This window comes from Mustela nivalis, assembly GCF_964662115.1.
Source record: "Mustela nivalis genome assembly, chromosome: 14".
Lineage (NCBI taxonomy): Eukaryota > Metazoa > Chordata > Mammalia > Carnivora > Mustelidae > Mustela > Mustela nivalis.
This window is the reverse complement of record NC_139033.1, coordinates 21,752,629-21,824,018: the sequence shown is the minus strand read 5'-3', so window position 1 is coordinate 21,824,018 and position 71,390 is coordinate 21,752,629. Positions and strand designations below refer to the sequence as shown.

Sequence of the window (71,390 nt, the reverse complement as noted above, 5' to 3'; positions counted from 1 at the left end):
TCCGACAGGTTTTCTACTGACTGCTCACAGCTGTGACTTCGATGCTGTTCTCACTGCCAGTTTACAGAGGAGGAAACCAAAGCTTGGTGAGGTTCAGCATGTGTTGAAAAAGTACACAGGTAGAGCTGGTTCATCCAATTCCAGAATGCAGACTTTTTATGCTGTTCTCTGACGTCCGGGCGAGTGGCTGTTCCACACTCTGCTGTCCTTCAGGCCCGGGTCCCCACTGCCTGGCCTCGGCCGCTGTTCCATCTCATCCTTTTCTTCCACAACCTTATAACCTTAGGCACTTACCTTCCTTTTTGTGCTTCCTACTGAAGCACAAGTTATGACAGTTTTGCAAGTTAAACTAACATCTCTTGGCAGAGATGTTCAAAATTCAGGTCATCTCAAATGTATTTGCAGGAGAATCTGAGTAAGATTTCTGAGTTCGGTGAAGTGGAGTCGTCGCTTTAGACCGGGGAGGATTAGCTGTGCCCTGGATGCTGTTTTTGTTTTTTGTTCTTCTTCCTTATTGTTTTCCGTTCACTGGCTTGAAGCCTACACTAGCAATTTGCTGTAAGAAAGGGAAAGAAGTAAATTCTAAAAATCTAAGCATTACCTAACTCCCGGTCAAATGTAGTGTTTTTAAAGGGGTTACAGAAGACAAAACAATTTTTTTTTTCTTAGGGATACAAATCATAGGAATTCTTTAGTGATGTTTTCAGAAAGAAATAAAGACATCAAAAGGAACAATAGTGCCCAAACCACTGTGCAGAATAGGACAGTGTGCATATCAGTTAGAATGACTTAAACGTTTAAAAAAACATAAACTGATCATCCTAAGTGCTGGTGAGGACCCAGAGCAGCTTCTGGGGTGCCGAGGGGGACGTCCACCGCCGACTGCACGTGGTGGTTTCTTACAAACACGTGCTTACCACCTAATGGACAACACAACTGCTAGGTACGAAGATAAATGGAAACATGATTGCGCAAAGACTTCTCTATTGTCTGCGGCAGCTTTATTCACGATAGACCCAAACTGGAGTCTCCCGACTGTCCATCAACCTGTGCGTAAAGAGCTGACAGGCCATTTACTCCATGGGATGCTCCTCGGCAGTGAAAACACATGAATGTCCGAACATGCACCAGTACGGTTGGTTCCCAGGACTGTGGTAACAAGTGAAGGAAGCTAGACTCGAGTCTATGTAGTGTAGGTGTCCGTCTATGAGACACTCTGGAAAGACGAGACCCTTCCAGAGGGAGCAGATAGTGCTTGCCAAGTGCTGCGGGTGGTGGGAGTGACGGAGCCTACCGGGATGGAGGGGACGCTTAGGGGTGGTGGAAGTCTTAATGGTGGGGACAGTTTCACAAACACATTTCTTTCTCAAAGCTCATAGACCTGTGCCCTTAACAAGGGTGAATTTTGCTGTATGTAATTATTCCCAACAAACCCAATATTTAAAAAATGGAAACAACTATAAAAAAGGGGATGGGATATATTTCTTGGTTTCTTTTCGTCTATACAAACCCTCTCACTTCTCCAGCCACTGGCTTCGCATCGTAAGTGATGTTGGGAGGGCCCCAGGAAACCTGTTATTTCCTTTCCTCAAGCCACTGGTTATTGACTTGACTCTATTTACACTTGCACAAGTCAGAGGAGCCATTAGCAGAGCTCCTGGAGGAGCACAGCTTTCCAGCCACAGAGCGCGTGCTCTGGGGTGAGGGCAGCCTGGCCCCGGAGGGACTGTCCAGGCCCCCATTCTGCTCCTCTGGGTGAGAGAGTTCAGTCTTGCCTCCTGTGTGTCTTACAAAGATGGTTCGTGTTGGGAGAGCCAGGAGAGGGGAGGTTAGGAAGACTGGTCATGCAACAGAGAAGGGTTTCTAGCTGACTTGCTACAGCTCAGAAGCTGATGGTAACTTCTCCAGGAAAACCAAGTGAGTAGGTATATATACTCAGTTCCTTCTCGTAGGGATTGTCCGACTTTAGAAATTTCAGAAAATGTGCAAAATTCAACTCAAAGCATGAAAGCTTTATCTCCCTCCTTCTCTGGGGTTGAGGAGTTTACTCCAGAAAATAAGACCAGAAAGGGGGAAATTAGGTTTTTCCAAATAAGCAACCAGTTTTTAGAAAGTTATTCATTAGAGTTCCATATGGTTATTCAAAAATGGCCTTTCCCTCGTCACTTATAACAGGCCCAGCAGGGTCTCTGTGGGATATTGTTGGCAGAGAGATTCTCCCTGAGCCTGGATTTCATTCATTCATTCATTCGTTCCAGCACGCACTTCCCAAGTACCATTCTGTTTGCCCTGCAGACACGGTGGTGAATACGTTAGACATGATTCCTTCCAGATACAGAGGTGCATTCCAACACACACACGGGAAATCCTTTGTGACAATTGCTTTGACAGAAGACGTAGAGATGGTCATGGGGTTCAGGACGCACTACCCCAGAAAGGGCTCACTGGTGCATCGAGTATTTCAAGCGGAAGGAGGCTGAGCAGTGGCAGAAAAAGGTCACTCCCCCTTCCCTGAAGCAGCTGGCAGAACCCTCCTGTGTGGGGCAGCCTCCCTAGACACGGAGGGCAGGAGCCTCCTTCCCTCCAGAGCCAGAGGGTCCCGAGACGAGAAGAATCCTGACAGGCAGGTCTTGCTGTTCCCTCGGCCTGCAGCATCCCCCTCCTGCTCTCCACCTGTCTGTTCCCTCACGCCCCCCACTCTTCCGCACACCCAGCCGAGCACCACTCAGGCTCACCATCTCTTCTGGCCCTCACCTCCTTATGAACGTTCCCGGGTCACATTCAACTTATGGTAATGAAGTGTGCCTCCTTCTCTCCCGTTCATCTGTCTTTGTCAGCTGAAAAGGGACCTGCCAGGGACCCCGGGAGACCCAAGGGAAGCTCTTTCCTCCCCTCTAGCAGCCGGGCACAGCTGGGTGCGGGCACTTAGCCTGCAGCAGCCTCAGAGGGCATGGAGAGTCCTGCTCACGGCTCGGCTGCCAACGAGCCCGGCAACAGCCCACACATGTCCTGAGCCTCAGCAAGTAGGTGGTGAGGCAGCGGGAGGGCGCTGTCTGCCTGCTGGGCCGGGGACGCTGGGGACGCGGCCTGATGGTCACCACCAAGATCGTCTCGAGACAGCGGGAGGGCGCTGTCTGCCTGCTGGGCCGGGGACGCTGGGGGCGCGGCCTGATGGTCACCACCCAGATCGTCTCGACTCGTGACCCTCTGAAGGGGCTTTGAACCTCATCCCGAGGGCAAGAGGCTTAAAGGCAAAAGGGAGTGTTATATTTTAATTATATAATTTTACTTTTAGGAAAATTACTCTTACCTCAGGGAAGCAATTACATAGTCAAGGGGATAGGATTGGCAGCGAGAGAAAAGGTTAGAGGCATATTTGGAAGTGAGGAAATGGAACTTCTTTGAAAATGAATTTCACATCATATTTTCCCCCAAGCCAAACCATATGCATCGATTGTGAAAATTCACCATATAACAAAATCTGAGAGGAAATTTCCATCTGTGCACTTGATGCAACCAAATGGGAAGCTCTTACTGGAGCCAGAGGGCAAATGCAGGGTCCTGTCTCCCCGGGATGGCCAGAGGCGGAGAGCTAGTTCTCGCTGGAAATTGCGCATCACCTTGCGAGTAGTAATCAGCCGGGCCAACAGCACAATGTATGAATTTTAGACATTTAGATGAGGGCAGTATGTGAAGAAAGAAAATCTTAATTTGTGAGAGGTGGAACCATTTTCAGGTTATGCTATGCTTGCCTCAAGAGAGAGAAAATCGAATTCTTGTTGAGGGCCAGGTTCTGGAAGCGGCCGTGTTTGCGGACGTTCTGGTTCTCTGATTTGGGGCACGTGGCAGCTCAGTAGAGGGATGGCCATGCCTGGCTCTGCTGGAGAAATGCCAACCTTGGGGGCAAGCGGCACTGTGCTGCCGGAGGAGCTCACGTCGGGGCCCACGTGTTCGGTGTGGGAGATACCGAGCAGCAGGTACCTAAAACTCCACATTAATTATGCCATACGTTTTGACCTATCCCAGCCCAACAATGGGAATTTTGTTCTAAACACACGACACTTGGGGCAAACTTCGAGTTATGGAGTCATTCTTTATATACTTATAACTGAGAATTAATAACTCATAGGTCAGTGCTCCTTTTTAATATTTTATGGTAATTGGATTTAAAAAACAATTATTTATTTATTTGTCAGAGAGAGATGAAGAGTAAACCAAGGGGTGTGTGGGGGGGCAGCAGATAGAGAAACAGACTCCGGCTGAGCACAAAGCCTGATGCGGGACTCGGTCCCAGGACCCTGAGATCATGACCTTGAGCCAAAGGTGAACGATGGAGTGAGCCCCCCGGGTGCCCCACGTGGAAGTTGGGTTTCACAAACCGACTGGATGGTGTAAGCTGTGTCCAGACAGAGTAGAAAGGGGTGACAAGAGAGAGAAGCTCTCCCAGAGAAGAAACGAGGTTAATAGCCCACAGAACAGAGTGGTCCCTGGTCAGCAGTGCCAGTGTGACTGGCCTAGAAGCAGGCCAGAAATGTACATTTCGGGCTCCTCTCCCCACTGCTGAATCAGGACTCCAGGGGGACGGGCTGGCCAGCTGTGTGTCTACAGACCTGCCGGGGGGTTCTCAGGTTTGAGAAGCACTGCCCTGTGTTTTGCAATTTCACATCCTTCGGTAAATTTTACCGTCCACTTGCTGAGGATTATTTTCAGAGGACTTCTCCACCAAAGGTCTGCGATGATTTAATGCAGACTGTGAGCCACTGGACACAGAGATTCTATGTTAGTTAAATTTGATTGACACAGAGTAGAGTCTTAGGTTCTTAATAAGGAGAAGAATTGCAGAAAGGCCATGATTTATTAAAAAGGCATTCAAGGCAGCCCTCCACTTGTGTTCACCTGAGCCCCTGCCTCAGCTTTATCTGACTGGAGAACGATTCCCTGAGAGGACGTGACGAGGTGTTGTCTACACCAGTCCGTCTCTCGTGGGATGGTGTCTACACCAGTCCGTCTCTCGTGGGATGGTGTCTACACCAGTCCATCTCTCGTGCGATGGTGTCTACACCAGTCCTTCTCTCGTGGGATGGTGTCTATACCAGTCCGTCTCTCGTGCGGTGGTGTCTACACCAGTCCGTCTCTCGTGCGATGGTGTCTACTCCAGTCCGTCTCTCGTGGGATGGTGTCTACACCAGTCCGTCTCTCGTGCGATGGTGTCTACACCAGTCCGTCTCTCGTGTGATAGGCCAGAAGAGCTTGTGGAAGCTGAGTTAGAGAAATGAAAACACGACCCCGGAATATTTGGTGTGCTACGAACTTACAGTAGAACGGTCATGTAGAAGACACTTGCAAACATTAAAAAGGACTTGTATTCTGTATTTTATTCCAGACTGAGGTTGGAGTTAACAAAGCATGATTTATGAACTGTAGTCTTAGTAATAGTCCTCTGCAGATAGTCGCTGATCAATTAGATCTTTTTTTAGTGCTTAGAGAGTGAGGTGAGCTGATGTAGCTGTGTCTATGAATAAGTCAGTCTCTTCAAACAATGTGATTCTAAGAGCTGTTGGACCATGACCCACACACAGCAAGGGTTGTGTGTTATATTGCAACACAAGTGCACACGTGCACAGCACCACAACTAGCGAGTGTTTTGTGACATCATAGAGACCCTACAGCTAATTACGACTCCACTGTGCTCCCGTGTGATCAATTCCAGCTGGTCACGTAACAATTATTAATCACAAATGCACTGAATTGATCTCAAACCCTCCCCTGCGCTGTTGGGCTGAAGTTTCCTTCTGCCCTTCCAGGTCCGTCCCCACCCTGCTCCCGGCTGCCCCCTGTCCGCTGTGGCGGGCTCAGCTGCAGGACCCCGGAGCAGGTGCATCTTAGCTTGCTGCTGGGTCTGGCAACAGGACGAAGACGTCCTGGGATGCTCAGTGTGTTGGGTTGCCGACTTCACTGATGCAGTGGGTTCCTGAATATTTTTTTAAATAACAGCATTATTGAGACACATTTCACAAAGCACAGATTTATCAATTTAAAGTATAGTCCCAAGCTGCGTCTTGTATTCAGAGTTGTGTGACCAGGGCCACAATCTAACTTGGTAATATTTTCGTGCTTCTCGGAATAACCTTACACTCATCGACAGTCGGTCCTGCTGCCCCGAGCCCCAGGCAGTCACGAATTCACTTCCTATCTCTATGATTTTAATATTCTAGACATGTCACATAAAATGGAATGATACAATGTGTGGCTTTTGGTGTCTGGCTTCTTTCACTTGGTGTACTGTGTGCAGGAACCATCAACATCACAGCGCATTCGAACCCTTCACTGTTTTGCCGCTGAACTGCATTCTATGGTCAGACCACACTTTGCTTATCCTTTTCTGTTGATGGGCATTTGGCTTTTCTACTTTCTGGCTGTTAGGAACAATACTGTAATAATAAACATTTGTGTACAAGTTTTTGTGTGGATGTAGGTTTCTTATTTTAAATAGGATACACTTTGAAGTGGAATGATTGGGTCAGATGGAAACTATGTTTCACCTTTTGGGAAACTGCTTGAGTGTTTCCCAAAACAGCCTCACCATCTTACGTCCCGCTAGCAACGTGAAGATTCCGATCTTTCCACATCCTCGCCAGCACTCAGTACTGTCCGTCCTTTGATTGTGGTCATCCTCTTGGTGTGACATGTGTCTCACTGAAGTGTGACTTACTGTCTCTGCTGACGAATGGTGTGGAGACTCTGTGTCAGCAGCCACTTGCCTCTCTTCTGTAGAGAAATGTCTATCTGGATCCTTCTCAATATGAAGAAATTTAATTCCTTTTCTTGCCTAATTGCCCTGGCTGGAACCGGGTTGAATAGGAGTGGAGAGTCTATTGGGAAGACCCCTTCCCAATGGCACGAAGCAGCTCCTAAGCAGGGTGACAGGTGCTGCATCACCCCCACAGAGAAAGGGCCACAAGGAAAGGGCAGGATCCAGAGCATTTCGAGGGACGAGCGTCCGTGGTAAAGGCCGGCGATCAGTGGATTTTCAGAGGACAAATACACGGGAAGCTTATCAAGCTGTTACCTGCCTTGTCGAGGCAACAACATACTAGGTCTCTGAGCAGAAGGTTGAGTCCTGCCCGCACAGCAGGATGCTGGTGTGTTGAAGCAAGCATGAGGTTGTCGGGTTGCGAACGGTCCTGTTGGGAACAACCGTGTCAGAGGGTCTGGGCTCAAGTTTAGTAGAGAGCACGCAACTCAGAATCTTCGCAGTGGCTGAGCCGATGGCGTGAATACATCACCCATTGTCAAAGCGCTTGTCATATTCAAAAAGTATTTTCTTAAAATGATCAGTTATTGTTTGGTTTATATTTATTCCGTATTTTTTCAGTTTCAGTTTGTTTCAGTTTTTTTTCCTAAGTCAATTTTTTTAATTCAAATTTTTTCAATTTTTTCCTTACTTTTTCTTCAATTCCCAAGAATAAAATGAGGAATCTTCAAAGTTAAAGACCAAGGAGGGCATGAAGGAGCGAGTAAAATGACTTTGTGGCTGATTCACGAGAGCATTTAGAACTCAGGAGGGGCTCTGGGCTCCGTGGGGCTCGCTCCTTCTATGGCATAAAACAAATCCGTGGGAATGGTCCCTGCGGTCCCGGCAGCACGAGCAGAATGTGAGTTCTTGGCAGGTGGACCGTCGCCTGTGGCCTGATTTCTACCATTAGCAAGTCAAAGAAGGACCGTTTCTTCCACAAAATAAACTTCTCGCTTAGGTAATATTAATATTACTTGAATGACCTTTCCTGATTGTTCATGTAAGTATTTTTGGCAGATCGAGTTCTTTCAGTCCTAACAGGTGGCTTTAGGTTTTTAGGAACATTCTCACCAGCAGCGGAGCGACTTCTTTGCGTCTCCAGAGATTTCTCTAGAAAGAACTCAAGGGGGCGCTCTAAAACCACGCTCTACGGTCCCCCGTGGTCTCCCTGCATGCTTGTGGGTAGATCGGGGGGGTCCCTTGAGATGTCAGCATCACTGCCTGCTGGCTTTCTTGGGAGAGCTACAGACGCGGGGCATCTAATCTGCAAAATTAGAGTTATTTGTCAGAGAGAGAAAATTTACTAGCCACAGACACAGAGAGACAAAAGTTACTATGTCATAAACACTGTCAAGAGGCAAAGGTTACTATGTCACAAACACTGTCAAGAGACAAAAGTTACTATGTCACAAACAAACACTCCAGGGAACAGAAAGTGAATCTATCTATGTATAGGAACATTTTAAAAATCACCAAATACTTGGAAATTCCTCTTTTATCATTAAAAAACTAGAGAACATTCACTCAGCTAATAAAATCAAACAACACAAAATGTGTCGAGCACACAGTGGAAGGTCGCCTTTCTCTTTTCGTTCCTTGGGGATTTGGTGGATTCCTCTACATTTTGCAGTTCACAGACAAACATAATTCTAGACCTAGAGAAATATTTATGCTCACACATAAAATGTTTTCAAGAAATGTGATCAGGCTGTATGTATTGTTTTTTTTTTTGTTGTTGTTGTTTTTTGTTTTTGCCTCTAAGTGTCTCTTGCTGTTCTTCCCTATCAGCGGAGATGTGGGTCTCAGAATTGCTCACGACGCCCCACAGAAGGTATTATTTCAGTGGGTGGACAGAAGACCATAGAACAGATGAATCAGAATTGACTAATCCAGCACAACTTAGATAGGCAGTTAGGTGATCTCTAATTTTCTTATTATCGCCAAATACAGCAGCGAGCACCTCTCATCTGAGTTCACTGAAATGTATTTATTTCTGCAGGAATGATGGCTGAAAGTGAGCAAATCACCTTCAAACTTTGCTGTCCCTACAATGATTCATCTATTTCAGCAAATGTTGTGACCTTTTTACAACTTCCTCTTCCGGATGAAGTTCAGAACCATTTCATCAAGCTCCCTGCCACTCCCCCTCCTCCAAGGGCAATGAAATTTTGATGGAAGGTGCATTGAGTTACGGATTACTTTGGGGAGGATTGCTGCAGAGTACTTAAAATATTGGTCCCTCATTGTTGTCTGTAGTCCATTTACACAGCGTGCCTTCATGCTTTGCATATGCAAAGAAACCTGTCTTCTTCATTCATTAGTTCATGGGAAAATTATTGATTTTCTATGCTGATCCTATATTGAACTACTTTACTGAACTCTGGGTTAAAAAAAAATATTAGTTGTTTCCTCTAGATGTTTAGACAATCATTCCAGATGCAAAAAACCTAACAGTTTTGTTGTCCTTTCCAGTATTTTTTAGCTACTTGTTTATTTTCTCTCCACATTCTGTCAACGGCATACCCCTTCAACGGCAATTGGATTGCTTTAATGATTTTTGTTGTTGTTGTTGTGGTTCACATGCCATTATTAGTTTTGTTCAGCAGAAACATTTTAGGAAGTTTTATTTTTTCCTTTATTCTGAAAGAGTTTAAAAAAAGGAGAAGTGTTCCTTGGCATCTTGACAGACCCCATTTATACCTGAGTGGCATATGGACCCAGATGATTTTGTTTTCTCTGAGTATTTTTGGCCTATGTCCATTTATCTAATTTATTAAATTAACACAGACTGGCATATGAATTTCTACTCAACATCCTTTCAAAGTTAATATTTCAGTATCAGTAAATACATATCATGAATTATTTTAGTCCTATTTAAGCTGGTTATGTAAAAGAGCAAAAGTCTAGAAACTATAGAAAATGATAAGAGGGAGAGAGAAAATTAAATGCTTTAGTTTTCAAAAATGACAATAAGAAATTGAAAAATCATGTGGAAGCAATTTACTCACAAGAAAGTCACTGTCCTTAAGATATATTAAAACTATATATTTGTAACAATATTTTATGTTGCATGTTACACAACACAAACAGAAAGAGTTTCCGTAACTTTCTCAAAGTCCCTCCAACAGGGCAGGACAGAGCTGGGCTCCGGGCGGAAGGGATTGGAATACAGATTCTCGTCTTCTCCCTGCGGGGAAGCTCGGCCGCCCGCGCCATCTGGGGGGGACGTGCCGGCTGTGCAGGCCAAGGTTAGGCTAGCGGCGGGTCTCCGAAGACCATACTCAGGGCGTTGACATCACACAAATCCTTTCTCTTCAGAATCCCCCTGCCCCCACCCCCACCCCCCACCGTCAGTTGCTTGAAATTGTACCAGGGTAGAGTTTCAATTTTCCCCAGTGAGGTTTTAGTTGCCTTTTCCTTTCTCAGGGACCAGAGGAACCTGGGCCTCTGACGGCTATCCTGTATATTCTGAAATGGATCAGGAGCTTAAACATTGTGTCCCTTATTCCTGAATAACGCCGTTTAGAATAATTTCAAGTAGTTTTATAAAAGAAGGCACCATTTCTTAATTATTGCCTATTTGTAAGTGGCTTTATTTTAGCCTTGTCTGGGGTTGCTAATTTTGCTGCGTGTCAGACGGGTTCAAACCAGACCCGGGTGTCGCTGATGATGGTCAACGCTGGCCGGTTCTCAGCCCTACACGGTGGCCCTGCTTCGCTTCAGAAGTGCCATCTTCTCTGCTCCTGCCCAAATTCTCTGCAGTGTTTCCAAAGATGCGTCTTTAAAAGCCCTTTTACTTGTCTGAGGGGATCTTTTCTACCTGAACATTTGAGATCTTCTCCAGACGTGCTGGACAGACTTTCCGTTCATTCTCTGTGGGTCCCTCACGTCCCATTTGTGTTGAGAGGTCCGCCGTCGGTCTGACCCTGGCTCACAGACTCTGTCTTTGCACTATTTTCCCTGTCTTCCTTCTTATTCTTTTGTTCTTTGTTTCATTCTGGAATACCTCTCTCTCCTGCTCTACATTTTAAAAGTCAAAAGTCCAGGGCACAAACTGAGCGTTGCTGGCGGGGAGGGGGGTAGGGGGACGGGGTAGCGGGGGGATGGGCATCAAGGGGGCCGTGGTGGGAGGAGCGCTGGGCGTTATGCGCAACTGATGAATCCCTCAATTCCACCGCTGAAACTAGTAACACGCTCTGTTAATTGAATTTAAATTAGGAATAAACAAAAGTTGTGAGTGTGTTTTGACATTGAAAAGCTTTTTTTCCTCTGATTGTTCCAGCTAGTAGGACACTCGTTCACTTGTGACGGTCGTATCCTGTGAATCTCTTAAATATTAATTGAGGATATCTTTTTTCTATGCCTTGAGTTATCTCAGGTTTTCCCTGTGCCCGTGTTTGATAATCTCTCTCTTCCAGGTGTCCCCTCTGCCCCGCATGTCTGACGATCCTTGATGGCCCGTTTACACTTGATTTTCTCTTCCAGCTTGGTTCATGCTCATGTTATCGAGGGGAGCCTGTATCTCCGTCACACTACACGTTCTGTTTCTTCGCTCAGACTCAAGCAGGTTGGGATGTGCTCAGCCAGCTCATGAGAACAGGCTGGGCTCCCGTTCCCCTTCACGGTGTGTGGGAACATCTCCTTCGAGGTCTGTCCCCATGGCTGCCAATCCGGTTTTGAATGTATTCTTGTTTTTCCCTCTGTCATGTACTGAGATGCACCACTTTCAAACCCTAATTTCTGTGTCTTTCACATTCTGAGTGTGAAGAGTTTGATGATGAAAAACCCTGTGCTGCTTGCCTACAGGTCCTTTTGGAGCCTCTTGCTAACCTGCTGGCCTCCCTTCCTGGGTCCCCACTGCCCCCGTCACTCGCCGCACGCCATTGCTTTCTCCCCCACTCGTCCCTTAGTGCCTCTCCAGATGTTTACAGTCTGGGAGCTTCTGTATCTGAATGTACAGGGATGGCGTCTGAGGGCTGGAGACGGTGGCCGGTGGAGGGCATTTGGGTACAGCAGGGCTCCGGGTTTAAGGGAGCTGGTCCCAAATCTGCTTCTTTCTGCCAGGGGTCGCGTGTGGGGTCCAAAAAGACAACTCCACTTAGGTTTTCTGGCACTTCAAGATTTTCGAGGGCCTTTCAGTCACCATTAGTTTTACCTTTATTTTCATTGCTCTCAAGATCCTGGAAATTAATTTGACTGCCAGTCTTCATTTTTGGTGTTGTTAAACTTTTCCCATTCTGGAACAACTCGCAAGACACTTAATTAGAGCCTGAAAATGAGGTTTCTATTCCTTAATACTTTTGAAAACATCAGCTCTGCACTCAAAGCACAGAGTCTGGAGTGTCAAGATTCATCGTGTGGTTCATTCTTCTGAGTTACTACACCAGAGCTGGGTCTGACATGAAGTTGTTGCTGCCGTCGACCTGCCTGGTCCAACTCCATGGAGGAGAAACGAAGGAGCCAAACTTAGGGGCACAGGCAGGCAAACCGAGGGGCGAGATCCTGACACGTCATGGACCCCTCGTCATCCCAGGGCACCTGGGTGGGTCAGTCAATGGGGCGTCTGACTCTTTGTTTCGGGTCAGGTCATCGTCTCAGGGTCATGAGGTCGAACTCCGCGTGGGCCCCACACTCGGCAGGGAGCCTGCTTAAGATCCTCTCCCTGCCCCTCTCCACATGCTCTCTCTCTCTCTCTCGAATAAATAAACCAATAAATCTTTTAGAAGATCCCTTATAATCCCTGGAGTTTGGCTTTGGCTACAGAGTTGAACCCTATGTGTCCCCTTTGAAGGAGATCATCCCTCTTTTCCCATGGCTGTATCTCTTAGCCTGCTTAGAGTCTTTGGGGAGCAATTAGTTACTTCCAGTGATTTGGCCACTTTATGAAGAGCATCCATATTTTAATTGGTCCATTCAATACTGGATTGATGTTAGATTCATCACTATTGGTGTTATAATCATTTAAAAATTGCTTTGCTTGATATAATTGATAATTTATAAAAATATAAGGCAACTCAATGAAACAGAGAAGAAGCATTACTCTGGGCTGTATGTTCAAATAGACGATGAACAGATTTACGTTTGTGTACCGTGAAATGACCTCTGCTTTGGAGTGTCTTGGAGTGTATTGATCCTTACACACAGTGACACCCTGTGACATGGAGACTAGGAGAGACACGATCTGAGCCCCATGCCTGGACGGTGGCAGTGAGCGGACTTGAACTCAAGGTCCTGCCCATGCGTGTCTGTGAACAGCTCAGCGAACACAGTTCTGGGCCAGAGTGCTGGCCTGCGGCTCCAAGCCGTCCTTCTCCGGCTCTTCTCGGCTTCTGTAAAGGGCATCTCAGCACCATCCATGGCTCCCACGCTTCACGGACACCCCAAGTCCCCTCACCCATCAGGAGATCCCCGGGATCTCCTGGCCGCCCTTGTCAACCCCTGCTACTGGACCGCTGTGACGGCTTCTTGCTTCCCCACATCGTACCTCAGTCGCTCACACAGCCTCAGCCAGAGCTGGGCTTGAGAAGCCGTGTCCGGTCACGCCACAGCGAGAGCCACGGTCCCTCCAGGCCACGCTTCAGCTCTGAGCTCAGCTTCCACCAGTCTCTCCGCCTCGCTCTGCGCCGGCAGCGACTCTCCAGCTGGACCTCCTGTGTCTTTTCTTGCTTCCGTTCTCCACATCTTCCTGCCACCAACCCTACTGTGCACGGACGTGGAGTGACGGCTGTTGCCTTCTGGATTATTAGGCTCCACGGTGCGCCTGGAACATCACCGGTGCTCCAGACACACTCTGGGACGTGCGGGTGGAAAACGCTGTCTCTGGGGCTGCCTCCATGTCAGGAGTAAAGGCCCCCCGTTGCCTCTTTGGCACGTGCTTGCTGAGGTCCGGGAGCCCCGCTGTGTCGCGGACACTAATCTGCACTGGGTGCGTGCTGCTGCACACAGACAGGCACAGGGATCCGGAGTAAAGGAGACTGTGGCACAGGTGCTGCCGGGGCTTTGAGGGCAGTGAGTGGACACCTGGTGACAAGGACGGCTTAGCCAGGCGACCCTCTGGGCGGATCCAGAAGAGGGACCCTGAATGCAAAGGCAGGACAAGGCAGGAAATATGGGGCTGTTCGAACAACAGAAAGCGGGTCCGGGTGGCCAGAGCAAAGGCCAAGTGGTTGGCAGGGCCGAGCTTGTACTGGGGTCTGAGGATGGCGTGGAGGGAGGCGTTGCTCTGTTTCCATAGCCTCTGAGCTATGTCCGACAGAGGGCACTCTGCTGTCAGAAGGAGAACAGCCCCTAGGGAATAAGCCCGGGACAGCGAGACTGGTTTGGGGGCTGCCTCCGCCTCCGGGCGAGAGAGCAGTGGCTTAGCTGGTGGGGCAGGGGAAGAGGACGGTCAGAGGCGAGCGTGTCTGTGCGGGCGCGTGGGCTCAGCAACACAATCACGAGTGCTGACCTGGTTCACCCTGCAGAGATCACGGTGCAGGGTGCTCCCTTGTGAAATTTTGAGCATTTTCCAACACCAGTGACTGACTTTTAGAGATCGTGAGCCCTGAAGTGTGGCAGTTGTTCAAGTTAAGTCTTCTTTGTGGTGTCCTGGGGGAGCAGGGATCCAAACCCAGACCGGTCAATGGCACCCTGGATCTGTGCTATGTCCACCAAACACTCTCTCTCACCCATAGAACAACAGAAATAGGTAATGCACGAACAGTTTATAAAATCGTCAGATCTGTGGTTTTATAGCACAATCACAGTTATATTTTGATCCAGTAGGATTTCTAAAAGTCCCAAATCTTGGTATCTCAAACTAAGTGTCAAAACTGACCAAATTATCATCTTTGAAAATATTGCAATTCCTGTGTGTCCCCTAGACCTTAATAAAGCTGTTAAAATGTTTTGAGACTTAAATGTTTCCATTCTCAGGATTCCAACAAAATCAAACTGAAAGTGGCAAGGCTCTCGAGACAGAAGGTTGAGGACATTTTAGAGATGACGGCGTTCTGGAACTGGGAAGATTTGTCCAGGACCTGAGAACATGTGGAATGTCGGGGACAGGGCGTCAGAGTGGGACGCTGGACAGTTGCCCTCCTCACCTGCCACCTGCTCCGCCTTCTGAGCTGCGAACCTGACTGCGGCGAGATGGGGAGGCTCTGAGACTTCATCTTGCAGGTGCTTTAGCGCCAAATTCTCACCGTGCATTCAAAATGGAACCTCTACTTTGTCGAAATGAAATTTATCTCTCATAGGAAGTTGCCTGTAAAGCAGAAAGAGGATGGAGGTGCCACTGATGCTCCGCCTGTGTCCTTTCCTTAGGGATGGGATCGTGAGGAGCAGTGTGCAACAGCAATGTTTTCTTATGTTAGATATGTTAGAAACTCATGTAAGGTTTTTGATAGTGATAGATTTACAAAATCGCCATTGAACGTATTTCTCACACATTTAAAGCTGTTCTTACCCAGGTGCTGGGAATTTGGAGTATTATTTAGGAAAACTGCTCTTACTATTATTCATGATTATTGTGCAAGTCTCAGAGCGTGTATTTCTGAACACCTACAACAGAATAGAACAGTCTGAGTAAATGTTGGAAGTTTTGGCTGTTAAAGTCAGACATAAAGAATGGACTTGAATGTTGCAGGTCTTGATTATGTGGTTTTCATTCCATTAGCACATTCATACTCACCACCATAGATACAGATATTAAAGAATGAAATTGTGTTTTCAGAATTCTGAACAGTTTTAAGTGATGTATCATAAAATCTTAATAAGGCCTATCCAGAAGATTTTTTTTAAAGTTTTGCATATCTTCACACCAAGGCAATATTTAAAGTGAAGAACATGTATAAATGCATTCATTAATAAAAATAACAAGATTAAAAATGCAGAGAATTTCATTTTTGATTGGTTCAAAGACAGCCTAGAACTGAATAATTTCCTGTCTTAATTCAGTCCTAATTATTTTTACTCTTTTAATCAGATACTGTACAGAGAAGTCTGGGCACATTGCTTTGCTGAGATAATTAGTACCTAACCAACTTGAAGTGAGAGGCACACAATGAAAACATTTTGATTACAAATTGGAATACCATCTATCCAATTAAAAACAAAGTTTTCTATATCCTTCACACACATTTATACTTTGTTAATAGTTCTCTAGATACCCAATTAAAAATTCCCTTCCTTTCATATGTTCAAAAACATACTGATTTTTTAAAATGTTTAGATATTTTAAGAATTTTAGGTAGTTTAGCAATATTAAAAAGTTTCCTTTATGTTATTAAAAATATAGACAGAAGCATCAACTTCTTTTGATGTCTAACTCTGAATATTTATTAAGACACAAGACAAATTTTGGTTTGGGTTTACGTTCCTCTTCTCTGCCCCTCCCCCCTTATGTGCACGTACCAACTCTAATTTTGGTATAATTACAATCATACTCTGTAATGCTGTTACTGTTCATACTACCACCAGAACCCACATTTACTCAGCACCTACTATAGATCAGGCAGTATTCCAAATGTCTTTGTGTATTTTTCAGCTCATTCCATTCTACAGCCACCTTTTAGGCCAGGCAAGCTCCTGTTGCTGGCGTCATCCTTAGCATCCACTCGTCATTGGCAACGGTTCAGATGAGAACATGAAGAAGCAAAAGAAGGCAGGTGTCCTAACGTCACAAAGCTACGGAGTGGCAAGGATGTGAACCTGGATCACTGAAATCCCACACTTCCATTACCGTGTCACAGGTTTGAGGTTTTCTATTCAACCACCCACTTTCAGTTACATAGTTAAGAAGGAGCTCTTCCTCTCCGAATGTGTTATTTTATGCTTGATTATAAATGTCATCTGGCCTGGATTCCAACAGCAGGGAAACTGCGAGGCCTGTGCATCCCAACCGGCCTCCTGATGGAACTAAGTGCTACATGGCCCATCAGGGACACACCGGTCATGATAGGGAAGGAAAACTGTGTAATCTGCCCAGAGGTGTTGGTGTGAGGTGGGTGTGCACTGTGGGATGAGATTCTGAAGCCGCTGATGCGGGACGGGCACACAAGACTGGTTACAGAAGAGGTTATGGACTTGGGAACACCCCCGAGACAGGCTTTAGTACCATGGACAGGGCCTGAGGCGTGGAGGGAGGAATTATGCTGAACTTGATGTACCCCCACCACCATTCAATACAAATAAAAAGGCTAACCTTCATTAAAATAGCCCCTCCTTCTGTGGTTCTCAAATTTGGCCCTGTGTGGTAATTGTCAGCATGATACAATTTAAAATTTTAGGATATTATATGAGCGTGCAATATGTGTTTATTAAAGCTTACTTAAGTGCTAACAACTTTTACTACCCTCTGGATAACACTTATGTATGCATTTTTAATACTTTAATTAAAAAAATTAAAATGTGTTAAGATTTTATGTCTGTATTTATCAACAGCTCCTGTTACTCTCCTACTTAGATGTAGACCGAGGGTCCCTCTGTAGCCAGAGTGCGGTCTGATGCTTCCCGGGCTTCTGAGCCCCATGGGAACCCTTGGGCTCGTCTCCTCAGTGTCCCCTCCCTTCACGTGTCCTGTACTTGGGTTCCCTTCCAGGGTAGATGCTCCGTGTCTTGGACCTGCTGGCTGTGGGTCAGGGCCACGGCTCTTGCTGTCTTCCGCTTCACGTGTTCTTTCCAGACCTTTGTCTGACTGTTCTTCTCTCTGTATGCAGGCTCAGCTTACCTGTCACCCTCTTAGGCAGACTTTCCTGACTCCTACCTGAGCCAGGATCCTTGCAACCCACTCAGCGACATCCATGATCACTGTCTGTATGATTGTCTGTCTTCTCCCCTTAGAGTACGAACTCCTTCTGGGATGGGCGTTATTAGTTTGAATACTGAGCTTATAATAATTAGGACACAGACAGACACATAGTAGCACCCAGGAAGTATTTCTTGACCAAGACCCAGGGAGTCTTGAACATGATCTAATTGCCTCTCAGGGCAAGGCTGTGTGAGAAACAAAGTAACCACTTACTAAGAGAACATCTTCACCATCTTAAACAGCAGCAACAGTGTCGACACTGGGAAGATGGAAGTGATGCCTCTGTCTTGGCACCAAGATTATTTAAAAGCTCTCAAAGTATCAATCATTTGTCCCAGGTCCAGTTGATATATGGACCAGAAATAAGCAATCCGAACATGACCAGACACAGAGGAGAGGGGTCTAGTTAAATGAATGATGATAAAGAATTTGTACAATAAGCAAGGACCCAGGTGATCCAAAGATGAAGGTCGATCGTCATTGGTTGATGGGGAAAGATTTTTAAGAAATATTCCATGAAAGAGAAGCAAAATCCAGATTTTTGTATGTGCCATCTTCCTATTCATGCAAATAAAATACATTTACACTATATAGTATATGTATACTTTATATGTAAGACCCTTCATATGTAAGGGTCTATATGCATATACTATTTTCCTCAGAGGACACTTGCCAAACCATTTCAGGTATTGTTTTGGGAAGACAGACATGGGCTAAGGGGAAGCTTTGATATCCTTGATTTGGTTCTTTTTATGTGTTGCCTATATTTTGAGCTTATATTATCTTGATTCAGTACACACCAGATTCACCCTTCTGACCATGATAAGCACACAATTTCTGGCAGTGTTGTGTAGTCATGACAGCGTCCGCTCCCAGAATGTCCTGGCATCCCGGACTCAGCTTCTGTCCCACCAGATGCTGGTTAGTCAGCCCTGGCGGACCCATCTCCACAGATTTGCCCATCTTAGATGCTGTCCCCTGTATGCCCTTCATTCCTTCTTGAGTTTTCTAGCCCAGGGTTGCCTCCATTTCTTACCAAGTATCTATAGGGGTCGTCAGAGTGAAAGGAGAGGCGGCCATGTTTGTTTTCTACTTAGGCTTTCCTGCTTTATTTATTTTTTCCTTCAGCAGCATGTTTTTATGGGTTACAAATAACAGTCCATCCTGCTACTGAAAAAAATTTAGATGAAATATTAGCAGCACCTAGAAATTTAAAATGAAAATTAAGGATTGGGAGTAAAAACATGTCAATGAATGCTGGAATACGGAAAAGAAATAGAATAAAATAAAAAAAAATAAGCAATAGGATGTAAAGAAAAAAACACACAAAAAACAAAGGCTCATCTAGTTTTCACTTGGCAGAAACCTTTTTATGCTTTCAAGTTTTACATCTTCCCAAAAAGTGTTCTTTTATATGATCTCATGGAGAGCAAGGCCATGGAATATCCCTGGGCCAGAGAATGAATCCATATACCATTTATTTCAAAATATAGGAAGATGCTCATCTCTGAATAATTCCTAAGGATATTGTATCTTTACTGGCCAGTTTATGGGACGCATTGTGGAAAGGGGTTATTAGTTAAACCACATATATGATGAGTCATTCAGTTGAACTTCATTGTAACAAGCTGGTTGGGATAGTAGGTCATGAAACACGAGACACCTCACATTTTGTGATGAAAGAGTTAAACCACCTTAATGAATAAAAGAGTAGGGATATTAAATTAGCAGAAATTAATTGAATTGGTTTAGTTTTTGATAGCATAATTGCCAGTGGTCTAAACACCACCTGTAAAATCACCACACTCCCAGGTGGCTCTCCTAAGGACGTGAGCCATCACAAGAAATGATTTCTATAAGCATGATTACTCACTGTGACCTTGTTCCAGGATTTCATCATTATCAGGAATCCACATATTTAATGAAAGGAGGATGACTAATACGTCATTATATGCCACTCAGTGGGTTTAAAGCTGTAGCTAAGAGGAACGTAGAGCATGTAAAGTCTTTTAGGACTGAAAAGATAAAGCAGGACACATAGATTTGTGGATGCTCTAGTTGTAATTATTCAGAGAAAACCCACTGGACCTGACCTCTATGTAATCAACAGCTGCTTCGTTGCTGGCTTCAGTAACCTGACTTAATCTTAATCTTAACCTAATCTTCAATCTTCCTGGCTTGTGGATAACTTTCATAGCATTGCCCGTGGTCCGCGTATGGAAGTTCTCTCCTCACTGTGTGTGCGTGACACCTTTCTCTCTCTCTCTCTCTCTCTCCCTCTCTCTCTCTGTGCCCCGACCATGTTCCTTCTACATCTATGACTCTTCCTTCTCACGTCACTTTTTTGGTTGCTCTGGTTCTTATTCCCTAAACTCAGTATTCTCCCAGGCTTTGGCATTAATCATCGTTCCTTGTCACCCTACACACACAGCATGGTCTGACCTGTCCTAGAGTGTTAACTGGGGCTGGCTAATATTTGAGCAGCTCTATCAAATACAGATAGGCTTACTGTTCGTACAACGTTCTGAGTCTGTTCTCCTTGGTGTTGTCAGGGACCAGGCTCTCACTTCCTTGCAGGGAGAGGGCATAGTTCTAATGTGTGACAAACAAGGTTGTGCAGTCCATAGTACTGTGGGAAGTCAGAGAAGGGAGAGAAGTGGAGGGTGGATGGCAGCTGGAAGGGAGACAGCTGCCTTTCAGGATGCGTCTTTCAGGATGACTTGGTCTTGGCCTCTTTGTGGGTCGAGGAAGAGGAGCTAAGTAGGGGTTGGGAGCTCTGGGACCCCTTAACGTACCTGAGACGCATCAGCTTCTGGGACGCAAAGCAGATAGGCCCACAGGAATCAGGTTAGCTCGGGAGGGTGCTTGCTGACTTCTCCGACAGAGGAGAGCACACGCACTTGGAAGCGAGGTGGAGGGAGATGCGGGAATCAGTTATGCTCAGGTCAGATGTGCGCTCAATGTTTCTGTCTTACGTCCTGAGCCAGGAGTGGAGGATGGAGTGAGGATCTGCGCTCAGTGGCTCTTGGAGCTTCCACGCACGTGTTGCCCACAGGCAGAGCCCCACTCTTACAGGGCCAACGCTGAAGTTTTGGTTTGATGACATTTTCTATGACTTTTTGTTTGGATGATTTTGACTTCTTTTCCTTTTTTTCTGGTAGAAGAGGAAACTATTTTTTTTTGTAAAAGAGGAAACTCCTACCTTTAGTTTTCAGTTTACTGTGTCCTGCAAAATGAAACAATGGGTCTTTCTTGAGAAAGAACTTTGGAAAATTTCCTTCATTCTTTTAGATGAGAAAGTGTCTATTTACTGTAAGTTTCTGCACCTGTTGGTAGATACCGGGGAGCCCGGTTGCTGGATCGCAGTCAGGTCTGTTTAGCTTTATGAGAAACTGTCCACAGCTGTGTCCCCAGCGACCGCACTGTCCTGCATTCTCGCCAGCTCCACGTCCTCGCCAGCATGTGGTGCTGTCCACGTTCCACATTTTGGAACGTTGTTTTAATTTCTGGTCCTTGGTGAGCTGTGATGGGGGGCGTCTTTCTTATGCATAGTTCCCACCTGTGCTTCCTCTCTGGTGTGTGTGGGGAGGTCCATTCATGTCTTTGGCCCATTTTTCAATTGGGTTGTTTCTTTCTTATTATTGACTCCTAAAATTTCTTTGTGTATTTTAGTTAGATAGTTCTTTATCAGATGGGTCTTCTGCAAAGATTTTTCTCCCAGTCGGTGGCTTGTCTTCTCATTGTCTCAATACTATCTTTCACTGAAGAGTTTTTAATTTTAATAAATTCCAGCTTACCAGTTATTTCTTTCACGGATCATGTCTTTGGTGCTGTATCTAAAAAGGCATCACCACACCCAAGTTTACTGGTTTTCCCCGGAGTCCTCTCTTGTTTCTCATTCATGTAACAGTATGTTTGTAGAGCAAAAGTTTTCCATTTTAATAAACCCTGACTTACCAAGTGGAAGTGTCTTCTTTCTTGTATCACCCCTTTGACGGAACCGAACTCCGGCAGATTTTCTTCTGTCTTGTAGAAGTTTCCTAGTTTTGTCTCTAACATTTAGGTCTGTTGTCCATTTTAAGTTAAGATTCATGCAAAGAGCCATGTTTGTGTCACCTTTTCTGAAATTGCCTTGGCATCTTATCAAAGACAGGTTGTGTATATTTGTACGGGTCTATTTCTGGGCTCTCTATTCTATTCTACTTATACATGTGTCTATTCTTGTAGCCACACCATGCTGTCTTGTTCCTGTAGTTACAGAGTAAGTCAAGAACTTGGCATTGTGGGTCCTCCTTTCCCGCACAAACAGTGATGTCTGTTCTATGACCTCCGCCTTCCAGACCTGTTTTAAAATCAGGTGCTTGATAACTACAGAAAAGCTTGCTGGGGTTTTGGGCAGCACTGCAGTGACTCTGTCGCTCAGTTTGTAAGAGCAGACATCTTGACAATGTTGAATCTTCCTACTCACGAACATGCGGTATCTTTCCACTGGTTTAAATTTTCTTTGACTTTTTCATTCATGTTTTTATAATTTACAGTTACAGATCCTGCACATATTTTGTTGTATTTGTACTTATATTCCTTAGTTTTCAAGTGTAATTGCAAATGGAATTTTTTTTTTTTTAGTTTAAAATATTCATTGTTTACCACTGATACATGGGAAAATGATGGGCTATTGTGTAATTGCTTTGCATTCTGTGATCTGGCTAAACATACTTATCTCTGGAGATTTCCTGTGGGTTCCTTGGGTGTATAGGGGATTTTCTACATAGACAATCATGTCGTCTGTGAATAAAGTCAGTTTTATTTTTTTCTTTTAAATCTGTGTGTCTCTGTATCCCATTAGTGCATTTTTCATTCCAGTGATTGTGTTTTCAGGTTCCTGATTTCTGTGTGGTTCCTTTTTATACCTTCTCTGTGTTTACTGATGTCTCTACTTGGGAAGACCTTGCCCTCTTGGTTTCCTCTTACTCTTGGCATAATTAAGAAGTTGATTTAAAGGCATTTTCTAGTGAGCCCAATGTCTTGACTGCCTCAGTGGAGGTTTCCACTAATGGTTTCCTTTCCTGTGAATGGACCACACTCACACTTTTTTTTTTTTTTTTGGTGCACCCTTCCTGGAAGTACTGCAATACCAGGTCGATGCGTGGAGTGGACGGAGCAAGCTCCTATTCCATCTCCTAATTCCAAAAATCTATTTAATATATTGTCCTCGGATAGAGGATATATCAGATATTAAACTGATAAGAACAGATACTACACTTGATCTTAGCCAAAAGGCCGAGAAGCGATTCTGACCACGCTTTTTGTTACTTTGCATGCTTTGTGACTTTTTGTTGAAGACTGGACAATGTGAATGTTACAATGAAGTGAGTGTGGAAATGGCCCCCTCCCCTCCCCGGAGTTGTTGCTGCTTGTTGCGCATTTTCTGAAGTTGCTTCTTTGCTTAGTAGCTTCTAAAGGAGCTCCGTAAACTCTGTGCATTCTTTATGCATTTGGCCGCTGTAGTCTGAGTTTTGTTAATGAGTGGACAGCTTGTGTTTTGACAGTGACTTCCTTAAACACTTGGCACCAAAAACAAGAAACCAAGCAAAGAAACAAACAAGAAATCGACTCCCCTAGTCCTTATAAATCATTCTGGTGGGACAAGCTCCCATGTGTAGCTGGGGTGTCATCTGTTACTCTGCTGTGGTCTTGCTTTGCTGCAGCCCAGAGCCGAGGTCAGCGCAGGGCTAGAGCTTGGGGTCTTCTCTGTTGTTTCCTGAGTACGTGCCCAGCACTGGAAATGCATATGGCCTTGGATGTCCTGATACAGGCGGACATTTTCCAAGTCCTTATTCCTCCCATGCATCTTCCTTTTCAGGGTGTTCAGGCTGTCTTTTGCTTGCCTCAATTATTATCCTTTGCCACATGTGGCCTTGACTAACACATTTCGACAAATACTACCTGGGAACGCACTTTTGCCGTGGGGGACTCCAAGGCAGATGAGACAAGGACAGCCCTTGAGCTGATCCTCAGGGAGCCACAGACCTTGGAACCGCACAACCACTGCGGACTGGGCGGCTTCCTCTGGCCCCAGCCACCTGCGCAGGCAGCCGGCCATGGCCCTCATAGTTGTCTCACTAAGACTCGGTGGCTTTTCGTCCTGGAGCACACCCTCGTCATTTTAAACTCTTGATTGTATCCAGAGTTCTGAAAACGTTGATTCTGACCATTTTCTATCAGCCGATCATGGCCTTTGTGGGTGAAGGTGGTGTGGCGTTCCTTGCTCCTGGTTTGCTCCGAGACCGCTCCCCGCCTCACTTGTAAGCTCCTCTCCTTCGTGCTCACCTTTCAGGACGGTTTCCTCAGCCTCCTTTCCCTTCCTTTCTCCTTTTCCTCGTCTGGAGGGTGACATTCCCAGGCCTCGGTGTCCTTTCTCACTGCTGCTTATTGTCAAGAGTTTGCTCCCCTCCCCTTCCCCTCCCTCCTCCCCCTCCCCCCTCTTCTCCCCACCTCCCCCTCCCCATCCCCCCCTTCCCTCCCCATCCCCCCCTCCCTCCACCCTCCCGCCCCAGGAAGGCTGTATTTTAGCATCGATCAAGGCCGCACATAAAAAGAGGAGAATCACCCCTGAGACTTTCGGCAGTGCCGACAATACCGAATGGCACGCATGTTCTAGGGGCGAGGAAGCCTGCCTGGCTGGACAGCTATTTTGAGAAATGGTGGCGGCTCTTCCTATCATGCATACGGCAGGCGTGCTGAGCTGGAGTTCGGTTTTCCAGGCATTTCTTGCCGGAAGTTGTAGTAACAGTACGGACCCTGTCCGCGGTGAACACCTTCCGGACGTTGTCCTGGGAGTGACGGAGCAGGACGGCGCTGGGGTGGCCGCGGGGGGAGGGCACCTGGGTGGATCCTGAGTCAGGGATTACCCTGCTGAAGTCACAGTTCTCCAGACCCCGTGCTCAGTTCAAAGGCTGGCCTGGAACTCCATCTATACTTATTTTCTGGGTAATTAACATCATCAAGGGGGCACCTGGTAAAGTAGAACCTGTCTCACCTTGATAACAGGAGTGTGCCTGCATATCCCGGAATCTTGGGTAAAATTATGGCTTTTTACAATACACACAGGTTCTGGTTTGGAAGCAGGAATCTTATATTGAGGTCGTGACACTGAGCTCGTTTCCAGGTGTGCGTCCTCTTTGGGGAGGCTCGGCTGCGAGATGCGGTGGTTCTGTCTTCCTGCAGTCCGGGTCGGGCTTCTCCTGGGATCTCCCATGGCCTTGACCTCTGCACACCTGTGACTGGCAGGTGCATCCCGGGCGGGTGCCTCCTGCTGGAAGATTGCCGCAGCGGCTCCTATGGCTGTCGCTGCTACTGCGTTCCAGACAGTGCTTGTTGTGCAGCCTCTCTTATAATTTTGAAAGCAAACCTCTTTACAGATTGATTAGCTGAGGCCTCAGGAAATGGTGTCGGTCGCCCTACCACAGTGAGCCTGGACGCGCTCCAGTTCTGTCTCCTGCCAAGTTCATGCCCTTCACGCCAGACTGTGGTGCTTTCCTCGTCCTGAAGGTGTGAACTTTCTGCAGGGCTCTTGTTGGCGACTGCTCTGTGTCCGTGCAGTCATCACAGTCACCGTCACAAGCGTGTGAGCAGCGCGTTACAGTCGTGGTCACACCCTGTGGTGTCCAAGACGGTGGTACGCCTGTGGCTTTCAGCTTTCTCTCTTGCCTCCCCCACCCTAAACAGGGCAGCTTGTGTGCCTCAGGAGCTGCATGTTCGCCCCAAACAGGGGAGGGATGAATCAGCAGTTGGGTGTAAGTCACGATGTCAAATAACGGAAATGGACCCTGTCTTGTGGGCTTCTCACATTCACTGTATCCGCGATAGACTCATTGTATCACACTGTATCCACGAGAGCAGAGACGCTCATCCAGCTGCCTCTGTCTCCAGCCTCCTCTGTCTCCAGCCTCCATATTTCATGACCGGAGGGACCTGTGGGGGCCTCTTTCTTGGGCAGCAGGTGCTTTCTCTCTCTCTCTGGTGGGAGCACCCCTTCGTGCAGAGCTCCTGTCCCTGTAGGTTCTTTATGTGATACTTGTAGCAACGTGCCCCGAGCAGACCTCTGTGCATGACATCTGCTCGGGTTCGCTGTGCCTCAGGGTCGACCTCGTCCTCTCCTTGTGCAGGGAGGACACTGGGCTCTGAGTGTTCTCCGTCAGGTCCTAGATTGAGGTCATGCAGGGCCAGAACCATCAGAGCAAGCTGATTTTTGAGAAAGATGCACACCTTGCAGAAAGCCTCTGAGCTGTGATGTTTTGTGTGGCCTATGATGGCGGCAGCAAAACGTGGCTGGGGGCAAGGTCAGTAGTGCTGACCGAAAAGCACACACAGAAGGGGATGTCACACCTGGTAAGTGAGGCTGGCGAACTGCGTGCGGCTGGGGGTGTCTGGGCGGCGGCTGGAAGGGAGCACTCGGGGGCAGGGCAGGGAAGGAGGGACACGCGTGGCGTTGGTGGGACTCGGAGCCCCTCCTCTCCTCCCTGTCTCTCGCTGCTCTGTCTCCTCTATCAGTGGCTGGAAAGAGACACTAGGAGCTGGGGGAAGCCAGGGCGGCTGTCCATCATAGCCCGTCCGGGGGAGTATCAGAACGGTGTCAGGGGTTTGTAACTTTCCTTGGGGTAAGAAAGGACCTGCTTTTTAATTACCAGCTGCCTTACACTGGAGAGGTGGGTCTGGGTGGGAAGGGGCTGGAGATCAGAGTCTGGACCTCCCAACAGAAAAGGAGGGAGATGCTAATGATTGCCGACATATGGGACAGGGCTTGGGTCTCTCAAAGACTGGTGTTTCAGAAGCCTTGATACACCGAGCCCTGTGGGTGTGTAGGTGGATGGAGGGGGGCACAGTGGCCAGGTCTCTACAGTCAGGACCAAAGGAAAGGGGGCAACCTGGAGGCTGTTTGTCACCATCAGTCCCCAGCTGATCCCCGGCTTGGATGTCTCTTTGCTGGATGCTGCAGCTACGTTGCTGCAGTAGGAGAAGAGGCGGGGAGGACTTGCTCACGACGGGCACAGCCTGTCTGCGCGGGCTGGCAGCTCCCGGAGAGCACGGTCGCTGGCAGCATTAACCCCGAGTTCCTGTCTGAGGCTCGTCCACATCCGTGTCCTCCCGAAGCTCACGTTGGCCGTTGCAGGCCACGCCACTTGCTGGGCTGCGCTGCCCTCGAAGGCGCCTTCTAAAGCTCTGTGGATCACGAGCGGGGCTTCCGGAAAGATGCGATTTTGGAAGAAGTGTGCACACATGTAAAGACCACAGGTCTCACGCTGACACCCCTGATGTTGGATGATCAGGGCTCGGCCACCGGTGCTGGGTTTGGGTGAATGAAGCAAACCAGCTGACGCGCTGTTCCAGCTGACGCGAGGTTCCACGCGCAGGCTTTGTTCTCCCCGACTGCATTCCCGCGCTGGTCTACCAGCGATTGTCAGGAAAAGTCCTTGCTAATTTCTACACGCGCCACCGCACAGGCTTTCCCGCCGGCCACGTGGTCAGTCTTCGGTACAGGCGTGTGGTCTCTCGGGCTACTCTCTCCACCTTATAGACAGAGAAGCCTTAGGGAGACCTCCGTGACTGAAGGAGGAGATTCAAATGACCTCATTAAATTGCTTTGAAGATTGGTAGGATCATGTAGACAAGGTATATGAGGGCTAAAAATGCTCATTTACAGTCCCTACCATTTAACATTAGTGTGAATGAACTCACTCAAAGTCACTCAAAGGGTCACAGTATGACCAGATAAATCTACCCCAGACTTGGCTGACTCCATAATTCATAACCTGTTTACTAAGCTGCAGTGTTGGGCGAAATCTCCTAAGTATTTAATTTGACATTTTCATACATCCTTAAGTGTGGCTTAATTAGATCCAAGAAAACATATTTTCAGTGAAATAAATATCTGGTGCTGTAAGAGGCCCCTAGCTTACTCTTCACTCACCCAGACTTATTATTCAACAAGTTCCATTTAAATCACAGTCCCGTTCAGCTGTAAACGTTTCAGGCTCACTAACTGCCTCTTGGGTTTTTAATGCGGTTGGAACTTAAAGAAACCACAGACCCAGAGCTGCTGAGAGTGTAGTAAGGACCGAGAATGCGAACCCTGGGGGCAGAGGAGGGATTTCCACAATGTGTCTAGACACGAAGGCAAGCCGGGTGAGGTGGCCAAGCGCTCCTGTCCTTCTGTGCACGGATGTGGGCTCCGGACGGGGCCTCTTTGTTGTCCTTATGTTGAGACGCAGCCCAGCAGCGGGGGCTCCTGCCTGGTGCAGCGCCTCAGGGGTGCTGTGGGCCCCACCTGGAGTCCTGTGCTGGCACCTGCCACAGGAGGCCAAGGAAGGGCGCCACATACGCCAGCAGGTCCCTGTGCTTAGAGGATGATTTTGAACCTGGAAGGGAACCACAGGGCCATGAGCTGAGGAACATGTCGTAGATGAATTGGGCAGGTGCGATGAGCGAAGTTGGAGCCCCCCTGAGGGACAGCCGAGAGGGTACCCCCTGTGGCTCCTCTGCTCAGAGGTGGCCACGGGAGTCGGGACAGCCCCAGCTCACGTGGCCCCCCAATGTCCTCCCCACCGCCCAGGGAGTCCCCAGTGCCGAGTGTGAGGCAGAAAGGTGCCCGCAGCCCGTCTAGGGCAATCTTGGTCAGGTGCACAGCAGGGCTTGCTTCAAACTCCGAAGGAAATAAGAAAATCGGGGGGTGGTGGAACTTCTTTATTCCGATGCGGTGCCACATGATCGGTGGTTCCCTTGTACAAGCACACATGAGGAGAGAGCAACCTTTCTGGGCCAGCCCCTCACCGCCACAAACGCTTGTGTGCGGTCGTGCGTGCTGGGGAGACTGAGGCAGGACAGAGTGCAGAACGGGGGTGTTCATGAAGTTTCTGCAGCTCTGTTACTCTGCAAGGTTCTAAAAACACAAACACAGGTTTGCTATTCATTTCATTTTGTTGATCCTATATTACACAGTACTTTCCTTAAGTAGCATTGTTTCTCCTCGCAAGGAGAGGAACTCTGCGTGCAGTCCGTACATTTTACTATTTTCATCCTTTCATGCATGCACTAAGGATTTTTGTGGGTTAAGTCATAGAATGAGAGACAGACGCTCTCAAGGAAACTCAACCCTGACCTTGTCATTCTTGTCTCGGGTGAGGAAGTCAAGGCTCACCGGGACGTGCTCTTCCCAGGCTCGGGCCCCTGCTGGCATGGGTGGCCTGTGCCTCGTTCAGAGCTGTCCTTTCGTCCCTGTGTTGTTTGCCCTCTGTCTCTGGTCTGGGACACTGTGCTGGTGCACAAAGTCCCGGGCAGTGCCCCCCCCCCGGCACGCAGGCCACTGCACGGCCCTCCCGTGGGCCAGCCAGCAGTGGTGGAGGGAGAAGGGTGGCCCCGGCCCAGGCCCCAGCCCGGGTTAGGTGTGCGGCTGTCAGGCTGGGACACAGGGTGCGGTGGGCATCCTGGTTGGGGAGGAAGCTTCTCCCCAGTGCTGGGCTGTCCTGCTTCTCCTGATATGAAAGACTGCATTTCCTCCTAATTGTTGTAATGCGAAGCTTAGGAGGGACTTTAGGGGGTTAAGGGAGAAAATATGTGAATACAATTGGATAGATGGCATCAGTGGCATCTTTTAGATATTGGAATTCAAACCACTTCCAAGAAGGAAATGAAGACGTCAACTATGTGCAGAATGAACAAGGTCCAACGTTGTGGAGGCGGAAGATGAGCCAGAAACCACGTGTCGAGCAGGTGATGAGCCGGGGGCCTGCAGTGACCGGCGCCGTTGGAGCTCCAGAGCCGCCCCCGCATGCTCCCAGCGGCGTGACTTAGGGGGACACCACCTTGCTCGGTTCCTAGGAGGTGAGTAAGGGCGTCGGGGGCCATCATGTCCTCTGCCCGACGTGTTCTTTTCATCACAATGCACAGAAGGGCGATGACTCCGTCTCCGGGCCCTGCCTCTCTTGGGGCGGTTTCTCCCAGCGCCCAGCCCGTGACCTGCATGTTAGGGGAGTGCAGCAAAGCAGCTCTGATGAAGCGTGGACGGACCCCTGAGAATCTGCCCTTCTGTGAGTGATGACCTCCAGGTGTCCCTGTGTATTTATTACAATTCAGAAAGAAATGTGTCTTTAGAAAAAACAGCACAGAGAGTAATCCTTCCTTGGTGCATATGTCCCAGATTTAATTTCCAGAGGAAGGACTAGTATGACGACAGACAGCATTTCCTCCAAGCAGTGCGTGAGTGGGATGAGCAAGCACATCGCAGGAAGGAAACCCTCGCCGGTAGATGACTTCTCTAACGGGACATGATGTGGCCCCGTGCCAGGCTTTGAGCCTTATTTTCTCAGAGATCTTTTTTTTTAACCCACTGAGCCACCCAGGCTCCCACTTCTTAGAGATCTTAAGGGTAAACATAACAATAACCTCAAATGTGCATAAAAAGAAAGAAATAAAAAAATTTAAATACTGGAAAATTTTAATCTGGGCGACAGACTAAAATCACTAGTTTCAAGTGTCTATCCATTTAATTTGTAGCATCTTTTATATTTTCTTCTATTTCATATTTATATCATTTCTCAACTGGAGCATGAATACCTAAATAGTTGACGGTTGTTATATATATTACTCTTGAAGCCATGCTTAGCTTTTTCCAGTTGCAGAAAGTGAACTAAAATTTACTAAAAAAAAAAAAAAAAAAAAAAAAAAAGGAATGTATTATCTCATATGACTGATAAACCTTCAGGCATAGCTGGATCCAGCAGCTATAGCTGTTCTCTCTCCATCCCTGGGTTTTGTGTTCCCCTATATTTCTGTGGTCTCAAAGGGTTCACTTTACATGGCAGGAAAGGCAGTTCTCACCTTATGTAGGTCTTATGGTTCGGAATGCTGCAGGAAGTGGAGCCTCTGGAATCTTCTGATTGGCCAAGCATGGACAGATACTCATTCTAGAACAGGGTGAGGGCAGTGAGGGGTCAATCAGGATTACTGCAGAATGGTCGAGACAGTGTTTCCCGCCCATGCCAGTGACGCTGGGCAGATAAACATGTGTTCACACCACAAAACCTCTCCACGGTGGGATCCCCAGTGCTTCCAGTCTAAGGATGTTCCTCCCCATACAGCCAAACCAGCATAGGCAGATCCCAAATATGTGCTAGGTGGATGAAGGTTAAGAAAATCACCACCTGTGCGGTGGGAAATGGTCCGATGGGAGCCCAAGGGGGTGGGCTGGGGCTCCGGAGCAGAGAGGATGGGGACCAGCCACCATTCCCTCAAAGCCCCAGAGGAAATCCTGGCGGACTCTTGTAGCTGAGTGTGGGCTGTTGGGGGAAGTCAGGAAGAGCAGTGCATGACCCTCCAGGGTCTGGGGAAGGAGTGGAGAGCAGGTTTCCCCGGCTGCCTTACAGCGTCCCAGACTGAGGTCATCCTGAGGATACCCATGGTATAAGCGGAAAGGGTGCCCAGGACACAGGAGAGCAGTGGCCGTGGTTCCAGAGGCTTCTGCGGCGGCCACAGGGGGATGATGGCTGCCTCTCAGCAGAGGAAGCAGGGTGTGGAGCTGACACTCGGACCTTCCAGAAGCTGAGAGTACCTCCATGGGGGAGAGGGAATCATCTGGAACTGACCTGAATATTCACCCAGAGGAGACTTGGGTTTTCAGGGTGGGGACTCAAGCCCTCGACAGACGAAGTTACTATGCAGTGTGCTGAGTGATTTGAGAGCGCCAACAGGCAGGCTTTCTGTGATTCTAGCAGGAGTGACCTGTCCTAACAGAGAAGCCCAGAAGACCCCAGAAATGAGGAAGCATGATAGCCAGGGCATGAACAATGATTGAGTATTTTCCCTGGGGAACATAAGGAAAAATGATATTCAGATAGATGAACAAAGGCGCACATTTATGGAGAAACACGGTATTGTTGCAAGAGAGCAGCAAACATGGCTGGAGCCGCCCCCAGCAGCAGGGCCAGGTGCTGGGGAGCGAGGAGTTAGGGGTGAATGGCGGCCCCGGCGCGCCAGCTGGTGGCTGGGAAGAACCCGGTTCGGAGGTGCACAAGCAGGGAGGGCAGATGGAGCTCCTGCTGGGAGGGGAACCCCATGGCCTTCCGCAGAACCCAGAGCACGTTCGCACACCTGCCTTCATGCCCCGCTATGCAAATCCTGCGCTATGATCCTGTGCCTTACTCAGAAATCCAACCCCCCTATATTTTTCAGGGTGGCCCTTGATTTTATGTAGACAAACAGTGAAAACCCATGGAAATGCACATTAAATTCTAGACATTCCTATCCTGTCCATGTTGCTACAAAAGTTGGGTATTCATCCTTTTTGATGGAGGCATCATACTCCATAGTCAGGTCATGATCTCGGGGTCCTGGGATCGAGCCCCAGATTGGGCTCTCTGCTCAGCGGGGAGCCTGCTTCCTCCTCTCTCTTCCTCTCTGCCTGCCTCTCTGTCTACTTATGATCTCTGTCTGTCAAATAAATAAAATTAAAAAAAAATTCTAGACATTCCCTTACCAGAGGGAGACGTGTAACAGTATGCAGGCAGATATGGGAACTTTTGTTCATTTATTTGTTTCTTCATGTTCCCATGAAACGTCTCCTTTCTTCAGGGGAGTTTTTCTAATTTTTTCTCCCCTGATGTATTTATTATACCTGCAGCAGTCAAGTTCACTTTTAAAAATCGGTTTCCAGATATGTCTTTCTATCGGTATCAGAGATTCTGTACTGAAAAGCCTTATTAGGTTTTATTGTTGTTGTTTTAAAGCATCTTGAGCCCATAAATAATATTTCAATAAAATGGGAAATTTCTTAGGGTCGAAAAATAGAGGAGCTGAGTATTGTAGGCAGATGCTGAAGTCATTCTATCTAGGAGGGCTTTGCCCCACTCAGGAACCGGAATTCGGGGGGCTGCTAAGGATGGGCTATGCTTTGCTGCAGCAAACAAATAATTCTACTACACATGTCGAACACTGGGTTCTGTATACCGAGATGAATATACTGTTACGTGTCAGTGAGATCTCAGTAATAGAGGAAACCACAGGTTTCCTGTTATTATTTAATTTCTACTAGGATAGACAAGGTCTCAGATTCAAATGAGATGGAGAATTGGAACTGGGACCCTTGCAAGATGCCAGGATGTTTACAGAGCTACACCTTCCATGAAAGAATCAGCCCTACATCGTCTCCTGCTGAGGCACACATTGGTCAGGCTTGGGCTGGTGAGGCTGGGGCCATCAGTAGCTTACAGCCAGAAAGGTTTATTTCTTCCTTGTGTTACCTGTTGGCAGGGCTCAGCTGAAGTTCTGCCACATGTGATTTTGTCCAGGAGACAGCTTCAGAAGCGGCCTCTGTCTGGGATTGGCCAGCTGAGCCAAGGTCATGACATCCCACGGCGTCTCAGGGTGGCACACAGTCCTGCCGCTGAGACAAGCATGGACAGTCACACACTGAAGGTGGTGGTTATCCTCCAACAGGATGAGTAAAAACAATAAAACAACAACCAAAACTGAGCTTCTAGAAAACTCTGAACCTGCTTCAGATCCTGGTGGAGAAAAAGGCTTCTCTGAGAATTTATGCCACTTTGCCTCCCTCATAGAAGCTTTGGAGTCAAATTCATATTCGCATGTCCTGAGACCCATCCAGCAGAGACGGTCATGTGAAAAGTTCCGAAGTGATGGTGGGGATGACCGGCAGACACGGAAAACAGCACCTTGGTAAGATACAACTCTTAACTCAGATGCCATGAAACCCTCACAGATGTGCCCTGGCCATGTGGAGATCTGAGCAGGGAAATCAAACACAGCAGCAACCTGTGGGCCCAAGCCTCACGTCGTAAGAAGAGCTCATGGAGAGTGAACAGCATGATCAGGCTGCCAGGAGCTCAGATCAGAGAAGTTCCAGAGTAATCTCAGCCCAAGTAAAATCTTTGAGTAAACAAGAGAGAATTTAGAAACATGAGCAACAAGAAAAAAATTTAAAAAGTGCAATTGCAGGGTCATAGGGAAGCCCTATTTTTAATTTCTTGAGGAACCTCCACACTGTTCTCCAAAGAGGCTACACCAACTTGCATTCCCACCAACAGTGTAAGAGGTTTCTTACATCCTTTCTCCACATCCTCTCCAACACATGTTGTTTCCTGTCTTGCTAATTTTGGCCATTCTAACTGGTGTAAGGTGATATCTCAATGTAGTTTTAATTTGAATCTCCCTGAGGGCTAGCGATGATAAACCTTTTTTCATGTGTCTGATAGCCATTTGTATGTCTTCATTGGAGAAGTGTCTGTTCATATCTTCTGCCCATTTTTTGATATGATTATCTGTTTTGTGTGTGTTGAGTTTGAGGAGATCTTTATAGATCCTGGATATCAACCTTTTGTCTGTACTGTCATTTGCAAATATCTTCTCCCATTCCGTGGGGTGCCTCTTTGTTTTCTTGACTGTTTCCTTTGTTGTGCAGAAGCTTTTGATTTTGATGAAGTCCCAAAAGTTCATTTTCACTTTTGTTTCCTTTGCCTTTGGAGACATATCTTGAAAGAAGTTGCTGTGGCTGACATCGAAGAGATTACTGCCTATGTTCTCCTCTAGGATTCTGATAGATTCCTGTCTCACATTGAGGTCTCTTATCCATTTTGAGTTTATCTTTGTGTACGGTGTAAGAGAATGGTCAAGTTTCATTCTTCTACATATAGCTGTCCAGTTTTCCCAGCACCATTTATTGAAGAGACTGTCTTTTTTCCACTGTATATTTTTTCCTGTTTTGTTGAAGATTATTTGACCATAGAGTTGAGGGTCCATATCTGAGCTCTCTACTCTGTTCCATTGGTCTATGTGTCTGTTTTTATGCCAGTACCATGCTGTCTTGGTGATCACAGCTTTGTAGTAAAGCCTGAAATCAGGTAACATGATGCCCCCAGCTTTATTTTTGTTTTTCAACATTTCCTTAGCGATTCGGGGTCTCTCCTGATTCCATACAAATTTTAGGATTATTTGCTCCAGCTCTTTGAAGAATACCAGTGGAATTTTGATCAGAATAGCTTTGAAAGTATAGATTGCTCTAGGCAGTATAGACATTTTAACAATGTTTATTCTTCCGATCCAAGAGCATGGAATGGTCTTCCATCTTTTTGTATCTTCTTCAATTTCTTTCATGAGTGTTCTGTAGTTCCTCGAGTACAGACCCTTTACCTCTTTGGTTAGGTTTATTCACAGGTATCTTATGGCTCTTGGTGCTATAGTAAATGGAATTGATTCTCTAATTTCCCTTTCTGTATTTTCATTGTTAGTGTATAAGAAAACCACTGATTTCTGTACATTGACTTTGTATCCTGCCACGTTGCTGAATTGTTGTATGAGTTCTAGTAGTTTGGGGATGTAGTCTTTTGGGTTTTCCATATAAAGAGCCATGTCATCTGCGAAGAGAGAGAGTTTGACTTCTTCATTGCCAATTTGGATACCTTTTATTTCTCTTTGTTGTCTGATTGCTGTTGCTAGGACTTCTAATACTATGTTGAACAAGAATGGTGAGAGTGGGCATCCTTGTCGTGTTCCTGATCTCAGGAAGGCTGCAAAATTTTTCCCATTGAGGATGATATTTGCTGTGGGTCTTTCATTGATAGATTTGATGAAGTTCAGGAATGTTCCCTCTATCCCTATACTTTGAAACATTTTAATCAGGAATGGGTGCTGGATTTTATCTTACCCCAAAGTTACAGATGTAGTGAAAAGAAGGGCCATCTGTACCCCAATGTTTATAGCAGCAATGGCCACGGTCACCAAACTGTGGAAAGAACCAAGATGCCCTTCAATGGATGAATGGATAAGGAAGATGTGGTTCATATATACACTATGGAGTATTATGCCTCCATCAGAAAGGATGAATACCCAACTTTTGTAGCAACATGGACGGGACTGGAGGAGATTACACTGAGTGAAATAAGTCAAGCAGAGAGAGTCAGTTATCAAATGGTTTCACTTATTTGTGGAGCATAACAAATAGCATGGAGGACATGGGGAGATGGAGAGGAGAAGGGAGTTGGGGGAAATTGGAAGGGGAGGAGAATAATGAGAGACTATGGACTCTGAAAAACAATCTGAGGGTTTTGAAGAGGCAGGGGGGTGGGAGGTTGGGGGAACCAGGTGGTGGGTATTGGAGAGGACACGGATTGCATGGAGCACTGGGTGTGGTGCAAAAACAATGAATACTGTTATGCTGAAAATAAATTAGTAAAAAAGATAAGGAATAAAATATAGAGAACAAAAACAAAAAAAAAATTAAAAATAAAAAAAAGTGTCTCGTGAATTTGGAAAGAAAGATCAGAACTCGGGGTGCCTGGGTGGCTCAGTGGGTTAAGCCGCTGCCTTCGGCTCAGGTCATGATCTCAGGGTCCTGGGATCGAGTCCCGCATCGGGCTCTCTGCTCAGCAGGGAGCCTGCTTCCTCCTCTCTCTCTCTGCCTGCCTCTCTGCCTACTTGTAACCTCTCTCTGTCAAATAAATAAATAAAAATCTTTAAAAAAAAAAAAAAAAAGGAAAGATCAGAACTCGAGAGAAAATAGTGCAGTGGGAGGTGTAGAGCCCAAGAAAAAACAGTCCGTCGGCACGGATGGCGAACGCGTCAAGCATGCAGGAGCAAGGCAGACGTGCAGAGCAAGAGAGCAAAAAGGCCCCGCTCACGGGTCTCGGAGTCCTGGAGGGGCCGATGTCCCAATGGGGAAAGCCGACATTTACGAACTAATGGCCACGAATTCTCCAAGAGTGATGAAACATGAATTTCCAGCCTCAGAAATTCAGCAAGTGCCAAGAAGAAGGAACCGTGACAACCATCACTGTGAAATGACCAAAAACCAATGATAAGAAGGTATCAGGAATTGAGAAGAAAGTCACATTGTCCACAGAAGAGCGACAACGTAGCTGAATTCTCCGGAGCAGAAACAAAGCCACACGGAGATGGATGAGACCTTCGGTGGGCTGGGACCCCGGGGCTGTGTCCCGGCCAGCTGCCCTTGAGCGACAGGGCCCGTAACACACAGCGCCAGGAGCGATGGCCTCGTCTTACCGTTGGACCTCGCTCAAGGAGACTTTGAAATACATTCCTCAAGAAGGAGGAAAATGATCTCCCAAGAGGCCTAAGATGCACCCAGGATGGTGAAAGAAACAGACACTGCTGTGTGGTCCGACAGTGGTCATCGTGCCTAGGAGGGGAGCGTCCAGGGAGCGACACTGGACCAGAGAACCAGGCAGAACAAGCAAGGACGGCCGGAGTCACAAAGACGTTCAAGACCTTGTCTTGCTCAGGAGGAGGGTAATAAGAGTGGTTGATTTTAAATTCTCTGAGCGGGCACGATTTTAGTCATTTCTGGACCCATGAGCCAGCCCTCCCTCTCCCATTAACTCAACAATCCTGTCTAATAAACACCTCAGATTGCAAATGAGTCCCCCCAACGCACTGTGTCTACACTTGGCCTCAATCCAGTAAGCGGTGGCCCCCGCAGGCTGTCAGGCTCAGCCTCGGGGAGCCCGCCCGCCCTCACCCTCTTACTGCCCCTCTCTCCCCTTCCCTCTTTCACTCCCTTCCAGTTCCTCTCTCTCCCCCATCTCCACGCGGCCCCTCCCGGGACTCTCTGGCATCCACGTTCCTGCCGATTTTCTTGCTGCTCTTACTCCTCTTTCCTTCGCTCTCCTTCTGGCCTGTCGCAGCGAGCAAAGCGATCTTCGGAAAACACAATGAGATCCCCTCGTGGTCGCCACGGTACGCAAGAAGAACCGAGTCCTGTCCTCGCCTCCCGGGTCCGGCGTCCCCCAGTCTCCTCGCCCCGCCCATCTCTTCTGAACTTACAACATGGAATCTCCCCAGCTCTTAACACCCCAGCAGTGCAGGCCTCCTCGCTCTTCCAAAGACAAGCGTGTCTGAAGGCAGGTCTTTCTCATGAGAATGTTCTAAATGCGGTATTTAAAACGTGTTACGGACTGAATGTTGGTGTCCCCCCGAAACTCATATACTGAACGTGACCCCCACTGTGATGGCAGTGGTTGCTGGGCCCTTGGGAGGTGATTAGCTCATGAGGGTGGAGCCCCAGGGACAGGATCGGGGCCCTTGTAAGCGGCCCCAGAGAGCACCCTTGCCCTTTCTGCCCAGAGGGCAGAGTGAGAAGGTGCTGGCCGTGACCCAGAAGGCGGCCCTCACCGGACACCAAATGTGCAGGTGGCTTGCTCGGACGCCAGCTCCCACGGCCGAGAAAGAAATATCTGCTGTTTGTAAGTTCCCTGGTCGAGAGCATTTTGGGACAGCGTCCTGCACTGGCGGAGACACAGGCTTTCTGCTTTACTTCCTCTCGGCTCCCGCCAATATGTCGGTTTCTCAAAGACTCGCCTCCTGATTATTCTCTACGATTCCACACTCCGACTGCTCTCATTCACATACTCCGTTTTTTAATCCTTCAGAGTATTTACCATACGGCATATTATGGTTTCGTACCTTTTTTAATGCCCTGTCTCCATAAGAAGACATAAAAATCCATGAAAGAAGGGGTTTGGCTTTGTTCATTGCTCTGTCTCCAGAACATAAAATAGTTCCTGGCATGTGGGAGGCACTCAAGGGTGACCAGCAAAAGAATAAAACGGATCATATCGCTTCCCCCCGTTTTGAGATGGAAAAAAAAAGACAGGCTAGAATGCAATCCCAAAGTTGTCAAGACATGGGGGAGAAGTAGAAACATGGAAACAGAAAAAAAATAAGTCCACAGAGATCAGTAATAACAATAAAAGTAAACAGGCCAAACTCACTGATTGAAAAACAGAGATTGCCAATTTGGATTTTAAAACAATCCAGTTATGTGTTGTTTCTGGGAGATACCCCCTAAATCACAGGACCTGAGAAGATTGAAAAAAATACAGCAGATCAGTAAGTAGCAAAGACTGTTGGTGTATCTAGAGTGATACCAGACAATTTACAGGGAAAAATCAGGGTTACCATACAACCATATAACATTAAAAGAAACCAAAACCTCACAGTCTTTTATTTAAGAACCTATACATATGCCATAAATATATAAAGAAATGATCAACAGACAAGATATTTAGGTTACCCGGAGGTAGGGGTAGGTGGGTGAAAGGTTGTGATTTGCAAAGTAGGTAAAAGCTGTTCCAACTCTATTGATGGTTTTTTTTTTTTAATTATTCTAGTTGGATGGTAGGCACATAAGTATTCAATATAATTTCATCTTTATTTGCTCCATGTTGAAAATAGTTCATAACAATTAGAAACATCCCTTTCCCAAGTATGATTACAAATGACTTCCAGTGTAAGGGAGCTGTCCAACACAGGGTCCCATGACCGTGTAGGGCCCACAACCCCTTGGGGAGAAAAGCAATGGATGGGCAAGGTTTGGAGCCACCTTCTAGGGAAGGTAAGGGGCTTCTTGATTTAGCAACATACTCTGCTACGTAAGTTATTTAAACACAACTGTGTCTTCTGGGAGATGCATGAAGATGCTAGAAGGAACACTGGGTACAGGCACTTGCTGTATGGCGGATGCTCAGTGAGCAGCCTCAGGGTCTTCCCAGAAATGAGGCAGAGGGAACAGGTGAGGCCCAGGAGAGGGGGATTTCCTGCCACCTGCTTCCCCCACTCTCCAAGCCTCAGCCTTGTGCCCGCACTTGTTCTCCAAGTAATCTTTGTGTCACACTGCAGGGCTGTGACCTGACTGTGTCTGGCAAGTAACAGACCCTCAGTCATCATTTGGAGAGTGCTGGCAGCATACCGGGGTCTTGGAGGGGAACAGAGACACATTATACCAACACTGCAAATAAACAAATCCATTTCAGCTCTCCAGTTGGGAAGGGGCAAGATGGCACACCAGGGGCACGCTGACTCACTGCTCTCCCCCTTTCGGGCTGTGGTGTAAACGTGTGCTTTCCACCTCACAGATATGTTGTGTCAGTACGTCTGCTTATGTCACTCAGATAAGAAACACAGAGCAAAACTGACTGAAAGCTGGCTGGTGTGCACAGGACTCCTGTAATATTTTAGACGTTTATAATGACAAGGCAAAGAGACCATTCATGTTTTTTCTTAGTTCCTCCCTAGCGGTGGGGAGGGTGAGGGCGGGTTAGAGGTTTTACTAAACTCCAGGCTGCAGCGTCAATCACTGATTTCTAGGGGATTTAATTCCTGGGGCGGGGAGCGCTTTCAGGGACAGAAGTGAGAAAGATGAGCGGCGCTGGTGGACGAGGAGGCTGCGCGCCCCACTGCCTCCCCGCCCGGCGCGCGCTAGAGCGCGCTCCGCTCCGCTGGGCACCCCTGGTTGTGCTGCACCCGGCAGCCGCCGCCTTTGCAGGACCCACGCAGGTCCGCACCCTGCAGAGGCTGGCGCGCCTCTGATTCCAGCCAGGCGGTGGGCGGCGACCCAGCCCTTTAGGACTCCTGCAGCCTCTGCGCGCGCTGGGACTTCTGGGGGGACAGGAGAGGCCCCCAGAGGCTCGGATTTCAGCCGGCTGTTTTCTACGTCTCAGCTGCGACACAGAGGTTCTGGAGCAATCCCCCCCCCCCCCCCCCCCGTCAGCCCTCAGGAAAGCGCCTGGAGAGCGATCACTTGGAATCCCTGCAAAAACTGCGCGGGGAGACCAGGCGCCGCCGGCTTGTAGTCGCGGGCAGCCCTCTCGGCGAGCTGTGCGGAGCGCTGCATCGCGCGGACTGTGCCCCGGGAGCGCCGCGGGAAGGGAGAGGTCCCAGCAACAGGTGCAGGCGAAAGCCACTCCCGGCCCGAGGGAAGCGGCCGGCAGGGACCAGGGAGCGGTAGGGCGCGGAGGGGTCCCTCCACCTCTGCAGCTGCCCTGGCGGGTCTCTCTTCCCCGTCTTGGCGGCCACGCAGAAGGCAGCGGCGCCCGGGGCAGAGGGAACCCCGCGCTCCCGGGACTGTCACCCCCTCCCGGGAAGGTACGGATCTGGGCTCCTCGCGGGCGGCTCCGCGCAAAGACGGTGGCAGGAGGCTCAGCCGCAGGGTGCGTGCCCATCCCGGAGCCTCAGGATCGGAAACTCGCCCTCTGCGTGCTGGGATCGGGACCCCCCGCGTCCTCCCGAGTCTTCCTTAGCAGGCACCGTCGTCGGCGCGCCTGGGCGCCCGCGCACCATGGAGCTCGCGGCCGGGAACCTCAGCGAGGGGAACGCAAGCGGGCCCGAGCCCCCCGCCCCGGAGCCCAGGCCGCTCTTCGGCGTCGGCGTGGAGAACTTCGTCACGCTGGTGCTGTTCGGCCTGATCTTCGCGTTCGGCGTGCTGGGCAACAGCCTGGTGATCACCGTGCTGGCGCGCAGCAAGCCGGGCAAGCCGCGCAGCACCACCAACCTGTTCATTCTCAACCTGAGCATCGCCGACCTGGCCTACCTGCTCTTCTGTATCCCCTTCCAGGCCACGGTGTACGCGCTGCCCACCTGGGTGCTGGGCGCCTTCATCTGCAGGTTCATCCACTACTTCTTCACCGTCTCCATGCTGGTCAGCATCTTCACCCTGGCCGCGATGTCGGTGGACCGCTATGTGGCCATCGTGCACTCTCGGCGCTCCTCCTCCCTGCGGGTGTCCCGCAACGCGCTGCTGGGCCTGGGCTTCATCTGGGCGCTGTCCATCGCGATGGCCTTGCCCGTGGCCTACCACCACCGCCTCTTCCACTGGGAAGTCAGCAACCAGACCTTCTGCTGGGAGCAGTGGCCCAACCAGGGCCACAAGAAGGCCTACGTGGTGTGCACGTTTGTCTTCGGTTACCTGCTGCCGCTTCTGCTCATTTGCTTCTGCTATGCTAAGGTGGGCACACAGGTGGCGGGCAGGGGCAGGGGCAAGGGCGGGGGGGGGGGGCAGGGCTCCGGGCCTGGGGTAGCTCCTGTGTCGCTGCACCCCTCTAGGAGACCCTTTGCCCTCCTCAGCTCCAGTTTTCTGGGCACCTTGGGTGAGAACACTCCCCTTCGCCCTCTCCGCAGCAGCGGCCACCACCGCTGGGGTGGATGGTGTTTGAGAGGGTGCTTGAGAAAGTCACTTGGCCTCTGGAAACCACCGCGGAAAGTTGGCAGGTCACGTCCCTGAGGTCCCGCCTCCCCTTGCCCTCCTGCCAGCACAGCCCTGGATCCTGAGTTTGTCCCTTGGGGGACCGGCTCTCTGCAGAGGGATGTCCCCCAGTTTTAGCCACTCACACCCCCGACTGCGGGATCCAATCAGAGCAGGGGAGGTGAGCTCCGCCAGGTGCCACCCCCCCCCCCCCCCCCCCCCCCCCCCCCCCCCCCCCCCCCCCCCGCGCGTGCTCTCCTCCGGTGCTCAGGGGTCTCCCAGGTCCCTTTCCCAGGCTGCAAAGCTGCTGTCCTGGCCACAGAGAGCAAACTGTATTTTACTGGAGGCTTAAGCTTGATAAACCCCAGTGCTAAAAGACGATTTCTTCACAATATCTTGACCTTCGTCTCCAGAGACTTGGATGGACGGGTTTCAGTTCTCTTAAGAAGGGTTGTGTAGACAACATGAAGTGGTTCAGGACTAACTCCCCTCCGGAGTCCCCTTAGTGACGCCTCTGGTCCAGCTACCTCTCCATCCTTACCAGGAGAATCGCTCCACCCCCCTTCACATAGCATGGCAGAGCTCAGCAAATTTAATAACACTGGGGTTTGAAGATTATCATGCTGATCAGTCTTCAACTTTCTGGATACACTTGTTTGTGCTTGAGTAAGAATATACATTTAATCACGTGATAGCAATTCCTGGGGGTAAACCCCAGCCCCCCAACATATTCTGGGAGTGTCATCACCAGACAACATCCTAGCCAACTTCTGAATTTCCCAGGGTTTTATTTTCATCTTTCTCTGCCTCTCTTTCTGTCCCTGATAAGGCAGTGACTCTGGGTCCATGAGTAAGCAGATCACAGAGGCAACACTTACTTACATTCAATTCATAAAGTATTTTTCTCAGCAAGAGTGTTCACTCTAAGCTCCCTGGTTTCTGTTTTCCTCTGCCCCATATCATCTATGTAGAGTTATGTCTGTTTGAATGCTGAGAGTTTTGGATATTTGAAAGGACAGCCAGCATCAAAGGGTTATATATAAAGAAACTTGGAGGAGATGGAGCAAGATGGAGCATTTGGAAGATAGCTGTGGCTTAGCTCTTTGTGGAACTAGCTGGTGTATTCACTTAACCTTCTCCAAATGAAAAAGAAAAAGAAAAAAATGTGGTTCTACTAGTGCAGTGCTCAGCCTGAGCAACTGTCTCACTCGGTCTGCACAAGCCTGTCAGGGGGAGCATCAAGGAAAGGGTTTGGGAGGAGCAAAGCAACTGACCCATGTTATGAAGCTGATAGATGGTTCAGGAAGGGTTTTAAGGCAGTTTCCAGTCTCTGAGGGAGGACCTTGGGGGCATGAAGCTCAGGACTAGAAGTGTTCTTAGAATATTTGGTGGTGGATTCATAATCACCTGAAGCAGAGCTGAAGCGTACTCTTCTTTCACTTCTCCAAAGTTTCTGGATCTTCTTCTTTTTTTAAAAATTTATTTTCAGCATAACAGTATTCGTTGTTTATGCACCACACCCAGTGCTCCATGCAATCTGTGCCCTCTCTAATACCCACCACCTGGTACCCCGACCTCCCACCCCTGCCACTTCAAACCCCTCAGGTTGTTTTTCAGAGTCCATAGTCTCTCATGGTTCACCCTCCCTTCTTGATGAAAATGACTGGGCAAACTTTTAGGAAAAATTAGGCTACATTTCTGTCATCTGAGAAGTTATGAAAGTCACACATAGGGCAAAGTTTCAAAATAGTTTAAAAAATTTTAAGAAATACATGCTCATTGGGGCACTTTTTACATGGAAATAGTTTGCTGTTAAGCATAACTGGAAATTTCTTTTAAATTCAAGATAATATTTGCAGATTCATTCCAGGACTTGAAGAAGAGCTTACGTGTTGCTTTCTAGCTGCTTCTCTTTGCCTCCATCATCAAGGAACGCTGTCTGGTCAGCAATTCTTCTTCCTGAATGTTAGGTTCGGGGTTAGCTGTTTCTCCGGGGCCCAGGACTGATGACCACCACGAAAATCACAATTGACTGAAGAGTCACCTGAGATTACACTCCCCCCCACTTTTTTTTAACTCAACAAGGAAATTGCATTCTAGCCTTGCTGTCTACTCCCCAAAACTTATGACTTTGTATAGAACAGTTTGTGCCTAATTGTCCCTGAGGAACACACAGAATGCCCAGGCTGGCGTGTGCTTGCGGTGCTCCCTTTTGCACGGGCGGACCCCACCCCCCTTCTCTTCCCTTGGAGGGAATTCTTGTTCAGGACATCTGCCATCTGACATGGGGTCAGGCACTCTTCACGGGCCTACCTGCCAAATTTTCTTACATCCCCAGAGATATCTGGTGCCCAAGGTGACCTTGGCTCAGGTTTGAATGTGTGCCCCCTACACACACTGCTAAACATATAGAATCACAGAGTGATACCATCATGACATCACCATCTTTTAAAGAAATGCAATGAGAACCCATCATGCTACCTTTGATGACAAGACCTCACCCAATGTATACATCAATATATGCATTCTAACATATCAGTGTGTGCTCACAGTATGGGCTATTGAAGGGAAACTCTGAAGAAAACTATTAGGGTATTTTCTCCATTGGCCATTCAACAACATTCCGCAGATGGCTGGAAGCCACTGAGATGGATGCAATGAATTTGTTGGAGGAGGGAACAGACCCTCAGGCAGCATTATGAAGCAGATGACATTTCACTTTTCTGTTTGGCCACCCCTCTAGGTGCCCCTTTCTGGTTTTGTTTTGTTACCTGTCCCCTGTTCTCCCTTCTTGCCTCTCATCCTTAATGACCAGTGTCTTCCTGTGGTCTCTTGCTGGGAAGACTGCCAACAAGGAAACTCACTAGGCCCATGCTCTCCAGACAAGATCCTGCAAAAGCTCTTACGTTCGGTCCCTGGAGCCCCAGTTTCTGCTGGCAGAACCGTTACGTAATCTATCATCAATGTATTGAAAGTGACCCTAAATGCTACTGCACCAAGTGAAAGGCTCATCTTGTTGGAGGTGACGCTAAGCCACTGCAGGGCGTGAGAAGTGACTCAGTAGGGCTGAGAATTTGGAGAAATTCGCACCACAGCAATGTCCGCTTAACTACCTTAGAGCTCATGACGTTGGTAGATAAATCCTGTAGTTTCTTAATTAGGGCATCACTGGTCACTCTAGAAATCCCATGTCTCGCTGAATGCAGCAGACTTCTGCAGTAAGTCCAAATCGATCGCAGTATTTCCATGCCGAGGTGCCGGAGGGAAACAAGAAAGGGTCTGGAACATAGTTTCTACTTCTCTCCGAGCCTCAGTTGGCAAACTACGGATGACCCAAAGCCCTCAGCCATCCACAGGTTAGTTTTTCCTTAGATGTTCACTCAGATGGTGTATAACAATGAACCCCATATGAGTCTGCAAGGTTGATTTGTTGTGTAAGACCGAGCTTATGTTGTAAATTCCTGTATAACCCGAGTGTTACACATCATTTCTCCTGAGTATGACACTGGCAAGAAAAGGCAAAAACAGTTCCCCTGATGAACAAAACCAGTATCTCTCAGGAGATCTTCGGACAGGGAAGTTAACTGTGAAACTTTGCTAAACCCTCTACAAATCCCCGGAGAGGCTGAGTCCCCCACATGTGAGCTGTCCAAATGTACGGCGTGGTGGGTAGAATTAGAATAAAGAACTCAAGGGAAGCAGGTGGGTGGGAATTTGCGGTAAGGGGCCCACGATAGGAACACAGAAGGAATCAGTGGACGCAAGCATCGGCTTCACGGGAAAACTCTCAGATTACATCACCTTGCTTTGCTCACTTGCCTGCTTTCCCCGTTGGATGGTGCAGTGGACAGAGCTCTCTGGTCTTTCCACATATCTGGGATTGGCACCGCTCTCGACAGACAGCAGGGACACGGTGATGGTTAAGATGGAGAATATTGAGGAAACCGAGGTGGAGGATAGACCAGTGAGGACGTGTACATCGGAGCAGTTTGGCACTTTGTGGACAAAACCCCGGAGCCACATGAGCCCAGAGTTTCTCTGCAAACAGATGCTGTGACCACAGACTGTCCCTGGATCCTCCTGAATCTTAGAGAAACGGTGGCAGGTGGCAGGTGGCGCGCATTGCTACTTTGGCACCTTTTGCGCCTTTCGATTCGAGTGGGTTTATAAGATTTTATAAGCAATGTGATCGCTAGGTCAGAATGGCAAGAATTGTCCATGCAAAACAGACAAGGAAGTGTGGGCACGAGGCCAAAGGTTTTATTAATCTGTGTTTTCCAGGTCCTGAATCACTTGCATAAGAAGTTGAAGAACATGTCGAAGAAGTCGGAAGCATCAAAGAAAAAGGTACCTCTGTATTCTATATGTCACATTCCAGAGCTCAGTTCATTTTCATTCCTAATTATCCTTCTACCCACCCCTGCCTGTGACACCTAGGTTCCTTGGTACAGACGTTTGAAAGGAGCCTCCGACCCTGAGGCACAGGGTAGGGATGGAAAGTCAGCCGGGGAGGGCATCGCAGGGGACCAGATGCTGCATGCAAACGTAGAGGGAGGTTTGGCGAGGTGAGGAAACAGGGGGTTTCTTTGGATTCTCTTTAGGAGGTGTGTTCTGGGTTGATTGGGACAGAGGGTAGAGTTGCTGATATCCATAATTTTCCCAAAACCATTTTACTGTGTATTCACCATTGGTGACGTGATTCCAGGAGGCTCTGGCTTACTGTCTTTTCAGAGAATGTTTAATCTCTTTCCTAAGACCCAAATTCAGACACGTTGCCTTCTCTTCCTTCTGGACTGACGCTGACACTCGTCCTCAGGGGAGATGGGGGAGGGGCCCCAAGGGGACTTCTACCCACTTTCGGCTTTCTCATCTCTGCATCCTTATGTAAATACGCTTCTCCTGAGTCATAGTAAAGCATCTAACATCCTGGTATTTATCACAGCTCCCATTCTGAGAGAAAACTACTTCACAAGTCAGGATTAATCTAACTCTTACACAGTATCTGTAGAACCTCTGATGTTACAAAGTACAGGAAGAGTATCGGACAAGATGCTTAGGCAGGAGATTATCGGCAGGCATTTTACCCACAAGTATTAGTCCTAACTCCGCAGAGCACCTTGTTTGTCCTTCTAAATATGGACTTTGTTCAAGTGTGCATAATTGGCAGAAATAATAGTTTAATTATATTTATATTTAAGAATTCTACTTAGAGCACCACTCTTCCTGACTTGCCTTGTTTACAATATGGTTGCAAACATGCTGCTCTCAGACTCGGTGAGAAGCAGTGGTAGGAACCGGGCGAAAAGGCGGCCATGTAGCCTGCCTTCCAGATACGGTCATGGAGTGTTTACGCGATGCTAACCGCTGAGGAACAGAGACCGCAGCCTAAGCCAGCAGACTCCCTTCTCTTTCATCCGCTGATCCGTCCTACGTCTTCAGGGTCATGTAGGTTTTATTTGATGTTATCGACAGAGCGTTCCCTTGTGTGAATGGAGTCATGGCTAAAGCTGGTGCTTTCCTTCTGTCTTCAGGGATGCTGTTGTGCTGGGCTATTTCCATCGTTCTAGTCTCCCTTCTAGTTTGTCCTCTGAGCCATGCGTCTCCAAGAAAATGATTCATTACAAACAATTAAGAATTGTTTGTCATTTCCCCTGGGATAGTTATTTATAGAGGCCCTGGCCTCTGGGGGAGGGAGCTGACCCGCGGGACAGGAAGGGGGTGGGGTCCTCTGCGGCAGCCCTGCAGGGGCACAGCCGAGCCGAGCTCAGGGGAGGCCAGGGAGCCTCAGCGGGAGGACCTGGCCTGCCGAACTCCCGCCAAGTGATGCCACTGGGTCATGCCGCGGGCTTATTAGTGCGGCAACCAGACCCTTCCTTCGTACTGGCTGCCCCTTCTCTGTGGGCAGTGGCTACTGTCAGTCCCTGTATTTGGGAAGTGTTGCAGAGAAATGGTGGGAATCCCCGCGAGGAACCAGGCCATGGAAAGAATGAAGATAGATGGTGTAGGAAATAATTGGAAAAGCTTGTGCATGACAGAGAAAATCTCTACAGATGAGTGGAACAGTTTCTGTGTTCAGTTTTGTAGATTCACGCGTGTATGGAATGGATGTACATGCGCGTGTGTATACGCTTGTGTGTATTGTAGGTTAGATACGTGTGTGTATGTGTTATGTGTATTTTCTGTGTGTACATAAAATGTGTGTATGTACGTGTAAATACACGATTATATGTGCACATGTCCACCGCATGTATTGTAGATCACATGTAAGTGCACATGTGCGTACGTGTGTACAGATGTGTACAGAAAATAACTGTTATGTATGTGTATGTACATACACACGCGTACACATGCACACACGCGTACATATACACATATACACGCCTTTATTTTACGTTTACATGTATGCGAGCCTGTCACGTGCACGTGCGTGAATATCGTTCTTCTCATAGGAGTGGAGTGTCCGGAGGCGGGAAGGAGGCGCTCTCGTCCCTCCTCAGAGCCTCTGACCCTTAAAGCCCCTGAGCAGATGTCAGATCTCTTTAGATGCTTTTAATTTCCTCCTTGTTTGTGGAGAACAAATAAGGTGTGGGGCCGGCGGTGCTGCGCGTGCCTGTGTCTGTGCCCGAGGTGGTGCGTGTGCTTATGTCCGAGCCGAGGTGGCCGGGCGGTGCAGGGACGGGTCGGAAGAGGGACAGGGCAGGGAGGTGGGGGAGGGGAGGGCGAGTCTGCGAGAGACGCTGGAGCAGATGTTCCCGGGGTCTTGGCGCCGGGCACTGCCCGAGTCCTTCTGAGGAAAAAGCAAGGTTCAGCCTCCGGCCGTCCACACGGAGGAAGCAGGGTTCCCTGTAATCTGAGACGGGGAAGGTAATGGGCTTCTGTTGCGGCTTTTATGGGCTTCACCACTGGTTCCTCAAAGCCACGGAGCGCTGAGGACAGGCGGGTTCCTGGGACATTCCTGCTGGGGAGGTGTCTGGAGCCTCGCCATCCGCACCGCACGTGGGGGCACTCAGAGGCCTGGGTTTTCACAGGCAGCGTTCCGGGTGAGGGCGGACATGTGAGCTGTCTCGGGGCTGGGAGCGTCCGGTGCGCGACTCCGACCAGAGCTGCTGCTGCCCGCCGGGTTCAGAGCTGGACGCCACCGGTAGTGACGGAGGCCGCCGTTCTGCCGTGGCCCCTTCCGGCAGCCGCATCCCCTCAGCTGGGCCGGGGTCCGCAGGCACCTGCACGAGGGACACCGAGGAAGACAAGCTCGTGGCTGCAGTGACACCGGGACGCACGAGCCCGAGGTCGCTGGGGCTCGGGACCGGGGACCCGGCCCACGTGCGGGGCGCCGTGTGGATGGCCGCTGCGGCGGCGTCAGCTCTGGGGGGCAGATGCTCCGCGGGCAGGGGGAGCCCGGGCCGGCCGTGAGGGGCACGTCTGAGCGCGGTGGTGCGGACGAGCGTCCTCTCTCCTGGGAACAGCCTTCCATAGTGCGTCGACTTTATGTTCGGGCCCAGTAAGGCTTCTTCCCTGAGACCTACTGTAAACTGTGATCCTCTCGGACTCAGGGCTGTGGGGAGACCAAGAGAAGAGCCTCGTTCACGGTTCCGGGAAGATGAAGGGAATCACCTGAAATTAAAAGGTAACTTTGGAAGGAACCGCAAACACACACACACATAAAACACGCCATATCCACGCACATTACCCCGGTCCTAGCGACTGTGACATGTTACGATCTTATCAAGAAGCCGCCGGGTCTGCTTCTGTCCTGAGCGTGGCCCTTGGTAGAAACGTCCTGAACGAAGCAATGAAACGGGATACGCAGCGGGTGTTCATTTGGTGAAGGAGAGAGATGTCCTCGTTGTCTTGGAAAGAAGACAATGTGTTCTGTTCTATTTATAGGTATAATTATGTCTCGATTGTTTTTGATTAAATCATCTGGGAATGGAATCTCTCATACGCTAATGGATACGTGCCCCGATCGCTGACGGTCTGCTAATGTATGGGAACAGATTTCTTGTTTGCTTTGCGTGTCCTGCCGTAGAGCGGCTTCGATGCGTAACCCTGCTGTCCTACGCAAACCTGCTGTCGGAGTTCACCGGGTTGTTTGAAGTGTTCGAACGGGCGAGGCACAGTGAGAATCATTTCCTCGGGGCAGAATGTCGAGGCCCAGGGCGGTTGCGTCATTTCCCTACGGAAGCACAGCCGGATTGTGGCCAGCAGGAGTGCCGGGCTTCCGCGCCCTCCACAGGGCCTGGAGAAGATGAGCCGTCCTGCCCCTCCTGACGCGCCTGCCCTGAAACCCCACCCTCCTCCAGCGCCTCCGCCTCCGCCTGGTCGCCGAGGGCCTGTCCCCCAGCCCGTGTCTCTAAGGGACGTGTGCTCCTGTGGGTTTGCTGCTGGCAAGGGTCCTGTGGGCATGGGCGGCTCGCTGCTGCCCTCCTGGGGGGTCTGGCCTCTATGGTGGGGCGGGGGAGGGGCCGTGGGGCAGGGCTCGAGGCGGCATGTCCATTTGTGGTGGGACAGGGATGTCCTAGGATGGAGCCGCCTCCTGCGTCCTGCCCTTGCTCTGTGTGAGAACGTGGCGATGAGCGTCCCCGCACTCTTAAACCTTCCTTCTGTCTCTGCCTGTCTTCCCAACCCTCCTTCGCCTTATCCGCGCATTCCGGCTGGTCGCCTTTCTCTCTGTGCACAAGGGGAGGCTCTGGCGGGGAGGTCAGCGAGAGGGGCCCTTGCCTGTCGGGGCCGCTGCGGTGACCAGTGCTCCAGACGTCCATGTTTCCAATCCACACATTCAAGCAACCGGGGCTCAGGCTGAAAGGGAAGATTGTAACCGTCAAACAAGGGGCGGAGAGCCTGTGTCTCTCATGTCCTCCGGATCCCCTTCCCTGCTGGTGGTGACCTGGGGGCTGGGGCAGCCAAACCCGGGGGGGCGGGGACACATCCGTGCTTGGTTCCTTGGCCTTCCTTGAAGGCCAGGTGACCAGTGTCTTCTGAGGCTTTGATTGTCTGCTCACGTGCCCTGATGCTCTGCTTTCCCAGCAGCTGGGTGGAGGGGGCGGCGTGGTGGCACAGAGAGGGAGCTGGGGATGACCGCGATGTGGCAGGCGGCAGGCGGTTCTCTCCCGTCTCAGTGGTAGAACGTGGGTTTGGGACCACGTGACTGGGCTTCCCACTCTAACCTGGCGCTGGGCTCTGGAACATCAGGCACCTGTCTTGGCCATTCTAAATCTCAGCGTTCTTATCCCAGACCTGTGATCCTGACGGGCTCTGCTTCCTGCTATGGCCAGCGGTCAGGCAGTGACATTCCCAGTTGCCCGTGCCTCTCCCGGTGCCCCTGTGACCATTAGCAGGCAGGACCCTGCTTGGCTCCTGAGCCACCCTGTTGCAGGAGGGGCAAATTTTTCAGGAAGGAGCCAGATGATTGTGCTGCATTTTAGTTTAAGAAATATTGAGAGACCCTGTTTTCGTTTGAAGCCATAGATAGAGTGTTTCCAACCAATCACAGCGTTTCTATGTCGTTGTTGCCTTTCGAACATGTACCAGACGGGCTGCCGTGAAAGACAGGAAAGGCGGTTCTGAGGCTGAGCCCAGCCCACTGAGGAGGTAAAGCGCACACGAAGCGGGAGCAGAGGGGAAGCTGGAGGCAAGGCTCTCTTGTGCTGAGGTCTGTAGTCAGGTGCGGTCTTCTTCCATCCCGTTTGGTCCAAATCTCAGAGGAAACACGTGGGTCCTGCCTCTGCCTCCAGCTGTTTTCTGATTAAGGGGCAGCAAGGGAAGGGTTTTACGCAAGCCAAAAAACGGGGCTAGTTGACCCCCAGACAGACACTAAGACGTGTGTCTGGAAGGCATCCGTGTGTTGGGGATTCTCACTGTAGAACGAAGAGAGATAAAGAAACAGGCGGTCTGTCGAAGTCGCCATTCAGAGAGGGTTCGAGCGCTCACCCGAGCTGCCTCTCCATGACTCTGCATCAGCGGGTGCCCTGCTCAGAGCTGTGTCGGTCTAAAAGTCACAGTGTTTCATCTCTGCACAGTTAGAGTCCCACGGCCCAGCATACCCTTCCGGCAATCCACACGCGTCTCCCATACGTGACGGTCATTGCCGCAGAGGTCCTGGACAAGCCCTGAACAAAACCGTGGTGCGAAGTCACGGCCCGCACGGGGGCATCCGCGTCTGGCTCCAGGGCGGAGCAGAGGAAGTGCCCTTAGAGCGCGTGGGGCGCTCGGGGTCCTCGTCCCGCGGAAACTGACCATGTGCCGTGTCTCCCTCTTCTTCCTGCAGACCGCGCAGACCGTCCTGGTGGTGGTCGTGGTTTTCGGGATTTCCTGGCTGCCGCACCACGTCATCAATCTCTGGGCCGAGTTCGGGGTTTTCCCGCTGACCCCCGCCTCCTTCCTCTTCAGAATCGCCGCCCACTGCCTGGCCTACAGCAATTCCTCGGTGAACCCCATCATATACGCTTTTCTGTCTGAGAATTTCAGGAAGGCCTACAAGCAGGTGTTCCACTGCCACGTTCGCGGCACCTCGCCTCTTAGTGACGGTAAAGAGAACAGGAGTCGGGTGGACAACCCACCGTCCACCAACTGCACCCACGTGTGAGAAGGGTGCTGGTGACGCTCGTGGGCTTCCGTGCACGTCACCGTACAGCGATGGCGAGCAAGCAGGCAACTCCCGATGCTCACAATGACCCGTCCATTTTAATGCGATTCCACTTGGTTTAAAAAAAAAAAGTGCTTTGGTCCATTTAGGAAATCTCTCGGTCTAGTAAAGATTACTTCTACATTTTATTTCAAAAACAAAAGAAAATACCAACTAGTTTTATGCCTCTACAGAAATGAAAGTTTAACAGAGTTCCCTAGACACATTCAAGTCTTTATAGGATAAAGGATCAGGACCGATAAATATGGTTGGGAATACGGGTAATCTGCATTTTGAACCAAATATATTTAGAAAAAAACATGTATGTGTTTATTCTTCGATTTTAAGAAAAGAAGTAATGTTCTAAGCTGTGTGTTTTAAGATATGATCATGAACACATGATGGAAGTTTTACCTGAATTTAATTTTTGTGGCCATTTGCACAGAGACACGTCTCTTAAATGGAAGCAAGACTTTGCCGAGTTTCTTTGCTCAGGCTGTGTTTATTCCCACCTTTAAACAGGGAACAGGGTTTCTGGGGCCCAGCTGCAACCGCGTGTGATCATGAGGTCCGGTAACTATCCCCGGAGGCCAGCAGGGCAGTGCCCTGCGACTCGGGGTGGCAGCTGTGGGCGCCGTCCTTTAAACTATCCTGTGATGTACACTTTGTAGAGTTAACCAAAAAAAAAAAAAAAAAGAAAAGAAAAAAAAAAGAAAAATCAGGGGAAAATGCCAAATGCAAGTATTCTAACAGTGGAAGCTTCAGGTAAGATTTGAAAAGGAAACTGGTCACTGCAGTTTCATAAATCTTCTTGCCGGGGTGGTCATTATGCCTTGAATGGAACTGAACCAGAGTTAAAAAATCAGTCGGCGAGGATGCGGTGTAGGTACTTTCTCTGGGGCCGGAGAGAAGTCAGGATTGGTAAGCCGCGTGCAGCAGGCGCACGCCACGCCCGGAGAGCATACTTGACGTTGATTCGGGTGACATTTCGGGGCTGGTATAGCCAGGGACACATGCTGTACAAACACATGCTTTTCTCATTAAATTCTTTGTAAAGTTAAATGCACATTTTCCCCAAGTATTGCCTTCTCCAGAAATGTTAATTTGAGGTTAAAATGATCACTAGCTGAATTTCAAATAGTTTTCATGACAGCTTCATATTTGTTTATGTTTACAATGAAAAAGTGGGATGAAAAGATTAAATTATCCCACCTTAGAAGAGTAGTTTTCAGACGGCAGGACTTGGACAGGTTTTAGGAGAATACAAAAACAACAAGACTTTTTTTTTTAAGGGTTTAGCATAATGTACACCTGTGTAAAATCAAGATTCCATATGAAATACCATATTTTAGGAAAAAAACTCGATATACGTGTTTGCATGTTAACTTCTTTAGCTTGTGAATTGATCGTCAGTAGTCATATTCCTCCAGCAAACAGAGTTTATGTCCGCGATGGGACAACTGACTCTCCAGCCAGAAGAGGGAAAGTTCTTTGAGAGGACGGGCAATCACGAGCGTCCTGTTTAATGGCTGGGAAAGCCATTGCGTGTCTGCGTGTGAGTGTTTTAAAGAACAGCTTAAGTCCTTGGTGTGTGGACATTGTTTGCACTTTATTAAATACAGCAGCAGAAACATTGTGTCCCGACGGAGATACCTCATGTGCTTTGTGGGACTTGAAGCTGCCGTTGCAAACGCTGAACAGGTTGCGTGTCGACTCACACAGCCGCAGGAGAAGTGCCAGAGGTCCTGGCTGCCTGTGACCTTGCCCGGCTGACCAAGACATCCCACACCACGGCCGTTCCTCGGTTTTCCTCCTCTGATTCCTCCACACAGACCTGGAAGCGCAGGAAGAATACAGGGCCCGAGGCTGCGTTTTGCAAGCAGCCTGTGGGCGTCGTGCTGCCCCGTGACGTATTTACTGACCCACACTGATTCTTTGGATCCTTCCCACGTGCTGTTGGCAGGACAGAAGCGAGAGGCATCCCTGGCGTCATCGCTGGTCCCTGGGAGGCCCCGCAGGTGCCGAGGGTAGATGCGGATCCCTTCCTCTCGGGGTCGGAGCGGGCGTTTCTCCTGCCGTCGGCATTCGTCGTCTTCCGAGCACCCGTGCCCGCGGCGCGGCAAATGTCGATGCTGGTGATCACGTATGCCCCGCAAAGGTCTGCCGCTCTGTCAAGCTGTCCGCCTGGGGAGTTCCAGGACGGTAACAGACTGCAGTCGCCCGGAGACGTGTCCGAGCGTCGCCTTCCTGGGGGGTGGTTCCTCTAACGCATCATCCGTGTGACCAGATCAGAAATGCCTTTGCTTCCCTCCCTAAATAAAGACGGCCTCCCACGGACACACTTTCTCTTGCGACAGCCGGACTCCAGGAGAAATGCTCTATTTGCCTTTGAAGTCGGGCTGCTTGGAAACCAGGTTTTGCAGGGGGACTTCAAAGAAAATTGAAGTTTTCTCCTTTAGATTTGGTGCCTCAGCATCCCAAGATGATGGTTATTTTTCTGGGCATTCGCTTTCCCATTTGGAGACTGGCTCTGGGAGGTTAATTAGCCAAATTGCTGGCAGCTCCTTACGTACATGCCCGGTGTCACTCTTCTACTGAGAACAGCGCGTGGTTGGGAAGCCTTTCCCGCGCCGCCTTCCCGGAGATCTCGTCGGTGGATGCTCTCTGCCGCTCTGACCGTGTGCGTTGCTCACAGGCCGCTCTCTGAACATCTGAGGCACACAGTTTTGCTTTTAATGCCATTGTTCGATGCGCCCACTGAGCGTGGAACAGTCCTCTCCTGCTCTTCGTCCGCCCACGCCGTCTCGTGCTGCTCTCGACCCTGGCGCGCGTCCCGAGTTTCTCACTGTGATGCTGACGTCGTGCAGACCCTCCTTGGACTCCCTTACACCGAGTGACGGTGAAGACGGAGGCGTGCAGAGGGAGCTGCAGGAACCCCTCGGGCTACGAGCTGCTTGTGAGTCAGCTGTCACCTGGGGCCCGGCAGGGGACGGCACTGACCCAGCGCCTCGGACGTGTGGAGACGGTGCGGTTCGGAGTGCCCACGTGTTAGCTGAAAGCCCCCCTCGGGCTTCTCGGGAGCCGGGGAGAGGAGTCCCCCTGGGCCTCCGTCTCCTTCCGCAGATGTCGCGATGCTGGTGAGTCCCAAAACCCCAAAACGCTCCCGCTCAGCCCACCTTGCATTAAATATGGTGACGGATGGCTTCACCATGTTCTTGCTTAAAGGAAATTCTTAAAAGCATGTCCTTAAACCACACAATCATGTAATTTGTGTAAATAATCCATGTGGCTACTTCCTCTGGAAACTTGTCATCTAAAATGTATAAATCTGATCTACACTGACCGCAGATGTCTCCCAGGTTTTAGATTTGTGAGTGGCTTTCTAGATAAGGCAGTCACGTTCTTCTTGACCACGAAGAAATGTTGTGCATTAGGTTATTTGTCAGGTGGATGTTAATGACTCGTTTACGTCAAAAAGCCACAGAGAGCACGAGTGACCTAAAACGCTGATGGTTACTGACTGTCTTGGGAAGAAACAATTACAGGATGCAATTATGCCTGATTTGATAAAGTTTCTAGGTTTTTTTTCCTTCACAAGTGGAGAACGTGAGCCTGAGGAACAAGTTCGCACACGGACGTCTTTGACGCGGGCTGTGTCCAAGGAGGGCGGGCCGTTTCCTGTGACGCATCACCCAGGGAGCTTCGTTTGCTTTTCTTAGCCGGACAGGTTCACTCACAGCTCTTTAACGTGGCCGCCCTTCTGGGATTCAGAGGCGGGCAGATCGCTTTGATTTGGCAAGAGCTTTAGAAACAGCGGCAGGCCCTGGGCGTGCACTTCCCCGAATGCTAGATGCTGCTCACCGCCGGCTCCCGGCACACGCTCTGCGCGTCTGGCCTCCGGCCCCTGTTCATGTGCATCTGAGGACTCGGGTGCTGTCCTGGGTGCAGCTGCCCCGGGAGGGGTCATCCTGGCAGGTGGAGAGGATGCTCTTAGCTCTTGTGTACGTTGTGGAAATCACCACAGCTGGGCTGCCTCGTCTGCTCCAACACTGGCTACGTCTCCCATGTTTAAACAATTGTATGGAGAACTGGTCCTATGGTTAAAGGTTTTGATGTCGCTTTTGAGGTGGAAAGCCTTGTCCTTTCTGGTGGCAAACACGATTTCTGGGTATCTCTGGGTATGTTGTGTGAGTCCGAATTTCCAGCATTAGAGAGGTCTCACCACCAGCTGCTGGAAGAGATTGGAGCTGGGACCCAGCATTTAAATCCCTTACTCTCCGGCAGTGGTAACCTATCAACTCGGGCAAATCTTGGGGTCCACTACGGGCTTCTACGGAACACCATGCACTGTAGCACCTTATTTCAAAAGATTGAGTATTGACTGTTAGAGCCGAACGGTTTCTGTGTCTTCGTCCTGAAGACCACGGAGGATCTGTGAAGCTCTCTCTCCCCCTTTGGCGAGCTTGTTTTGGGTCATCAAGGTAACCTGCCATCCAGCGGGTAAAAACGGGCTGGGGCTGGGGCTGGTGCTGGTGAGGAGTGGATTGTCTGGGAGCCCTTTACAGTGTGTCAGCTTCAGAGCTGGCTTGAGGCACTGTCCAGGCATGGGAAAGGTTGTGTCGGTGTGGCCAGGTGCACCTGTCACCGGCACTGCTGACGTGGCAGTCGATATAACATGTTTTGTGGTGACGGGATGAGTGTCAGCCCCTAGGACAAATTTGTGAAGAACCCGCCGATGGAGCTTAGGTAATGGGGTCCCAAAGGTGACACGGGAGGCTCCACGATGTAACAGGCGGGGCTAGTACCTAAAGGATCCCTGGAGGTTCCAGAAATTGGAGAACGTCCCCCAGATGTTGGGTGCTGAGCCTGCTCCTTGGGGACCTCAGGCTCCATAGATCCTCAGGGCCGAGCACGGAGGAGGGAGCGGGGCTGGGCGAGCAGACGCCAGGCTCCTCTGTGGTTCCGCCAGAGCCCACCTGCCTCAGGCCGGCTCTGGATTTACATCCTGCAGGCGGAGACTTAGATACAACCAAACCAATGCAATTTGTGATCTTCCAAATCTGTCATTGTTGAGGGATCCCTGAATGGCCAACACTTTTCATATCTTTGGGTTTCTTTTTGTTGTTGTTGTTGTTTTGCTGGATTCATGACTTTCTCCTGGTTTCCCGATGCGTATTTCTCCCTTTAACAGTGGAATGTCAGAAACAGAAGCCTTTTTTTTTTTTTTTTCTTTTAGAGATTATTTATTTATTTATTTATTTGATAGAGAGAGAGAGAGAGAGAATGAATGAGAGAGAAGCAGACTCCCCACTGAGCAGGGAGCCTGATACGGGGCTCGATCCCAGGACCCTGAGATCACGACCTGAGTCGAAGGCAGAGGCTTACCCCACTGAGCCACCCAGGCACAGAAGCCACGCAGAAACAGAAGCTTTAAGAGAAAATGACTTTTGTAAGGATCGCAGATGACCATTTTCTTCAGAGAACTCATGCCGAGGTCCTCTGTGGTGCTGATTCTGGTGATGTCACAGCACAGGAGCTCCCGTCACAGCAGAGAGGGGTCAGAAACAGGAACTGGCTGCAGCCACGGCAGCTCTCCTGGGCCCCTCCCTCTTGTTGTGCAGGACGAGTCTTCCTGCCCTGCTCTGCACCCCCCGCATCTGCTTCGCTAAGAGAACAGAGCAGGGGAACGGCCTTTTCATGAGCCCCAGGTTAGCAAGAGCGCTTTCTGATTGGCCATGACTGAAGATGAAATTTAGCTGAGCTCCTTGGGGCACAGAACCACCAAAGTGAAAGGGTCAGAATCCAATTATAAATGGCTGTCTCGCCAATTAACCTGCTAGTGCGGGTACCGCTCGTTAAACAGTCTCCTTTCAGAAACGACCAAGTCCGAGAAAGCAGAAGTGCGGTGGCAGGGGGGTGGGGGTGTCCATGCTGATTTTCACTGGAAACATTTCCATCTTGTTAGGAAAGAAATATCATTGTGAACACGTAGATGCGACTCATTTTGTCCAGCTTTGGCTAAGAGAAACTACTGCTTCCAATGAAAGGCACATTGTTTTTCCACTCAAGGGACTGTTGCTGGTGTGTAAACGTAAGGTAGTGACGTGGATTGCAGGGGTGCAGCTCAGGGCAGGAACCCTATCCTACTTACTTATCCCTGTAGCCTCAAGGTCCCTGGGAAGCCTCACAGGGAAGATATTACTGAGTGAGGGCAGATGCCTCATGGGCGATATTTTCAAAACAGGGCTAATGTGGACAAAGGATCAAATCTCACAATCCTCTTTATATTAAATCAGTTTATAATTTAGGAATATTTGCAACCTGAAATGGATACATAAGTATTCTTTTCCATACATTGAGTTTTCCAAGAGTCATGTTTTATTGCCATGTATTTCATAAAGATTGAAGATTTGACACTGAGGGTCAGAAATGCAACGTCTCCTTAAACGTGGTTGGGAAATCTTTTGATTTCTCAATTTCTATCTGCCTGTGTGTGGAGGAGAGCTGTGCCTTGTACAAAAGGTCATGGACATTAGGGTCCTTCAGGGAAGGTTTGGTTTAATTAACCCTGCTGGTCAGCTGCTGTTGGAAATGCAGTCTTTGGATAGCCTCACGTGTAAAAGAAGACTTGAAAGGGATGAACGTTGCTCAAAATGGAAATACGTTGGAATAAACTGGGAATTCTGCCAAAGGTATTTATTCCTGATGCTCTGGGCTCTCCCTAGAGTTGTGGTTCTCAAACTTTACCAAGTATTAGAATCTTATGGAAAGTTTAAAATAGATTACTGGACCCTACCTCCAGAATTTCTGATTTGGTTGCATTTGGGGTAGAATCCCAAGATTTGCCTTTCTAACAAGCTTTTTGGTGCAAGTCCAATGACCGCATTCTCAGACCTTGTTCCTGATTTGATTGGGTTGGAGTTGGAGCACAGGCGTCTTTGTAACGCCACAGGCAGCAGCCAGAGTTCAGAACCGTTCAAGTGGAGTGGATGACTCGTGTGTCTGAACCTCTGTGGTTCCATGAGAAGGAAATTGCTTATGTGGGGCCTAATTCATTCGGATTTTATTGTTTACATGGATCAGATTAATGAAATATCCATTCAACTATCATACTAGCCTATCTGCAGAAACTTACAAATTTTAAAAATGTGAAGGAGTTTGATAACTTACATGTAAGGATTTCAGAGATTATAATATATTTTCTCTTCCAAAACATAGCTTGGTGGAAAGGAACACCTGTACTTTAATTTTGTCCCCTCCCCCACAAAAGAGAGGAGTGAATATAGCATTCCAATTGTTACATGTGAATTTTTGAACTAAATGTTTAAACTAAATAAATGTGTGTCTTTCTGTGCAGCTGCTAATTTTTAACTACATTATTATCTCTAAGAGATAAATGTAACTTCTCTGTCTTTCAAGTTTTTCAATTGTCTCCTCATAACATTGTGGTGTGGATAAGGAAGAAAACCCGTGTGTATTGACTTTTTCTTTTTTATTTCACTGGTGTGATTGCTTGCACACTGCTGTGCACATAATGAGAGCGTGGGTCCTCTTACAGCAGACGCTGTTACCGCAATTCTCGGACTTTGTTTCTCTAAAGTACTCTCTCGTCGCCTGTACAGCCAGCATGAACATAACGTGTCAGTTGAGCATGAACACCCATAAACTTCCCAAGCCAAAGCAGAAATGAAGCTCACATTAATGCGCTTGGTACCCGAGGTAGCGCTCCCCAATCACTCAGTGTTCTGCATGGTGTCTGGGTGGAGTTTGTGGTTGGAATCAATTTCATGAATTGAAAATAAAATTTGTTCCTCAAAGTAGTCTTCCTTGCGAGTATGCTATTTTCCAACACAGTAATTAGCCCGTTTTGTCAGGCCTTTCCCTAAGGACAGAAATGTAATTCAAAGTGGTTCAATTATCTTACTTTCCCTCCCACGGGGCGCCATTGTGGAAAATACGCAGGAATCGTGTTGGTGGAAGACGGACAACTATGTTGGTGAAAGCTTTCTCCCTTCCCCTCCGCTTCCTCCGGCCTCTCCTTCTTCCTCTTCTTCCTCTCCTTTCCTTTCTCTGTTTTTAAAAAGGTGCTGTCCATTGTGTTTGAAAACGGCACAAGATTACAGCCAGAAATTGTCAAGAAGAAGGAGCCGCCATCAACATCGTCCGGACATCCCCTCGGCGAACAGACACCGTAACGGGGGACGGAAGAACAGGATGGGGGGGGGGGCTTCAGAAAGATTAGTTTGCAATATGCATTCTACCTATAAAAAGAATTATTAGCTTAAAAGTTGCTTGAGTTTAATTGGAAAAATACAAAATGAAGTAAAATAGGGGGAATCGCTTACTTTCAAAGAGTTGATCCCTTGAAGTCAAAAACTGAGATTATGTAAGGTTGATGGGAATTAGAACCACGTGGTAACTAGAAATACATGTAGATTTAGACAGTGTCTAATTACCTTTCTCATACAAAATTATTTTTAAAAAAATCTGATTCTTTATTTCAGTTGATATACTGTTTACCAGTTGGGTTTTTTGATAAGACCTCTTATGAACTCTTCATTCGGATTCATCTTGTCAAGTAATATTTTTCTCCTCAGAAGTTCTCAAAGGTGCTGTATTCCAGAATTATTACATGTTGGAGAAGATTCGTTTGTTATCTTAGTACCTGGAAAAAATTCAAATATGAACTTATTTCATTGTAACTTAATTTTCATATGTATCTTTACACCCAGGTCAAAATTTTGATGTTACTGAGATGAAGTCGGAAGGCAAACTGATTTTCACCATTTTAGATAAATTTTTCCCCCATTTGGATGCCCACTGCTTTTTAAAATTATTGATGTCTGGTATTTTCACCAGGGTGTGTGTTCTCATCACACTCTCATGCCTGAGTGTTCTTCACAAACTGAATCATGACTACACAAAAGTGGAAAGGATATTCATACTTTCCTAGCCAGATGATTTCCAGCCTTTTGGAGCGTAAGGATTACTTTTGAAACATAAACAACTACCATCTTTTATTATGGTAATTGTGTTTTTAGTGTATATTGATAGAGAAAAGGCAAAATGAAAAAAAAAAAACGGAGAGCAAATTACAGGCTAATATCTCTCATGAATACAGACATGAAATCCTCAATAACATATTGGCAAATAGTATCCAACAATGTTTAAAAAGAGTTACACACCATGACCACATGGGGCTTATTGCAGAAATGCAAGCCTGGATCAGCATTCAAAAATTAATCAGTGTGATCTACCACACTAGCAGGCTAGTCAAAAAAATACTGCAGGATCATAACTGACATAGAAAAAGCATTTGACAACCTCTAACACCCACCTATAATGAAAAGTTCTTAGCAAACTAAGAACAGAAGGGAACTTCCTCAGCTTGGTCAATAATATTTACATTAAGCCTTACAGCTTACATCAGAGTTAATAGTGAGAGGCTGAAAACTCCCCCCCTTAGATCAGAAAAAAAGGATATTTGTTCTTATTCAACAAAGCATGGAAATCCTAGCCACTGCAGTAGAATGAGAAAGAGAAAGAGAAGGCATACGACCGGAAAGGAAGCATCAAACTGTATTTGCAGCTGATACGATTGTCCACGTAGAAAATCCCAAAGAATCTACCGGAAACCATTTGACCTACAAGTGACTTCAGCAAGGTCATGGGATACAAGATAATACACAAAGTAGAAATGAGAAAACCACTACAGGGAATCAGTGATATAGTTAAGTGACTTATATTTTGTCAATCCCAGTATGACTTACCTGCGTTTACACGCATCCCGTGCATCCGCGCTCCACAGACAGACATGTAACCTGTTCAGCGTGCTGATGGTGCCCTTTCATACTTGCCTTGACCACTGGGGAAACTCAGAGCTCCCTACATCAAATTATGAGACTTGTTCGTACTCCTAAAATGAGGGTCTTGGCCATGGGTAGGCGCTTAAATATCTGAGCTCGGTCCCTGGATTTGTCCAGTCGGGTCTCCCCTTCCCATCATCTTCCCTTCGCACTTTTTTGTCATGATTATAATTTTGAGGGACAATGAAGTGAAATCTATCCCGAGTCCAATAATGCTTTTTAATACTGTTTGCTCTGTAGTGGTCCTTATGGCCAAATCTGTGGTGCTATGGAGGGGTGCATAGTACCTTCACTTTCCTTTCTACTTGACAAATGTTTATTATTTTAGTTAGTAAGAGGACACTCCACATTTCCCTTTGGGTTACATACACACATTTGATAAGATTTTCTGTACAATGTAAGAGAACGATCTTTATTCTTTATTCTTAGGAATTGTGTCCAAGGTTAAGATAATTTAAAACACCCACAAAAATTATTGTAATTACGATACATGATATCAACAACATTAGTGGGTCATTTATTCTTCTTTTAAGTGAAAAATATTGTAAAATTAATAGTCTTGGGAATTAAGAGAAAAGTGACCTCAATAAAAACCATTTTAAAATGGATATCCCAATGACCATTTTGCCCAGGCATAGGTACAGCTTTATGACATAGTAGAATATCTTTTAAAAATGGAAAAAATCCAGTGCTAGTGGTATTCTGTAAAGACTTTCGCTGAGACACAGGCGTTGCAGTAGTGCACCGAGACCCCTCAGTGAGAGCGCGTCCCAGCAAGGCATCTTCTCTGTTCTGCTGTTTTGGCATCACAACCTTTCACCCCACTCGGCTGTACCGCTGTGTCTGCCAGGACTTAGCAGTCCCGGCAGTCCTGTCTTGGGCCGTTCAGCCAGCTGTGATAGAAAACCACCGCCAGGATGGCTGCTGAACAGAAGAAGTTCATTTCTCCAAGTTCTGGAGGATGGAAGTCCAAGACCAAGTCCCTGGTTGCTTTGGTGTCTCCTGAGGACCCACTTCCGGTTTACAGACTGCCATCTTCTTGCTCCGTCCTCCTGTGGCAGAAGGGGCAAGGGAGCTGTCTGGAGTCTCTTCGATAGGATGCTAATCCCTTAAATGTGGGCTCCATCCTCATGACTCAACCACCTCTCCGATGCCCCACCTGCTAACAGCATCACATTGGGGATTAGATTTCAACAAATCAATTGGCAAAGGGGCACAAATGTTCCGTCTATAACATCCTCCTTGATGGTCAGGACCTGATCTGCCATGGTTCCATGTTCCCCCCTTAACAACATTTTCCTCCTCCTCTGTCCTGCACCCCCACCTTGCAGCACAACCCAGCATCTGGGTGATTTCAGAACCATCACTGTGCTCATCTAAGACCCTGCTGGATGTGTTCATGTGTCAAGGGAGAAGGCAATCCCTGCCTATCCCTCCCACCCTTGACATCTACAACCTCTCTTATGTAAATGGTGGGTTTTGGATGGATTCAGGAGACTAGCACTGCTCTCTTCCCTCCTTACCCATAAGTAACCACAACACCAGGGTTTCTTGGTGGCAGTGAAGGGGAGGTAAGTTCTCTCATCTGGGAACCCTTGAGTCTAGGACATTGTTCCTGCAGAGATGCTAGAGCTCATGCCTGCGAAATTGACTTTCAGATCTAAGATTATAATTGTAATTTCTGACATCCAGACTAGAGATATATCCACAGATAATCTTTTGCAGGTGGTTATCTTTTTTATGGCTCTGTTTTCCCTGAGGAGTACGTTATTTTTAAAGTTCTCATTGTATAGACTTATAATAGTAAGCTTAAACTTCTCATTTTTTACACTATTATATAAAATGATTTAAGTGTTTTTGGCACTAATTGTGAGAAGAGAAAATGCTTGTTGACCCTTGCGATAAAGGTGTTACTTCATGCATGTGCCTCTCTAGAACCTAAAGCCTAACTTAGCGGGTATGTGCCACAGTGTCTAATCTAGATGTCATGTGTGACATCATTGAAAATGGCAGTCAGGACCTCCAAAAAGCCACCTCTCCTTAAAAGCAAAGAAAGCCCTGACAAAAATGGTTAGGATCAAGTTTTATGGAACCAAAGTGTTGAAAGCCAAAACAAAGAGATACTCTTTGAAGCCGCAAGAGAGATGTAACTTACCAGACACCATGGATCCTCAGTATGGTTTGGAGCTAGTTTCTCATCCAAACCATCAAAGTCAGGAGGCAGTGTGATGCCATGTTCAAAGTGTTGACATTTTAAAAATCCTGGAAACCAAGAGTTCTATACCTGGCAAAACTATACTTTTAAAATGAAGGGGAAATTAAGACATTCACAGATTAAAAAACAAAAAAAACGTAGGGGAACCTTCTTGCACTGTTGGTGGGAATGCTGGTTGGTGCAGCCACTCTGGAAAACAGTGTGGAGATTCCTCGAAAAATTAAAAATAGAGCTTCCCTATGACCCTGCCATTGCACTACTGGGTATTTACCCAAAGATACAGATGTAGTGAAAAGAAGGGCGATCTGTACCCCAATGTTCATAGCAGCAATGGCCATGGTCGCCAAACTGTGGAAAGAGCCAAGGTGTCCTTCAACAGATGAATGGATAAAGAATATATGGTCCATATATACAATGGAGTATGATGCCTCCATCAGAAAGGATGAATACCCAACTTTTGTACCAACATGGACAGGACTGGAAGAGATTATGCTGAGTGAAATAAGTCAAGCAGAGAGAGTCAATTATCATATGGCTTCACTTACTTGTGGAGCATAACAAATAGCATGGGGGTATTAGGAGAAGGAAAGGAGAAGTGAATTGGGGGAAATCAGAGGGGGAGATGAACCATGAGAGACTGTGGACTCTGGGAAACAAACTGAAGGTTTTAGAGGGGAGGGGGATTGGGAGTTAGGTAAGTTAGGTGATTCTGGTGGTGGGTATTAAGGAGGGCAGGGATTGCATGGAGCACTGGGTATGGTGCATAAACAATGGAGCACTGAAAAAAATAAAATTAAATTTAAAAAAAACCTGAGATAGTTTTTTTGCCAACAGAACTGTCCCACAGAAATAGTAAATGAAGTTCCTTGGGCTGAAATGGGGGGGCACTAAAAAGTAACTCAAAGCTGGGTCAGGACGTTTGCCAGGCATCTCCTGTGGGTTAGGCAAGATCTGAAAGTCTATGACGTTTCAGGAGTGTTCATCAGTATTTCCAGGGAAAGACAGAGTGGCTCCAGGCGGCAATGCTCTGTGGCATGATTTGAATGTTCTCAACTTAAAGTTCCTTTCCCCAGAGTGTGTCCTCCACTCTCCCAAAGGCAATTCAAAGCAGTCAAAATGCAGGCCATTCCTTTGGGGCCCACAGAACCTGCATTTATTGAACACTGTATTACTGAAAACACAGTATTGGCCAGGGTTCTCATGAGAAACAGAACCATATGCATGCATGAAGGGATTTATTATTGGGTGGCAGCCCACATGATCATGGAGGCGGACAAGTCCAGACCCAGGAGAGCCAGTGACAGCTTCAGCCTGAGTCCATAGGCCTGAGAGTCAGTAGAGAATGGTGTGGGATCCAGGCCGAGGCCTTTGTCCCAGCTGGAAGACATTCGGGTAGAGAGGGAATTTTCTTATTTAGCTTCTTTTGGGCCCTCAGTGGACTGGATAAAATTCAGCCGCACAGCAAGGCCATGTGCTTTACTTGGTCTACAAAGGCGAGCATAATCTTTAACTCACTGAGCCACCCAGGTGCCCTAAAGGCGAGCGTAATCTTATCCAGACGTTCCCAGATAATGTTTAACCAAATATCTGGACATCCAGTGGCCCAGTCAGGTGGACACATAAAGTCAACCATCACAATCACCCAAGATCATTATTGTTCCAGAGTCTTTGCATCGATTATTAGAGAGCACAGTGAATCTATGCAATCAGTTTCACTTATCACTTACGGTTTCACTTATCACTTATGGGTGTTCAGGGATAAGGTAACACGCTCATTCGCCGGGGGAAGTGAGAAGCAGAATTAGGCCTGAATCTCAGGATGTGTGATGTCGTGATTTCCCAGGATGCCCGTGGTTCGTGTGCAGCTCCTCGTGTGCAGCTCCTCCTCGCCCAGGGCTGACCCATTATGAACCAGTCTGGCCAAGTCTGGGGTAGGGCAGGGCGCGTGAGGGTAAGTACAGGAGATGGAGCCATCAAGGGCCTTTGAACGTGGGAAGGCAGATGGGACACACGTTCTCAGGGGAGACAAGCTGGTAGGGCTGGTGTTCCTGGAGGGCTCCAGGGATCGGAGGCTAGAGTCAGAAGGCTCCTCTGAGATGAACGTGCGGTGGGAAGGCAGACCAGAGGAGGGAGTGACAGAGGGATGGACTTCAGAGGAAGGGCAGGGCTCTCTGGAACCCTGGAGCTAACCTGCCCGTGGTGCACGCTGGCCTGTTTATCAGATCAGCGCTCACATTGCACGGCGGGGTGGGAAATCCTCGTCCCTGCAGCCCTCACTGTGGTGCAGGAGAGGGCAGGAGGGTGCCCAGCATTGGTTTAGGAAGGCGGCACACTTTCCACATGGTCAAGGCCTTGGCAGTGGATGGCCTTCCGTGAGTGAGCAGGGAGCCCCAGCACCAAACTCACCGGGGCAGACCCTAGTCCTGCGATTAGTCCTTGTTCCCGCCCAGAAGAAGCTGTGCTTCTGGGGAGGTATCTTTCTGTCTGAGAAGGTCATTAGCACCTAGAGTGCAATTTTCTAAGAACAAAACATTTACAAGGAAAGACCTTGGAATTTATGGATTTTTTTGTTTAGTTTTTTGTTTTGTTTTGTTCTTTCCCTGAATACTGTCAGATAGTTTTATCTGTTTTTGAAAACAATGCTTTCAAACCAGGTCAGAAGCCCGTACGCTCAGTCCGTAACAAAATTCCAATGTGCCGAGCACACCCTCGGGCTCCGGGCCCGCTCTTGCTCCATTCGGACCCTGAACGTGAGGCCGTGCTTCGTTCTGCACGGCGGCCCGAGAGGATGAGGCGAGGCCTGCCTCTGGGCAGGTTCGTGTGGAGTCACCGTGTGTGCACAGTGGTGAGTCTGTTTCTGTTCAGTGCATGTAGAGCGTCAGGCTGCAAAATGTGTCGGGACAGCTGCGAGGACCCCAGGAGCGAATGGGTGGCTGGAGGAGCTTGGCCAAGAGTTAAACGCTGGTGCTAGAAACAGGGCTTCGATCGTGTCATCGCCCTCAGAATCCTTTTAGGAGAAAGCCCTGGCTTCCTGGTCCTGGGATCTGCACGGGGGGGGGGGGGGGCGGGGGGACTGTGTGATGCGTAAGCGCGAGTTGGGGCGAGTTCAAGACCTCCCCCTGCAGCCCTTCGTTACTCCTCACAACAGTCCAGCTGCTTCTCTTGGTGGGCAGCCGGGGACCTGGCCTGGTGACACTATCTTGCCGGCCGCTGCCCTCCTCCCTGGCGTGCCGGCCAGCCACAGTGACACCTCCAGGCCTGTGGTGGGTGGAGTGCCGTGGGCCGCTGGCTCCCAACACACCCTCCATCCCCAGTGGTCCTGAGTTTTCTCCTCTGATACCCGTGGGAAGATGCAACCTCATCCTCAAGCTTTAGTTCTCAGAGTATCCATGGTGGAGGGTGGTCATGGTTGGTGGCTGTGAGCAGACTTCTGTCTTGTGCACTAGGTCGTAGAACATCTTTATTTTAATTGCATTTAGAGGCTATAAGTACAAGACATATACATTTGTTAATTCACTGGAGTTGTTTATATTGGCTATAATAAATAGTTCTTCTATGACTTCTTCCAAAAAAGTCATTGATTTTACATCTAAAACGGTGAAGAACACAAGAGAAACACATCTGGAAAGTCGTAGGGTACAGGATTGTCACCAAAGGGTGCCACGGTCAATATCCTGTTATTTGAGGGAAGAGTCATACTCTCTTTTATTGTGTTATTTCGTTCCAAACCTGCATTCAGCTCATTAGGTATCATAGATTTACTTGATACTGTAAGTTCTTCCAAGGATTTGTGACTTTTATTTTGAAGACTTTTTCAAAGTCATGTTTTCGTTACTTTTAAATGGAAAAATCCATGCATTTTCATCAGCTGGGAGCAATCACAACTGGTTGCCCCTCCAGGCTCCAGGAGCTTAAAAATCAATGGTTCTCTTACTAACTTGTGTTGCACACAGTTCTTTCTGGCCATAGACTTGACTTCCACTGTGTCTGATGTTGGTAGGTTTGAAGGGCCATCTGACCCTTTCAAAAGCTTCTGTTCACAATCCTGGCTGACAGTTGCCATGCAAGTTTAGACACTCTCTTGGGTCATGCTTGGAGGTTGGAGCTTTTATGGGTCATGCCTGGAGGTTAGAAACAAACTCTGGGTCATGCCTGGAGGTTAGGACACTGTTGTGGGATGTGCCTGGGGATTTTGACCCTTCTGTAGGTCATGTGTGGAGGTTAGGACAGTCTTATGGGTCATGGTTGGAGGTTAAGACACTCATGGGTCACACCTAGAAGTTAGGGCATACTTGTGGGTCATGCTGAGGATTAGGACACTCATGGGTCATGCCTGGAGGTTAGGATACTCTTGTGGGTCATGTGCAGAGGTTAGGACATGCTCATGGGTCATGCTTGGAGGTTGGAACTCTTGTGGGTTATTCCTGGATGTTAGAACAAACTCTGGGTCATGCCACTATTGTGGGATGTGCCTGGGGATTTTGACACTTCTGTAGGTCATGTGTGGAGGTTAGGACAGTCTTATGGGTCATGTATGGAGTTTAGGACACTCGTGGGTTGTTGTGGAGTTTAGGACAGTCTCTTAGATCATGCTTGGAGGTTAGGACACTCATGGATCATGCTGGAGGTTAGGTGACTCTTGGGTCATCCCTGGAGGTTAGGACACTTGTAGGTCGTGTGTGGAGGTTGGGACACTCTCATGGGTTATGTTTTGATTTGTGGCATAGAGCTCACTGCTATGTATTATTTGTTATTGCAAGTGGCAATAGCAAATTGCCACTTTGCAATCGCAATTTGTGGTTCCTTGATGGAGTCTGTAGTCCTCAGTCACAGCCGCTCTGAGGAGCTGGGGTTGGGGCTGGTTCACAAGGGAGAACCAGTGCTCTGGTGTGCCACGGGGAGAGCAGGCGCCATAGACCCAGACCCTGGGCCTTCCTTCCAGTGCCTGGTGGTCCCTGTGAGTTCAGCCTTCCTTGTGTGTGATGGGGGGATGTCAGTGCCTACACTGCATGGCGGTCCTAGGGAACGCATGACAGATAGATGGGGCCCCCCCAAAGCTGTGCAGTCGATGCCAGGTTTGAGTGAGTCTGTGTGAGAAGGTTGCAGGTAGCGTCCATGCCTGGGCTGCACTGTTGGCCCCTCCTTTAATTCAGAGAACAAACAATGTCAGTGACTCTGCTAAGACAGTGAAGAGAGGGACGGGCCCAGAGCTGTGCTCCAGGTCCCCTGGTCCTTCTACCAGACCAGTGGTTAATCAGCGGTGCTCCCCTCCATGGGCGTCATAGCAGAGAGCAGAGCGCGCAGCTGCAGGAAGTGAGGGCGATGGGACACACGCAACTCAACCCATGTCACCTAGAGGATTCTTTGATTTCCAGAGCTAGAAACCCAGCTCATCTCCCTGAATGCAAAGATGCTGATGATGACAGTAATGACATAATGACATAATGACAAGCATCTGAAATACAGATGTTTGCCCACCAGGAAACAGGGCGGGTCCCGGCACGGAGGGGCTGCCCGCGCAGGGTTGCAGATGGTCTCGCCTGGTCTGTCCTCTCTCCGTTCCTCTTTCTTCCCTGCTTCGCTTCCTCCTTGGGGGCTCCCATCTCTTAATCAACAGCCAGGCAGATCCATCCTGGAGAAGACATGCATGGTGGCCCAGTTTGGGGCACGTGTCCAGGGGTGTGGGTGCTGGCAGCCCCCGCAGCCCAGGGACATCATGAGGCATTTCCCGCCGGAAACACGGGAGATGGGGAGGCGCGCTCCCCGGGAACGCTGGGCACGAAGGTCAGAACACAACTAGGGAGAACGTGACATAAGCATTTTGTCAGGGCGTTTTTCCCTTCTTACTGAATAAATGGATTTAGCAAGCAATAGCACATCTTTTTCAACACCCCACTAAGATATGTTCTTAAAATCAATAAAGCAGATTTGGAACCCAAATAACCCCAGTCTGGAAGGTGGGAAGCAGACACTTTCCTGCTTTGCCAAACTAAAGAAAGTGGCTGAAAAAACAAAACAAAACACTGAGAACTATTTTATGCTACTCTCTATTTCCTAGTTAGACCATTTAAGGCAGATGAAATTTCCTCTAACTGTAAACTCCCTACGATTTTGGGGTTGGACATGAGGAAAGTCTGGTCCAGTTTCCTCGTATCTTAGAATTAGAATATTGAAACACTGAGGATCAAATATTTTGTTCTAAGAAACCAGCTGGTTTGTTTTCAGCTGTTTCTGAAGCTGTCATCCAAATGCTGGTTGCAGCGGGTAGAGAGATGAATGAGCCCATGTGAAATCTGTCCTCAGGTACTTGGAGCCCAGCAGGGTCACCAGGTGCTGGGGCCATCATGGGTGCTGGAAAGACAGGGGCGCCCCGGACCTCAAACACCAGAGAGCCGAGGCCAGGGACAGCTTGAGAGGAAGCGTGTGCAGGGCATGAGCTCCTGGCTCTGGGGCAAGAACTCATTGATTCTTGTCTGTTTGTGAGCATGTCACATGAGAGAGAATGCATTTTCAGTTCATCAGCAGCAATAAAGGGTATAGAGAAATCACAGTAATGCTCTGTGTGTGTGTGTGTGTGTGTGTTTAAGATTTTATCTATTTATTTGACAGAGAGATAGAAGGAGAGAATAAGTGAGCAGAGAGGCAGGCAGAGGGAGAGGGAGAAGCAGGCTCTCCACTGAGTAGGAGCCTGATGTGGGGCTGGATCCCAACACCCTGGGATCATGACAGCTGAAGGCAGAGGCTTAACCCACTGAGCCACCCAGGTGCCCCAATGCTGTGCCTTTAATGTTAGCAAGAACTAACTGCTTCTGGCTCCCACGTAGTATAAGCTTACTGAGAAAGATGTTGTGGGACAGATGCCCAGTAAGATCTTCCCACTGATCAAATGTAATCAGTAGGGCAAAGGCAAACATTACCTGTGATCTCAGGGCAAAGGTGAGCATGCGGCTTCCTACAGGAGCCAGGCAGCCTCAGCCCAACAAGGGACGGCTCTGAGGTCAGCCAAAGAAGAGAGGACACTGAAGATGCTGGTGATGGCCCCGGCACACGGTACTGATGG

General features: G+C 48.5%; 1 protein-coding gene across 1 annotated transcript; it reads left to right on the top strand.

Annotated features, from left to right (window-relative positions):
- Positions 1–39,844: 39,844 nt before the first annotated feature.
- GALR1 (galanin receptor 1) lies at positions 39,845–52,967 on the top strand. Its single transcript, XM_082699019.1, has 3 exons — positions 39,845–41,391; positions 45,910–45,975; positions 51,893–52,967. Exons 1-3 carry the CDS (start codon positions 40,726–40,728, stop codon positions 52,208–52,210), a joined length of 1,050 nt encoding a protein of 349 aa, XP_082555145.1. The 5' UTR covers positions 39,845–40,725; the 3' UTR covers positions 52,211–52,967.
- Positions 52,968–71,390: the final 18,423 nt, after the last annotated feature.

What these genes read in the sequence shown, in the direction of transcription:
- GALR1 (XM_082699019.1), top strand. Translation starts at nt 40,726, where the DNA reads ATGGAGCTCGCGGCCGGGAACCTCAGCGAGGGGAACGCAAGCGGGCCC. An exon ending in TTTGCTTCTGCTATGCTAAG is followed by an intron (nt 41,392 to 45,909) that starts GTGGGCACACAG and finishes TGTGTTTTCCAG; the next exon opens with GTCCTGAATCACTTGCATAA. An exon ending in CGGAAGCATCAAAGAAAAAG is followed by an intron (nt 45,976 to 51,892) that starts GTACCTCTGTAT and finishes TTCTTCCTGCAG; the next exon opens with ACCGCGCAGACCGTCCTGGT.